Below are 72,089 nucleotides of genomic sequence, written 5' to 3'. Positions count from 1 at the left end.
GCATTAGCCTATTGTCAAAATTTGTTACTTTAATTACCGTTGGTTGTAACACGAATCGCATGACTTGTCTAATCAGACTTAACAATACTTTCTGAGGAGGAGGAGGGGGAGAAAAGCCTATTTATAGATGCGCATCAAATCGAAACCGCTCAGTATCAAACATGTTTCTTTCACTGTCGGATGACTGTGATATTCTCAACCTTACCTCAGAACAGTTGCAATATACCAAAGATTATTTTATTGAAACAGTTTGGTCGTTACGTGGAACGTCTGTGGGACAAACTTCCGGAATACATAAAGGCGGATTCGGAGGTTCAGACCTATCGTCGCTGTTTCGAACATTACAATCGACCGTGGCAACGAACGCACATTGACGGTCCAACGCCGATGATAAAAGATTGTTACGAATGTCAGCGAAAACCGTAAGAGGCTGTGGTTTGTTGAATCGCGCGATAAACGCACTCCCTATCGAATTACATATTCCTGGATATCAGTTTTGCGGACCGGGAACTCGTTTACAAGAACGATTGGCTAGAGGCGATCGAGGCATCAACCCATTGGACGTCGCGTGTCGTGAACACGATTTAGCTTACTCGCGAAGCAACGATCTTGGCGAACGACACGTAGCGGATAGTATACTAGCTGCGAGGGCGCGAGAACGTATTACCGCGAAAGATTCGAATTTTGGTGAAAGAGCAGCCGCCACGGCCGTTTGGACGGCCATGAAAGCAAAGACGAAAATGGGTATGGGGATGAAAAAGTCGTCGACGAAGAAAAAGATTACGAAAAAACGAATACTTCCGGTAGCGAAACGCGAGGGCGTATTACCGATTCTACCAGTGTTGGGTGCTCTCGGATCTCTGATTGGTGGAGCGGCTGGTGTAGCAAAGATGGTAAACGATGGAAAAGCTACGCAATGTCAATTTCAAGAAATGCTACGTCACAATCGCGCCATGGAAGGTCGCGGATTGTATTTCGCGCCATACAAATACGGACGAGGAGTCTCAATGAGAAGGAAGAAGAAAAAAAAACGTCAAAGAGACACTAAAAATGCCAGAGTGTGCAACTACCAACATACAACTGCTGCAACTAGCAAAACGTATGCGCATTCCGTATTTTAGAGGTGTTTTTATGCGTGACTCATTGCCGATCGACGGTATATATCGAAACGAAAGCGGCATCATAAATTTGGATAACGCTAAAGGCTCGGGTACTCACTGGGTAGCGTATGCAAAGAGAGGGAATCGCGCTATATATTTTGACAGTTTTGGCAATCTTCGTCCGCCGAATGAATTGATACGATATTTAAATGTGGCAAAAATAGATTATAATCATACATCCTATCAAACTTATAATTAAAGCATCTACGGACAATTGTGCTTGCAATTTCTCCGAACGGTCGATGCACGCGAATTTAAATTTTAACACATACACATTATATGTATGAAAACACATTTTTGAATAAAAATTATATATATTAAACATATATATCGCTATGTATCTTCTTTACAAAATCCTATCCTTCTTCCTATATATTATATAATAATAATAATAATAAGTTACATTTATATATATTTTTTAATCGAAATGCGTAGTTAATCTGAGCTATTATATTGGAAATGTGTCAAGAATACTTTTAATATCTTAATAAGTTAAGTTTATATTTCTTTTACTGCAGCCTTCTCCTTTACTCTCTCCTTTTCTTACATCATACTCTCCTTGCCCTACGCTTATAGCGCTGCCCTTTTCCCACCATCATGCTCTCCTTGTCCTACGCCTATAGCGCTGCCCTTTTCCCACCATCATGCTCTCCTTGTCCTACGCCTATAGCGCCTTCCTTCTTACACCACATCGTACTCTCCTTGTCCTACGGTCTATTGTGCTTGCAGTTTCTCCGAGCGGTCGATGCACGCGAATTTAAAGACATACATTGCGCTATTTAATTTAGTATTCGTTAAACAGTTTGGTCAACATGTCTATGACATTCACGCTGACTAGGAACAGCAGCGTTCTCGCGGCAAATTACTCGCCCACCGTAGAGTTAAGCGATGGTGAATACGAGCTCGGTCTAGTGGATTTTGAGAGTTATCACACGATATCGAACGTGAATTTCTCGAATAATAAATTTTACTTTGGCAAAGACGATGCGGAAATTACGATTCCCGAGAGATCATACGAGCTACAAGCGATACATGAATTTTTGAAAAAAAACAATTTCACGAAAACGTTCGCAACACACAGTTCGTGATGGTGATAAAAAACAAACTGACGACGATGACTTTGAGAATGGAGAATGGCCGATAGTGCTCCGCGCTAATTACAATACGATGCAGAGCGAGATCAAATGCGCCTACAGAATAAATTTTAGCAAGCCTAACAACATTGGATCACTGCTAGGATTCTCGAACCGTATACTGCAGCCGCGAAAATGATATGAGTCGGACATACCGATTAACACTATCAACGTGAACATTATCCGCGTCGAATGTAATGTCACCGCGGGTGTGTACAACAACGGTAAACTCGTTCATACGATACATGAATTTTCACCGAGGGTATTACCAGGATATAAGATATCGAAAACACCGGCGCACATCATTTACCTACCGATCATCGTACGGAGCATTACTGATTTAACGTTACGCATTGTCGATCAGAAAGGACGATTACTCGATTTTCGAGGAGAAGAGATCACCATTAGAGTGCATGTACGACGGCGGCAAAATTAGCGTGTGATGCTCGTGTTGAAAGACGTGAGAGACAACACAATTTTTACGACGCCCGCGACAATAACAACATCGAGATTTGCTAATACGCAATCATCTTGCACTAAGAAAAAGAAATTGAACGCATCAAACGTTGCGTTTTTACAATCTTTGTGATTCGCGGTGCGAAACATTTGAACGATGACTGACATTCTCAACATCGCGGACGAACCGATCTTTGACGATCGCATCGTCAAGATTGAGACTCACGTATACAACCCATTCGCCAACACAACGTTCGGACACAGTGACGAGATAAGAATACCTATACAACAGGATCTGTATACATTGCCGTACGAGAGTTTCTTATACATCGAGGGAGAATTGAAGATAAACAATCCAACTGACGGATCTAATGTGGTACTGCAAAATAATTGCGTAGCATTCATGTTCGACGAGATTCGATACGAACTCAATAGCGTGGAGATTGATCGCAACAGAAACGTGGGAATAACAAGTATGCTCAAAAACTATGTAACAATATCATCCGATAGAAGCGTGATTATGAGAAATGCTGGCTGGAGTGATCCAACTACTGTGAATGGACACTTTAATTTTGCGTACCGCTCTACATGTTATTGCGATTTTGCGAGGATTACAGACGCATAGTAATTAACTCTCGTCATGAGTTGATCTTAATACGATCGCGCAATGACAACAATTGTCTGGTTGGAGTTTCGGCGGTAGAGGCTGTGATCAACATATTCAAGATACAATGGCAAATGCCACATGTGCTGTTGAGTGAAATTAAGAAGCTGTCTATGCGCGCTCTAAAAAGCGGACGCTACCTCAGCATGGGTTTTCGCTCGTGGGATCTATACGAGTTTCCGCTGTTGCAGCGTACAACCAAGCATTCGTGGGCCATTAAGACCGTGACTCAGCTGGAGAAACTACGATACGTTATCTTTGCTCTGCAGACAGGTCGGAAGAATGTTATGCACGAGGATATGAGTAAATTCGACGACTGCAAATTAACAAACGTGAAACTTTATCTGAACTCGGAATGTTATCCGTACGACGACATAAATCTGGATTTCGATAAAAACAAATGGTCGATTCTATACGATACATACGCGTTTCTGCAAAAATTATTACGGATACAAGTACTTCGAACCGAGCCTCACCTTCTCACTTTCTACTTTACGGTCCATTTGTAATCATCGATTGTTCTCGACAAAACGAATCGGTGAAAAATGCTACCGTAGAATAGAATTTGATTGTAAGGAAAATGTGCTGGCAAACACTACCGCTTATTGTCTCATTTTGCATGATCGCGTTGTCGAATATAATCCTCTAACGAACGTAGTACGTAAAATTACATGAATCAGCACGAGCAGGAACGCTCGTCTTATCAACCAACGTTCAAATCTTCTGTAAACGAAATTGGAGAATCACATACCGGATCATATAACATAAAAACTTGCGATACTCGATGATTAACGTCAATCGTTCGTCATCGTAGTTCTCACTAATATCTTTTTATTGTGGTTGTGCCAACGTTTGTGGATCTTTAAGGATTTATTATCGATAAAAAATTTATCGTGAAAGAAATTGCGATTCTGACTCAAGGATCTGTACTGTCTCATTATATTTTTTATGAGTCTTACACCATTCTGTTTGCTCACGAGGTCTGAGAGATCTCAAGTTGCATGGTTGGTTGGAAAACATCACAATCTCCAATGGGAAGATGGAAACGTTCCATACTACATGGCTAAACGTTTAATCACTGAGGCTGTGACGTTGAAAGATGCATCTTCTCGAGTGTATGTCAAAGGACATGAAAAACGAGAATGGTTGGCAAATTTACTGGAAGACGATGCGGTCTTATTATCGAGACATTGGATAACGACTATGATGACGTTCCTGCTTTAGATAAATTAGATGCTACTCTGCGTTGCGATAGACATGTACGAAATTGCGCTTTACAAAATGTATTTAAAATATTCAATTGGTGGTCGAATCATCATCATAAAGGTTCAATCAACCCATATTTACATTAAAAACTATACTTCAAGTATTATTTTCTATATTCTGTAATTATATTTTTTTTAATTTTAAATAAATTTGGAATTTTTATACATTTATATTTCTTTTACTGTCACCTTCTTTCCTTACCATCATGCTCTCTCCTTTCCTTACACATCATACTCTCCTTGTCCTACACCTATAGCGCTGTCCTTTTCTCACCATGCGCGCTGTCCTTCCTCTCTATTCTTTCTCTCGCACCCATATCTCCTTTTCCTACCATCATGCTCTCCTTTTCTTATCATCATGCACTCCTTGTCCTACACATACAGCACCTTCATTCTTACACCACATCGTACTATAGAATGCCTGATTATATTTATTATTTATATTTATAGTCAAATATACATGATAATGCCCATCCACTATGCGAAACGTTATTTTTTAGCGCAAACATTCGTACTGTCGACGCGTTATTCTTTAGCGCAAACATCCGTACTGTCGACGTTCTGTTTATGTTATCATTTAGCCAAAATATTATCTCTCGCTTTGTCGTATACATTTGTAACCGAATATTTGAATCGATTTCATCATACGACAACCGCACACACGGTGCTATAACTTTTGAATAGTTTAGTATCGCATAAACTACAACGCCTTCGGTAGTGCCATGAATTCTGTAGTGCAATTTTTACAAAATCGTGAAATTGGTTTACCAAAGACTTATACAAGATCGTTAAAACTGTTTTTCGAGATCCGTGACGATATAGATTTTTTATGTGATGTGGTCAATGAAAATACCGATATAGAACTTATGCAATTTGAAGATCCTGTTGTTGCGGAAATAAAGTATCTTCGAAAAGAGGCTGCTACAGATAAAAAGAGAAAGAAGGATAGACTTTTTAGAAGAAAAAAGAAAGCGACTTGTACATAACTCATTTAATACACATGTGTTGAAAAAAACTGAAAAAGGCTCAAAGGATCTTTTGTCTATCGACTTCGCTGCGTAATTTAAGCCTAGATGCTGCTATACATCCCCTACTTTTCTTTCTCGAGACGTTGTCTAACTCTATTAGAGCTGGTATAACGTGTCTGACTGTAGTGCAGGAAGCGTATTTTTAAAAAAACAAAAAATGTCGCAAATAGTCGCGTTTATGCAGGCGATGTTCGAGACGGGTTTTCGCAACCATCGTGTTCCTAAAAGGATTGCTCGCCGGTACACTCGCCGCCGATTACTTCGGCGAGCGCAAGATTTGGCCCGCGCCCTGTTCCAGGCGCTGATGAACGTTTTATTCGGAGATGTGAGTAGTTTTATTATTATTATTATTTTATACGCTTTTTTATTTATAATATATTTATAATATATTTATATTTATTAATTTTTCATAGATTTTCTGGATAAATAAGTATCCGATCCCTGGATATATTAACATCGCGCACAAAAAGAGGAAACGCTTGGTGCGGGAGAGAGAGAGAGCGCGCGCCGAGTGTGACGATTTGTGGTGTGAGAATCCCAGAAGCCGTAATTACGACGCGTACTTTCCGTGTGCGTACGTGGATATATTCGGCCTCCGCAGGTTATTCGGAGAGGAGCCCCTCGTAGTGTAAGTATGCGCAAATTTTAAATATTTTTAAAGTACTAATAAAAATGTTCATTTCTGTTACAGACGCAGCTATGACGAGTTCCCCTGGCACCTCGCCCCTACAGACTTTTAGTTTTTTTAAATTTTTATATCTTTTATATTTTTAAATTTATATGTTTTTAAATTTTTAATTTTAAATCACACACACACACACACTTTTTATGTATACACATACACACTTTTTAAATAAAAATTTATATTAAACTTATATATATTACTTATTTCCACCTTCATCATCTATTCCATCCTTCTTCCTATGTATTAGATATAATTAGATAATAAGATAACATTTAACATTATAAAAAACTTAAATACAAAAATTATCTTTTTCTCGCGTACGCTTTAGCCTCCGCTATCCTCCTTCCTCTCTATTCTTTCTCTCGCATCCCATAACACGCTCTCCTTCTCGCTATCCTCCTTTCTCTCTATTCTTTCTCTCGCACCCATATCTCCTATTCCTACTATCATGCTCTCCTTTTCCTACCATCATGTCTCCTTTTTCTATCATCATGCACTCCTTGTCATACACATACAACGTTTTCCTTCTCACACCACGTCATACACTCCTTGTCCTACGCTATATAGAATGCCTATAGCACCGTCTTCCTCTACTACGTTGCGAACACCTATAGCACCTTCTCCCTCTACCGCGTTGCGAACGCTTATAGCACCTTCTCCCTCTACCGCGTTGCGAACGCCTATAGCACCTTCTCCTTCTACTGCGTTGTGAACGCCTATAGCACCTTCTCCTTCTACCACGTTGCGAACGTCTATCGCACCGTCTCCCTCTACTGCGTTGCGAACGTCTTCCTCTACCGCGTTGCAAATGTAATTATTTATTGCAAATATACATTATGGATAAATAGTGGGGTGATTATTTTATCTATAACAGTTGACATTCCTCTCTCTCACCATCAGACTTCCGCAGTCAGTCGGAGAGGACACTCCCTCCACGTGCGGAACCATATGTATGCCCCCCTCCCTCAATCAGGAGAGTTTTTGGTACCCCCTTCCCCCTCAATCTGGGAGGACATTTGATCCCCTCCCGGACATATCAGTACCGGGGGGTGAGGTAATCAGTTCCCCGCTTACCTCACCCCCCTCAGATCCCTGTATTAGAACTCTTTTTATATATCTACTGGTTATATCAGTACTGCTTGCCATAGACATGCTGCTAGCAGACGACAGTCGCCATATTATTAGTTGTGCAAATCGCCATAGTTATTTACCAGCTTTTTGAAAGAGTGTATCTACTGTTCTTACTTATACTGTGATTCAGCGTCCAATCATTCAGTGTCCAATCGTGCAGTGTCCAATCGTGCAAAGTGTGTGTCCAATTGTGCGGTGTCCAATCGTTCAGTGTCCAATCGTTCAGTGTCTAATTGTTCAATGTCCAATTGTGCGGTATCCAATCGTGCAGTGTCCAATCGTGCAAAGTGTGTGTTCAATCGTGCGGTGTCCAATCGTGCGGTATCCAACCTGAACGTGTCCAATCGTTTGGTGTCCAATCGTGCGGTATCCAACCTGAACGTGTCCAATCGTTTGGTGTCCAATCGTTCCATGTCCAAACGGGATCCCCCCTCAACGTTTCGCATTCGACGAGCGACAGCAAATTATGGAGATAATCGATGATCTCTTAAAACGGGGAATTGTTAAGACAAGTACGTCTTCTTACTGCGCCCGGATTATACCAGTGAGAAAGAAAAGCGGCGTTATGCGTCTCTGTGTGGATCTCCGTCCTCTAAACAGCCGAGTCGTGAAACAGAAATTTCCGTTTCTGATAATTGAGGACTGCCTCGTACAATTAGGGCATAAAAACGTTTTTACTTTGTTGGATCTCCGCGACGGATTCCACCAGATAAAAGTTGATCCGGAATCCACTAAGTATTTCGCGTTTGCGACGCCCGATGGGCAATATGACATCAGATTACCGTTCGGATACTCCGAATCCCTGGCGGAGTTCCAAAAAAGATTGGCAGCAATTCTACAACCGTTAATTACAGAAAATAAAATCATAGTGTATATAAACGATATAATGATAGCAACGAAAACGGTTAAAGAGAATTTAACAGTGATAGAACAAGTTTTAATCATTTTAAAAAACACGGGTTTGAATTAAATATTAATAAAAGCCAATTTCTTAAGAAGAAAATCGAATATCTTGGTTACATTGTATCCGCAGACAGGATTACATTCATTATCAGCCGACGGCACACAGAAGCCGTGCAAAATTTTTCACAACCGGCAAATGTACACGAGTTACAAAAATTTCTCGGACTTACGAGTTATTTCCGGAAATTTATAAAAAACTACGCGAAACCATTGTATAATCTGACCTAAGTCAGTCACATTCGATTTTAATAAAGAATGCATAACGGCGTACAAAAAAGGGAACGTTGACGGAATATTCGGTGTTAAGATTATATAATCCGACGGCAGAGATGGAGCTTCACACAGACACAATCTCACAGGAGCTAGCAGCGATCCTGTTGCAAAAACAGGACAAAAGAATGTGGGCTTCAATAGCCTACTTTAGTCAGCTAACAAACAACGCCGAAAAGAATTATCACTCATCTGAATTAGAAATGTTAGCTATTGTGCGTGCGGTGGAGAGATTCCACAGCTACTTGTACGGCATCGATTTTTCGATAATTACTGATTGTAATGCTCTTGTTCATACAATGAATAAAGCGAACATAAACCCGAAGATTGCGCGGTGGCTCTTACTGTTGCAAAATTACCGTTTCAAAGTTGCGTATTGTCCAGGGCACAAAATGTCGCATGTAAATGCGTTAAATCGGTATATTGCGGTGGTGAACGAGATGCCACTTGAGCGCGAATTAGAATTTCGCCAATTACAGGACAAAAAATTGAGCGATATAGCCAAGAAATTGGAGGACGGTGATGACCAAAAATTTACGTTATACGATGGTTTAATGTACAAAAAAAGGGAAGATAGATCGCGTTTTGCTATTCCGGAATCTATGGTGAATAACATAATACAAATCCACCATGACGAACTTGCTCATTGCGGGCTAGAAAAGACGTTTCAAAGCATCTATAAATCGTATTAGTTTCCTTCGATGAGAAAGCGAATTCGTGATTATATCGATAATTGTATTTGCTGCCTAATGGCAAATACGGCGAACAATAGAAACAGGGTCAAATACAGGACGCAGAATTGCCAACCAAACTATTGCAAATATTATATCTAGATCATTTCGGGCCGTTACCAACGTCCAAAAAAGGGAACAAACATATTTTTGTCGCGATCGATGCTTTCACCCGATTTACTTGATTATTCGCATCAAGGTCAACAACGACAAAGGAAGTTGTTGAAAATCTTATTTTTATATTTAACTTGTTTGGCAGATCCAAAAAGATAACATCAGATCGGGGAACAGCTTTCACCAGCGAGTTTCAAACCTTTGTTAATAATCAAAATGTTTATCATAGAAAGGTCATGGTAGCGTCCCCGTGGGCTAACGAACTTGTCGAATGGGTAAAAAGGCTTGTCAAAAACACCTGTAAGCGGTTGATAACTGACCCAGAATCATGAGAAAGTCATCTAGGAACAATCCAATACGTATTGAATAACACTCATCATTCGGCTATAAATAATACTCCGGCTACACTTTTACGCGGTTTTGATCAACGCGGGTGTATAGATCGGGATTTTTCAAAATATTTACGCGAATTAGGCAAATCCGAAAACAACATAATAAAGACCCACCGAGAGCAACAGAAAGTGGCGAGAGAAGCAACAAGAAAAAAACGCGAATATAACAAAATGTATTACAACAAGCGCCACAAAAAACCATCAGTGTACAAAAAAGAAGAATACATAATGTTGCGAGACTTACAGGCGAAACCAGGCGAAAACCGGAAATTCAAAGCAAATTATAAAGGGCCGTATAAAATAGCCAAAGTGTCACGTGATAATAAGTACGTAATTACAGATATTCCAGGGTTTAATATTGCGGCGAGACCGTTAAACACTATTGTCTCCTCCGACAAGATTAAGCCGTGGGTTAAATTAGTACTTGACAATGTTAGTTAACCATTGTACATAAAACTCAACTGATTTATAGTATTAATAACTCAAGGTAAATAAATAAATGCTGTTTCGACTAGACATAGCTAGATGATAAGTTAGATGTAAGTACTTTTAAATACTGTATAGATAAGTCTTGTGTGGAAAAAAAAAGAGAGAGATGTATATTCGAGGACGAACGTAAAATTCAGGCTGGCCGAATTGTAAAGCTGGAGTCACACGACGTATGTTTTTCTGTATGATTTTCTTGTATGCTAGCTTGTATGCTGTACGCTGCTTGATTTGTTGTATGGAGCGCTGTATGAAGACGTCAGACCTATAAATAGTATTTTATAGCATATGACATATCAACATGTCAATGTATAATATGGATGAACAGCAACTTTTGTATTTAAATGAAATTTTGCGACGACGAAGAATGGTTGCATTTGCGTTAATAAAGAATCGTGAAATAAGAAACCTCAGAAGACGTAGGAGAATATGGGTTCGAAATTAGTTGCAAAAAAGAAACGAAGGAAGAGGAGTTTTAAATATGGTGCAACAAGAGCTTCGGTACATTTTAATCTATATGCAGGGTGTCTCGTAACTCTCAATTAATATTTTAGGGAGTGAAAGAAGGTGGAATTTTGAGTAAAAAGTTCCTTTTCCGATTTTGGCTCAGACCATTATTTACCGAGTTATTAACAATTAAAATTGACTAATCAGACGGTGCGCGGCCGGAGTACTTAGGAGCGTAGTATGCTATGGGACCCTTCGTGCTTACCGTAATTTTCTCCATTAAAATTTTATTTTAAATTTTCTTGTTAAATAATAAATAAATAAATAAATCAATAAATTGATAGATAAATAAATAAATAAATAAATAAAGAAGAATAAATACAGTTAGAAATGTATACAAATTTCTGATTGCTTTTTATTTTTATTTATTATTTCTTATTATTTTGTTCATTTAATTATGTATTATTTATTTATACATTTATTCAATTATTTAACCCATAAATTCTCACGGTTAATCAAGCAGTGATGGGAATAACTATGGGATGTTCGCTATGAGTATTTAGGAAGATTACTGGCAAAAAAAACATTATCATAATAAATAAATTGTTTAAACAATTTCTTAAAAAATTGTCTTTACATATGTCATATACATATGATACGTAATTTTTTTCACAGAAACGATGGTGCTCTCAGTTTTTACTTAAACTTCAACTTTTTGAGAAATTTTTAAAACTTAATTTATTTATCTATCAATTTATTGATTTATTTATTTATTCATTATTTACCAAGAAAATTTACAATAAAATTTTAATGAAGAAAATGTACGGTAAGCACGAATGGTATATTACGCTCCTAAGTACTCCGGCCGCGCGCCGTCTGATTAGTCAACTTTAATTGTTAATAACTCGGTAAATAATGGTCTGAGCCAAAATCGGAAAAGGAACTTTTTACTCAAAATTCCACCTTCTTTCACCCCCTAAAGTATTAATTAAGAATTACGGGACACCCTGTATATATTTTTTTTTAATTATCAAATTAAATATATTTTACTACTTTTCATAGTATTTTTTTTTATTTTTTATAGTTTACAAGACATTGATGCTTATAAAAATTATTATCGTATGGATGATCTTTTTGAAGAACTTTTGGCTCAAATTACTCCACACATACAAAAAAAGATACTGTTATGCGTCAAGCTATAAATCCTTGCCAAAGGTTTTTATCAAATTCGTAATATTTTATGTGTTCCTTTACATTGTATTATGAATTAAAATTAAATATAAAATTGATACTAAGTATATTGGTTATATTATATTGATATGATATTTATAGATTGGCTGCTAGTAGTGATATAGCAGGGTTTCTAACTCAGGAGCTCGAGGGGGGTACGGCGGCGGGGGGAACCGCGGGCGTGGGGGATGACGTCACGCAGGTCCGCGACGCGGTTTGTAGACGCGGGGTACGCGGGGAGGAAAGAGAGGTCCGCGAGTGGGGAGATGGATAGAGAGAGACAGCGCGATAGGCGTTCGCAACGCGGTAGACGGAAACGCGTGATATAGGATAGGATAAGGAGAGCGCTATGCGCATTGTGCATAGCGTAGGACAATGAGAGCATGATGTGGTGGGAAAAGGAGAAGATTACAATAGGAAGATAGCGTGAGAGAGAAAGAATGAGGATGAGGGGAAAGGATAGCGAGAACGCGATAAGACGGAGGCTAAGCGTACGCGAGAACGCAGATTAAATTTCTTTTTATATTATATATTATTATATATTATATTATTACTAATTATATATATATTAAATATAATCTAATCAATACTAAGTAGAGGAAAAAGGATGGGATAGATAATGAAGGCACAAATAAGTAATACACATATTTATCATAAACAAAATTTTTAATTATAAAAATGTGTATTTTTATACATATAGTGTGTGTGTGTGTGTGTGCGTGCGTGCGTGCGTGCGTGCGTGCGTGCGTGCGTGCGTGCGTGCGTGCGTGCGTGCGTGCGTGCGTGCGTGCGTGCGTGCGTGCGTGCGTGCGTGCGTGCGTGCGTGCGTGCGTGCGTGCGTGCGTGCGTGCGTGCGTGCGTGCGTGCGTGCGTGCGTGCGTGCGTGCGTGCGTGCGTGCGTGCGTGCGTGTGTGTGTGTGCGTGTTTTTAAAAATATAAAAGATATAATATAAAAAATATAAAAAAATGTAAAATATAATATAAAATATAAAATATAAAAAGATATGAAAAAAAATGTAAAATATAATATAATATTTAAAATATAAAATATGAAAAATCTAAAATTTAAAATTATAAAATTATAAAAACTAAAAATTAGTCGGAGAGAGGCGGAGGGGGAACTCGCAACGGCTGCTTCTGTAACAGAAAAAATGAACATTTATATTAGTACCTTAAAAAATACACAAACTTTTGAGCGTATTATCTAGAGATACTTACAGTACGAGGGGCTCTTCTCCGAACAGCCTGCGGAGACAGAAAATGTCCACGTACAGGTAAGGGAAGAACCCGTCTAAGAGGCGAGCACGGGCCATCGCCCCACAAATCCTCATATTCCGCATATTCGCGGTTGAAGGTCCGCCACCGACGCACCTCTTTCATGTGCGCGATGTTGATATACCCCGGGATGAGGTTGTGGTAACATAGATATTCCTGTAAAAGAAAAAACATATAAATATTATAAATAAAAAAGCATATAAAATAATAAAAATTACTTACATCACCAAGTGGGATGTGGTAGCACCGATATTGGTAACACTGTAAAAGATAAAAGTATATAAATATAAATATAAATATATTATAAATAAAAAAGCGTATAAAAATAATAAAAACTATTTACATCCTCGAACAGTACATCCAACAACGCTCGGAATAGGTTGCGAGCCAAATTCTTAACCCAGCGAAGTGTAAGGCGATGGCTTCGCCTGCCAACCCCTTCGGAAAGCCAAAGGCGACGGTCCCGTCTCGAAAACAGCGTCGAGAAATGCCATAATTTGCGACATTTTGAAAATCTTTACAAAATAAACTGCATTTCACAAATCACAAATATACTCACTGGATCATAATCAGATACTTTATGCTAGCTCCAGCGAGAGCTAGGTAACGTCTCGATGAAAAAATGGGTAGGGGATGTGCATGACATAAGAGTTAGCAACAAATGCTTACTCTTCACAGCTGACAAAAAATTAAAAGTTGACGCGGACTGTCGCTCTACACAGCATTCATACAGATAATTATAATTAAATAGCGACACAATCAAATAAGCATTAGACATCTATTGAAACATTGATCAACATGGATCTAAACATTGATCAACATCGATCTAAACATGTTTAAACCTTATTATACATCAAATAAATATCTTAATATCATGACTTGAAATATAATACCAGATGCAGCTGCACCATGAAATGTAATATTCACCACACAGATGTATACATGGCTAAGAGAATATAATACTTGCTACAGATTGATCCAACCACTATCGTACATCAAACGAACATCTATCGAACATCAAACGAACATCTATCGAACCACTATCGTACATCAAACGAACATCGATCAACATCAAACATCTATCGTACATCAAACGAACGTCGATCAACATCAAACGAACGTCGATCAACATCAAGCAAACCATGAACGACATGAATTTTAATATTTTTTCGCGTTTAAAGATGTCAAATATTCCACGCCCATTGTCTGCTAAAATGCAGATTAATAGAAAAATGCATCACGTACTGTAATATAATACATGCTACAAGGAGAGGATAAAAAAGATAATAACACATGTATTGTAACAATAGTTTATTATAAATATGGAATGATCGAATCTTTATGATGATGATTCGACCACCAATTGAATAATTTAAATACATTTTGTAAAACACAATTTTGTACATGTCTATCGCAACGCAGAGTAGCATCTAATTTATCTAAAACAGGAACGTCATCATAGTCGTTATCCAATGTCTCGATAATAAGACCGATTCTCTCATCGTCTTCCAGTAAATTTGCCAACCATTCTCGTTTTTCATGTCCTTTGACATACACTCGAGAAGATGCATCTTTCAACGTCACGGCGTCAGTGATTAAACGTTTGGCCCTGTAGTACAGAATGTTTCCATCTTCCCATTGCAGATTGTGATGTTTTCCAATCAACCATGCAACTTGAGATCTCTCAGATCTCGTGAGCAAACGGAATGGTGTAAGACTCGTAAAAATATAATGAGAGAGTACAGAGCCCTTTGTCAGAATCGCAATTTCTTTCACGATAAACTTTCCTCCAACGATAAATCTTTGGAGATCCACAAACGTTAGCACAACCATAATGAAATGATATTGGCGAGAACTACGACGGACAACTAATGTCGATCATCGAGTATCGCTAGTTTTATAATGTTATAATGTTATAACATTGGAGGGGATTATTCCTGAATCATGTATTTTTTTTTGCGGACAACATTTGTCAACGGGTTATATTCGACAATGCGATCGTGCAAGATGAGGCAATATGCGGTAGTATTTGCGGGTACATCTAGCTTACATTCAAATTCTATTCTTACGTCTACGGTAGCATTTTTGACAGACTCGTTTTGTCGCGAGCAGTCAATGACCGTGAGAGGACCGCACTCTCAGAAATTTTGCCATGGTAAATAATACATTATCATTTTATTGATTTACGAAAACGCGCATACATGTCGAATAGGATAGCATACTTCTTTTTATCAAAATCTAAATTTAAATCATCATACGGATAAAAATCAGAGTTTAGATAGAGTTTAACGTTTGTCAATTTGCAGTTGTCAAATTTGGTAATATCTTTCGACGCGACATTTTTTCTATCAGTCTGTAGTGCAAAGATTACGTATCACGGTTTCTCCAGCTGAGAGGCAGTTTTCATAGTCCACGAATGCTTAGTCGTACTGTGTAGCAAAGGAAATTTGTATAGATCCCACGTGCGGAAACTCATGTTCAAGTATCTACCGCTCTCCAACGCTCGTAGCAAGGACAGTTTACTAATTTCGTTCAATATTACGTGAAGCATACGCCATTGTATTTTGTGTAATTCAATCTCAGCTTCAGCAGCCTGAGCTCCAAATAGACAATTGTTGTCGTTGCGTGAACGTATTAGAACCAATTCATGACGAGCGTTAATCACAACGCGCTTATAATCCTCGCAAAATCCAAGCAACATGTTGAGCGGCACGCAAAAATTGAAGTAACCTTCACAACCATTATTTTTAACTATATTTCACGCAGCATTGTGCAAGATTTACGTTAATAATATTTATCGGCACATCTGATTCGTACCATTTCCGCGGCTGCAATATACGATTCGAGAATCCCAACAACGATCCTATGTTGTTGGGCTTATTAAAATTTATTCTATATATGCATTTAATTTCACTTTTCAACGTATTATGATTAGCGCGAATCACTATTGGATATTTCTCATCATTGTTATTAACAATATTGTGGGAATCGTGTTGTAAAATTGCATGCGTTAGATATTCATTTATACCATGCAATTCGTACTATCCTTCGGGAATCGTAATTTCCTTGTCGTTGTCAAAGTAAAATTTATTATTCGAGGAATTCACGTTCGGTATCGTATAATAAGTTTCAAAATCCGTTAAACCAAGTTCGTAATCATCATCGTTCAAATCTATGGCTGGAAAGTAGCTTACGGCAGGAACGCTACTCTTACCAGTCAACGTAAGTGTCAGTGACATGTTAAATACTGAGTCACGACAGTAGAGTGTTAGGCTTTAAATTTAATCGTTTGAAGAAATTGTAGACACAATTGTCCGCAAATACTCTGATTATAATTTTGATAAGACGCATGATTATATTCAATTTTTGTTACATTCTGTCCAAAATATTGCACCAATTCCTCGGACGGTCGAAGATTTCCAAAACTGTCAAAATACACAACATTATCTCCCCTCTTTACGTATGCTACCCAATGAGTACCAGGACCCTCAACGTCGTCCAAATTGACAATGCAGCTCTTGTTTCGTTGCACGCCGCTTATCGGTAAATTATTGCACATGAAAACGCCTCTAAAGAAAGGTATGCGCATATGTCTTGCAAGTTGTTCCAATTGTACGTTAGTTGTTACATCCGCAGGCATTTTTAACGTTTTTTTAACGTTTTTTTTTTTTTTAGCAGTCGTTGAGAACCCCCGTCCACGCTTGTATGGAGCGAGATAAAGTCCAGGACCTTCCATAGCACAATTGTGACGTTGCATTTCTTCGAATTGGCGTTGCGCGGCCTTGCTATCGTTAAAGCCTTTGCGATTCCCGCTGCTCCACCAGCCAAAGAACCGACTACTCCCAACAATGGTAAAATCGGTAAAATACCACCACGCTTCGCTACTGGAAGTATTCGTTTTTTCAACATCTTTTTCTTTTTCGGTGATTTTTTCATCTTCATTCCCATACCAAATTTCGTTTTTGCCTTCATGGCCGTCCAAACAGCCGTAGCAGCCGCTCTTTCACCAAGAGTCGAATCCCTCGCGGTAATACGTTCCCGCGCCTTCACAGCTAGTATACGATCCGCAACGTATCGTTCGCCGAGGTCGTTGCTTTGCGAGTAAGCTATATCGTGGTCGCGACACGCAGCGTCCAATGGATTGATATCTCGATCGCCTCTAGCCAATCGTTCTTTTAAACGAGTTCTCGGTCCGCAAAACTGATATCCAGGAATATGTAATTCGATAGGAAGCGCGTTTATCGCACGATTCAATAGACCGCTACCTCTTATAATTCTCGCTGACATTCGTAGCAATCTTTAATAAATGGTGCTGGACCGTCGATATGTGTTTGCTGCCACGGTAAATTATAATGTCGCAAACATCTACGATACCGTTGTACTTCAGAATCAGCCTTTATATGTTCGGGAAGTTTGTCCCACAGTCGTTCCACGTAGCGACTAAATTGTCTCAATAAAATAATCTTTGGTATATATTGCAACTGTTTAGAGGTAAGCTCGAGAATATGACACTCGTCCGACAGATGAAAAAACATTTTCAATACTGAGCGGTTTCGATTCGATGCACATCTATAAATAGGTCCTCCCATGACTCATTCTCAAAATGCGGTTTGTGCGGCAAGCGACGATAATCAAAGTTATAAACTTTGATAATAGACTAATGCTTGAAAAAGAAATACGCAAGCATGGAAACATGTTACCAATTACTATACGCGGTATTATTTGCGGTCCTTCAAATTGTGGTAAGACTAATGTATTGATAAGTCTAATTGAAAGTCCGTATGGTGTTCGCTTTGAGAACCTGTACGTATACTCAAAATTGCTTCAACAACCGAAATATCAATATGGAAAATTTATTGACACCGATAGACGAAATTGGTTATTTCACATTCTCTAATAATAGTGAAGTCGTTGCTCCAAGCGAGGCGCTTCCAAATTCCATTTTTATCTTTGATGACGTGGCGTGCGATAAACAAGATACGATAAGAGAGTACTTTGCAATGGGTCGACACTTGAGCGTCGACTGTTTCTATCTTTGTCAAACGTATGCCAAGATACCCAAGCATCTTATACGCGACAATGCGAATCTGTTGATTTTATTTCAACAGGATAGTACAAACCTGAAACATGTGTACAACGATCATGTAAATACTGACATGTCATATAACGATTTTCACGCATTATGCCAGAAATGTTGGCAGCACAAGTATGGATTCATAGTTATTGATAAAGACAGTTCGCTGACCAATGGACGATATAGAAAAAGATTTAATGAATTTGCGATACCGTAGAGAGGTTAGTCGCTGTCGACACATCAGTCTAACAACGTCTACAAAATATCCATCATGATAAACAACAATGATGCTGATGATGAACGTGAAAAGATTGTGAGAGAGATTGGAAAAACGAGCGAATCAATTCGCAAAAAATATCACGCTTTAAAAACTGGTAAAATTGAGGAAGACGTCGCTTTGGAGAGACATTTTAAGCCAATCACTGAACCTCTAAAACAAATTGTTGAGAATATCATCGATGTAGAATCTGATGCATCGAAAGTGGAGTCGTTTGGTATACCCAGAGAAGAACAAGAGAGCATAAAGCAGAAACGATCAAACATTTCACTGACTCATGAAAAAATATCAAATAAGGGACGGAAACGATCAAACGATTCATTGATAACTTCTACACCAAATCAATCAAAGCGAATGAAACAATCGACTCCGATAAAAGCTGTACAACAACCTCAAATAATCTCGTCTCCTTCCGTCGAAGAAATTTTTGAGACCACACCCGGTTGTGACGTCGGTTCAACGTCAATTACAAACATCCGAGGGTCAGAATATGTTGCGAGAACATCTTGGTCCGCTCGGACAAAGCTATATCGGAGCAATTTTGGGCCAAGATGTAAATAACGAGATGGATTACGTATACGGTGTTAAATTTTCCGACGAAGGAATGATGCTCGGCGATAAACATTTTGAAGTGGATAAGAATGATAATATAATCATCAATGGAGTGAAATATGCGGGAACGCCGTGCTTCTACGAATTAATTTTCAAGAGAATTCCCGACGATGCTGTATATACAGAGAACGATATGCATAAATATAAAAGTATATTACTGGCGACAAACGCGCATAGACGTGATAGTAATGTGCGTAATCCAGTATTAGGTAACAAAGGATACAAATATAAATATATAATCGCTTTATTATTTCCTACCAAAAGAAAAATTGGAAAAGGTATAAACCTACCACGCACTATTACACTGAGTGAGAATAAAATTGAATACGTGCATTGGAACGATCCCAACGAATTGGTAGATCGTTTGCAGCTGCTGGAAGCTTTGCGTCGAGCAGGTAACAATGCTCATGGCAATGAAATCATGCCAATTATCGAAGAGCTTCGCGAGGCGGGTCTTATTATAAATTAAACAACATGTTGACGATACTAGTCATTCTGTCAAAACATTTGGTATTGAAATGTCAATTAATAAATTTGGAGTATCGCTCGGTATGTCGAATAATGCATACTATGAATGGAACGGATTACTAAGAACGTATGTGCGAGATAACGCTCTGTGTCTGATTAGCGCCGGCTTTGACGCAAGGTTGCGCAGGATACGACGTGTAGCGCAACCGGAAGATGATAACGATGCTGCTAACAAACGGTACGTTGAAACGAGTGTTGAACTTTTGAGGAATAGGCAGAAAGAAATTGAGGAAACAATTATTGTGCTCGAAACGCGCGTGCAAACGCTTCAGATAATGATGCATGAAATGCAGAAAATACTTCAGACATGTGTGCAAACTACATCCGACTCAGGAAAAGATACATAAAGAATTATACATGAACTTTTACATTATTATAAAATATGCCACGATCAAACATGCAAGAAAAGAAAAACAACTCTGAAAAGCGACTGCTCGTGAAAGAATTGCACGCTCCGGCGAGAAGAAATTTTCCGCGTAGACGCGTCATAGTACGCGGATACGATGATCTGTGGCAGACAGACGTGGTTGAAATGCGTCCTTATGCACGAGTCAACAAAGGTTTCAATTACATACTCACTGTTATCGATATGCTAAGCAAGTATGCGTGGGCCATACCGCTCAAAAGCAAGAGCGGAAACGAAATGTCTGAAACAATTGCGAAACTAATTCGAGATGGTGGAAGATGTCCGAAAAATTTTCAAACAGACAGAGGAAAGGAATTTTACAATGCAAATGTGCAAAAACTCATGAAGAAACATAACATTAATCATTATTCAACGTATTCCATCATGAAAGAATCGATCGTGGAACGATTCAACCGCACTTTAAAGAACAATATGTGTAAATTGTTTACGCTAAATAGTAATTACAAGTGGATCGACGCTTTATCCCAATTCGTTGCAGAATATAATGCGCAAAAACATCGCACTATTAATATGAGACCTATCGATGTCACTCCTACAATCGCTGATAGACTTTTAAATACAGTATACAACAATGTAAAAATTGCTGCTCCAGCGAGATTCAAAGTAAGTGATTCGATACGTGTGAGTAAATTCAAGACCATTTTTGATAAAGGTTACACACCAAATTGGTCGGCCATAGTGTTTAAAATTGTCAAAATACAGAATACTAATCCCACGACATATATATTAAAAGATTCACGCGGAAATCCAGTAGCCGGAGGATTCTACGAATACGAACTACAACGCGTTGCTAACCCCGACGTGTATCTCGTGGAAAAGGTGATACGTAAAAAAGAATATGAAGTTTTTGTGAAATGGCTGGGACTTGATAAATCGCACAACTCTTGGATACATAAAAATAATGTATTATAAACATAGTAAAAATATACATAAATTTACATGAATGAATATATATATATAATTTATATTTACAATAAATAAATACAATTATTTACAATGGTATTTTATAATGTCCCCACGGTAACGTATTAGTAGTTGTAGGTACGATATACCGCTTGTCATCGTACGAACTTAAAGCAATTTTTGTTTCGCGAATGGTGTATACCTCGTGCAATTTTGATCTTATACACGATTGACTACGCGTCATTTCAATCTCTTCGTTCAAACACCGCGTGTAATCGTCAAACGTTATCGTTCTCGCGACAACGTTACTTTTGACACCTTTTATTTTTTTCGTATCCTTCTTACCATCCACGCGCAACGCATACATTTTTGCTCTAAGCCCGACAAATTCAGTCATTATGGTACCATTGTTTTCATCTTTCATTAGACTCGGTATCTTTTTATTCACGAGCGGTATACCGTACGCATTGTCTATCGCATAGTCGCTCGTATCAAATCTGCTGATATCGCGTTTCATATTCTCGTACACATCGTCGCACTCAATGTGATATATAAGGCTATCCGTGTCAGTGTACATGACTTTGCATCTCTCCTGATACATTGGTACCATATAATCGTGGTGAAATTCGTACAAACATGTCTTGGATGTATCGAGAATACACATACCCACGTAAATTGGTTTGTAGAATTTCATCTCGAGTTTACGTAATTCCACAGCGATTAGATTTTCCGAAAAAACGATCCTACTATAAAAATTTGGTTTTGCAATTAATGCCTCTGCGCCGTATCTTCCGTCCCAGTTTGTTAAAAGTTTAAAATCTACGCGATTGCGCACATTTTCCATCGTTTTGTCAAACACGGCATTATTCATTAGTTTGTACAAATTTTTTTCAAATTCATTTTTCGCCAGTGTTCTAAATTTTGTGTTGAATTCTATATAAGTACGGAGCCACAAAGATTGAGTGAATTGTAATATACGATGAATTTTTGTAACACGAAGACCGTGACGGGAACATTGCTGCAGGTTGCGGTAGTGTATCACGTAACGCTTCTTATCGTATAAGGTTGCGAGAAGCTTGTCCTCGCGCTTGCCAGGTGGTTTGTCGCGTGTCGGACAAAACGGTAGGTCAGTGTGCGAATCGTGAAGATGTTGCGGATACTCGAGATCGACTTCGAGGATATAGCCTGTAGGCGAATTGGACGCGATCGATGATAGATCAAAATTGCATATATTGTCGACCCATTGAAAATCGGCATAGGGCAATGGTTGACACATTGCCCATCCGTATAAATTATTAACATCGAAATACATCAAGTACGTTGATGGTTTCGATGAGTCATACGATTGCATGTACTTGTTATTAGCACGCGCGTACCTGTTGGAACATTGACTCAGACCACCGCGTATACCTCGTTCGATAAACATAACCATGTCAATGTCTGTGAGTAATTCAAATATAATTTTCGTATGCTTTAACATGGCGTCCCACATGTAGCCGGGAAGAGTATAATAATACGTGGAGTCGAGCCCATAACTCTTGATACAACTCTCGTGGAAATTTTCAAAAATGTCGGCTAGTAACAAGACATCAGTTTTGAGGTATAAATCGCTATATTCGCCTAGCGTTCGAATTGAGAATCGCTTCCACACAATTTCAGCGTGAGCGTAATCGCTCTCGGATACTGTGTTACCTGTCAAGAAGCTGTAAAATTATTCTCGCAATGGTAAACACGCATCTTGCAATTTATCTACGCAGTCAATGTACTCGTACGGGAAGACACCTTTTCTTGTCAGTAAATTGAAATCCTCGGCGGATAAATTTTTAAATTCCATTTGTAAAATTTTGAGTTTATCCTTGCTCAGAAAAGATGCCAATTTGTCGAGACTTGTTATGAGAAATTTATATGAATCTATGAAACGTAATTTAATGTGATTTCCCGGTTTGTCTTTCGTACCCTTAACATGTTTTGTAAATGAAATATATTTTTCTTTTGTTATCGGAAGTAAATCGATTCCCTCTTCGAACGCTGTGGCTATTTCCTCGATTATAAAATGAGAATCATAACCGGATAAATTGTGAAATACTATTGGAATGCAAAAAGATTCTTTGTAATTAAGATTGCAATTTGAATGCGCGGGACCTCTGTACCGTCCGGTCAAATGACAATGATCGTGTACGCGCGTATCGTCATCTTCCACGAATGGTTTCTCACATATATGACACTGAGTCGCGCTTCGAAATTCTTTCCATTCATCTTGCGTTAAATTTACCATGGGGACATTGGTTGTTAAAATATTTTCTACACGTTGCGCCAGATTTTTAAGTTCGTCGGCGAACCACGCAACGCAATTGGCTTCGCGACGAGAATGATACGCGGATAACGTATTATCGTACGAGCAATGTACATAATAAGCGATACTAAATACTTAGTGGTGTTGATAAAAATTTTCTTCTTCTTTTTTCACCAAAACGCACTCCAGATCGGCATACACTACGAAAGGTAATCGCTTCTTCCTGTTGTAATTGGCGAATGCGAGCCGCCTGTCCTTATCGCTCGGTAACCGGATAGCGCAGTCGTTCATCTTTCTACAGTCTACTGTATGCGACTGTAGTTTCTCGTCCGAGTGAAAATAGTGCATGCATCTGTAAAATAAAAGTTAAAATTTTTTTATATCCTTGTTTTAAATATTTTTAGATAGTTTTATTAAATATACATACCGATCGCAGATATATTTTTTAACCTTGTATTTGCTGAGTTGCGAACTCACGAGCCTGGATAAATTCTTGATCCACGCGAAATGTCCAATATCTCGCGCATCTTGTACGTAGAGCAAGTTGACGTGCTTGTCCCTCTTTTGCTCCGTAAGGCGTAACGGGATAATGTTTTCATTCTCGATGGTGTACACATTGATTGAAATGTCATTATAAATTTCAAATTTTTTAATTTGATTAAGAGTGACTGGAAACTCAATATCTTGTAAATTCAGTACTATTGTATAATGCGGGTACGACGATTGGCGGTCTGTGTTTCTTTCAACTGGATACAGAGCAGCCACCTAACCACCGCCCACGCAAAACATGCATTGTCTTGAGATTGCACGTTAACCACTGCTCGTTTCATTATTATCTTTCACGGTAATTGCACGCAACATCCGGCGCGCATAGGATTATATTTATTTATATTTACAGTCAAATTTAGTATACGCGATAATGCCCATCCGCTATCGCGTTCCTGAAATTCTTCGAGCGATGCAAGGGTGGGCTCGATGACTCGCCGCTCATACCACTCGCGTAAATCGGATGTACGAAAGAGTTTAAAATTTCTCGTATTGATTGATTTATTGGCGCGCTTATCGCCCGCCACAAACTCGCCGTCAAACGCTGTATTCACTTTCACACTGTTGTGTTTTTGCATAACGTCTCGCACATGCTCGAGCACAATGTCACTCGCGTCTTCCAAAAATTGATGAGGTTCGATGTGATTATAATTTATAACCGCACCAGTCATGATACGACCTTCGAACGCCGTATCGATCTCTCGCCAAATCAATCCATTTTCTCGCGAATTGCATCCTGCACCGTGTACGAAATCCCGTGTACCATCCCGCGTGTACGAAACGCTTGCGCAACACATTTTTCAATCCTTCGAGTCGCGCGATTCGAGCAATCAGCGATTGTCGATTTCCGATCGATAATCGTGGTCGTTTAATTCGACTTTATTCTTCCAACGACTCGATACATTACACCTCCCACGCAATGTACTCCTCCACTGAATTTACCCGGGTGGATTGCTCCACGCAATTTGCTCTGCCATGTTTTTTCAGACCGAACAAGATGCACGACTCGAAAATAATAGAGGTGCACTTCTTTGCAGCGATTTTATATCGCGATTCATAGACGTTTCTATCACGCATGTCGCAATTTGTCATCTAACGATGACGTTATGTCGAAAAAATTTTTTGCTGTATTTCAAAAATTACATACAGCTGCGGATTTATCATATCTCGTTGGATTGTCACCTATAGGTCACGTCATCTCAAAGATTTGTCACATTTCGAATATTAGCAGCCGTATATTGGCGCTCGGAAGATCCGCGGCTTCAAATTACATATAGTTGTCATTTCGCGATTTGTCATGCACACTTTAAACATTTTAGTAAGATTCGTTAGCGCATGGATAATTTGTAGTTTCAAATTACATGCAGCTGTGGATTTGTCATCTAACGATGACATTATGTCGAAAAAATTTTTTTTGCTGTATTTCGAAAATTAGCAGCTGCACATCGGCGCTCGAAAGTTTTGCAGTTTCAAATTACATGCAGCTGCGGATTTGTCACGCACACTTTAAACATTTTAGTAAGATTCGTTAGCGCATGGATAATTTGAAGTTTCAAATTACATGCAGCTGCGAGTTACTTTTTGATAATTTGTCACGTACATTTAGAATATTCAGGTGTGATTTCATTAGAAAATGTTGTCGCACCTCGACGCATGGAAAATTTTAAGCGCATTCAGCTAAAATCTTTGGAGATATAATTATTAATTAGCAGCTATATATAGGCGCTTGGAGAAAAAAAAACTTGCTGTATCAACAATCACTCCCTCCACATTACAATTTGTAGTGCTAAATTGTGAACAATAACTCCCTTCACATTGCAGTGTGTAGTGCTAAATTGTGTTTTAATACTTAAAATAATTTAGTATCGTGTCAATTGTTTGTGGTCTCCGCTAAAGGAGGCAACATGAATTATTACGTCCCGATTATGGACACTCTGCCAAAGAAAGAGTAAGTTTTATTTTTTTTTAAATAATATTTTTATTATTTATATTAGTTTTAAATAATATTTTTAATATTTATATATATATATTATTTTTTAATAACATTTTTCTAAAATTTTGTAACATTTCATCCGAGTCTCGTCGCGCGGGTCGTATCTTGGGAAGAAGATATGCTTTAACCCCGACATCATACAAATACTTGGAGATTGGAATAAGCGTCGGAGCTATGTCATATGTGGAATTATTTGTTGGTGATAACCGAGGCAATCAAATAGTATTGCCTATCGTTACCTGACACTCATTGATGCAGAAACGTGCCGATATTGAACGACATGTACAATCGATCGAAAGTGAGCTATTATGGATCTGCGATCTATCTATCCAAATGATTACATTAACTGATTCCAAGATTGTTAAATTAACATTGTCTAATAATTCTTTGTATATTCATCCGCAAACATTGGTGCATTTATTCGATTTTGAAGACTGTATCGATCATATGCATTTCTGGCTGTGTCAGAATACATATATTGTTAATGAAAAGTTTAAACAATTTGTTAGCGTTTTGCAACGCAACAATATCACTAATGTTTACGATGCGGTAAAAGTAATACGTGAGAGTGACGCGTTTGACGGCAAATCACTCATAGATTGTGAATTGTTAACATGTGCTGTAAATGATTTACTCTATGATGTTTGCAATAAATAAATTACCGTTTTTATTACTAATTTTTATTATTTCTTTCTTCGCCTATTCTTTATAAAACGTATGATGTATATAGTTGGATCTACATTCATTCTGCTAAAGATGTTGAAAATGCTGATGTAGATGAGACGTGATACTCGAGTTAGAGGGAGATGAGATGTGATACTCGAGTTAGACGGAGATGAGAGATGTGACATTAAAATATATATATATATATATATATATATATATATATATATATATTTGGGAAGAGCGTGTGCTATAAAAGAGTTTGCGACCATCCTTGTCGTTTGTGACAATCTTGTCGCATTTGATAAAGCGAGTTTGGAAGAAAACGCGAGTTTGCGGTCATCCTTGTGACATTTTTTTTTATATCTGATAAAAACTTTGTGCTTATGGATGACTTGATGGACATTTCATCCGATTCGTTCGAGTTTGCCGAGTCGTCCGATTCGATGGACTTTTCGTCCGAGCATTCTGATTCGGATGTAGAATCCTTACACGATAGTGTTCTTGACGGTAATTCTAGTGATTTCAATGATGTTGTGGAACCTATTATTCATACGTTATACGATGTACAAGTTCGTATATATAATGAAATGAAACGGCTGTGCATTATATCTTTTTATTATAAACCTGGGATTTCTGTTAAACATTGTATATCGTGTTTCATGCTATTACCGGAAAGGTCACAGATTGGGAGTGATGTGGTGCGCACACATCAAAGTGAAATTCATTAGCAAATCCATGATTTATATGAATGTGGTAGATGTCTGAAACCGCTGTATCAATTAATACCGTGCAATTTTTGTCTGTTTTGTACGAAAGAAGACTAATGCATAAAAAATAAAAACTATTATTGTGTAAGTGTCGCGATAAGATGCAGTAAAGAGAACACTCCGACGCCCTCGGTGGCTCTGTGACTTCTGTGGCGCAGTTTTTGCGAAATCGTGAAATTGGTTTGCCAAAGACTCATACGAGATCGTTAAAACTGTTTTTCGAGATCCGTGACAAAATAGACTTTTTATGCGATGTGGTCAAGGAAAATACTGATATAGAATTTATGCAATTTGAAGATGTTCCGGAAATAAGGTATCTTCGAAAAGTGAGGCGGCTACTGATAAAAAGAATAAGAAAGATAGACTTTTTAGAAGAAAGAAGAAAGCGACTTGCCTCTCACGCAATTAATACACACATATGGTAAACAAAAAAAGTTCTGCATGATTTGTGTATGTATTTATCATTTATAAAATTTTAAAGATATTAATAATGATGTTTTTTTTTTCAGAAGACGCTGTGGTGCGCTCTCCCTCCCTACCCTTATTTTAATTTTTTTATCTTTTATGTTATCTATTTTATATTGTATATTTTATATTTTTTATGCTATTCAATTATAATTATCTGTATGAATGCTGTGTAGAGCGACAGTCCATGTCAGCTTTTAATTTTTTTATCAGCTGTGAAGAGTAAGCATTCGTACTAACTCTTATGTCATGCACATCCCCTACCCATTTTTTCACCGAGACGTTACCTAGCCTCCGCTGGAGCTAGCATAAAGTATCTGACTGTGATCCAGTGAGTTGATTTGTGAAGTGCAGTTCTTTTTGTAAAGAATTTAAGAATGTCGCAAGTAGTCGCGTTTATTGAGGCGATATTCGAGACGGGGTACCGCCACCTACGGGTACCTGAATGGGTGCCATATCGCCGATACCATCGCCGCGCACTCCGAAGAGCGCGAAATATGGCCCGCGTCCTATTCCAGGCGCTACTGGATGTCCTATTTGGAAATGTAAGTAGTTTTTATTATTTTTATACCCTTTTTTATAATATATTTATATGTTTTTTTTATAGATTTTCGAAATAGGTGTTGATCCGATCCCTGGGTACATCAGCATAGCGCACATGCAGGAGATGCGCTGGGTGCGGGCCTATCGCAAGGAGTGTGCGGAGTGGGAAAATTTGTGGGCCGATAATCCCCACTCCCACGAATTAGACGCGGAGTATCCGCACATGTACGCGGATATCTTCTGTCTCCGCAGATTGTTCAGAGAGGAGCCCTATCGTAAGTATGCTCAATTTTAAATATTTATTTTTTAAGGTACTAATAAAAAAAGTTCATTTTTCTTTTCTGTTACAGCCCCCGCTTTTTTAGACGCGGAGACAGAAAATGTCGACGTATTTCGGATACTCCACAGATTGTTCGGAGAGGAGCCCTATTGTAAGTATCTCTATATAATACGCTCAAAAGTTTGTGTATTTTTTAAGGTACTAATATAAATGTTCATTTTTTCTGTTACAGAAGAAGGCGTCGCGCGTTCCCCGTCACCCTGCCGCTTGTTATTTTTAGTTTTTTCTTTATATTTTATATTTTATAATTTTAAATTTTAGATTTTTCATATTTTATATTTTATATATATTATATTATATTTTACATTTTTTATATTTTTTATATTATATTTTACATTTTTTAATATTTTTTATATTATATCTTTTATATTTAAAAAAAAAACACACACACACACACACACACACTACATGTATAAAAATACACATTTTTATAATTAAATATTTTGTTTACGATAAATATGTGTATATGTTTTGCGTCTTCATTATCTATCCCATCCTTCTTTTTCCTCCACTTAGTATTGATTAGATTATATTTAATATATATAATTAGTAATAATAATAATAATATAATATATAATAATAATATAATAATATAAAAAAAAATTTAATCTGCGTTCTCGCGTACGCCTTAGCCTCCGTCTTATTGCGTTCCCGCTATCCTTTCCCCTCATCTCATTCTTTTTCTCTCACGCTATCTTCCTATTGTAATCTTCTCCTTTTCCCATTACATCATGCTCTCATTGACCTACGCTATGTACAATGCGCATAGCGCTCTCCTTATCCTATCCTATACCACGCGTCTCCGTCTACCGCGTTGCGAACGCCTATCGCGCTGTCTCTCTCTATCCATCTCCCCACTCGCGGACCTCTCTTCCCTCTCCGCAAACCCCTCGTCTACCGGCCGCGCCGCAGACCTACAGCTGTGTCGCGGACCTCTCCCCCCTCCCCGCGTACCCCGCGTCTACAAACCGCGTCGCGGACCTACAGCTGTGTCGCGGATCTCTCCCCCCTCCCCGCGTACCCCGTGTCTACAAACCGCGTCGCGGACCTGCAGCTGTGTCGCGGATCTCTCCCCTCTCCCCGCGTACCCCACGTCTACAAACCGCGTCGCGGACCTGCATGACGTCATCCCCCGCGCCCGCGGTTCCCCCCGCTCCCGCACTCCCCTCCTGAATTAGAAACCCTACTATATCATTACTGCTGCTACATTGCGTTTTCTGGCATCTGGAAATTCATATAAAAATCTTTCCTTTGTAGTACGCAAATTTACTTTTACAATAGCTCCCAATACATTTTCAATTATTATTATTGATACATTAAAAGCAATCATTCATGAACTTCAAGATGAGTGTATCAAAGTATGTGTTTTTCATTCCTTATTGTTATCACATTTCTATTCCAAATCTCTCTTTTAGTGTCCTAATAGTAAAGAAGAGTGGACTGAAATTGAAAGCAGGTTTCGTATTTTATGGCAGTTTCCTCACTGCATTGGAACACTGGACGGAAAGCACATAAACTTTCGCGCTTCAAGACAAAGTGACTCCTTTTATAGGAATTATAAGGGTAGAGATAGCATAATACTTATGACCCTTGTTGATGCTACATGCAAATTTTTATTTATTGATATTGGTAGAAATGGGCGAATGAATGATGGTGCAGTATTCAAAGACAGTGAGCTAGGCCAATGTTTAAATAATAATTCGTTAAATTTTCCGGAATCTGTTCTTTAACTGGAAATACTGTACCATTACCCTATGTTATAGTTGCTGATGATGCTTTTCTCTTGTTAAACAATCTTATGAAACCGTATCCTGAACGTGGACTAACTTACGATCAGAGAATTTTTAATTATCGCCTGAGTAGAGCACGAAAAATTGTCGAAAATGCATTTGGTATTTTAGCTAATAGATTTAGAATTCTCCTCAACACAATCACTTTGTCAGTTGATAAAGTCGAATTAATTACTCTCGCGTGTTGTATTTTACATAATTTTATTTTATCTCGAAGGCCATGGAATAATATAATCGAAGATAAATCTGAAATAAATTCCTAAAATCATCTGAATGATTTAATTAGACAAAGAGGTAATAATCCTACTCGAAATGCTAAAGCAATCAGAGATCAATTTATGAATTATTTCAATACTATTGGTTCTGTTCCATGGCAGAATGAAGCTGTAAAAAAGGCAATTATTAATAATGTACAAAAAAATAAACTATTTACAAGCAAGAAATAAAATATAGTTATTATTTTAATAATTATAGATTTAATAATAATAGATGTATTTTAACATAGATAAAAGAACACATAATGAACACAATAATAATAAATTACGAAACAATATGAATACTATAATACTATAATTTTTTTTGACATAATTAGCTGAATAATATCTAATATTAATTTTTCTTGCCCCTTCTAATCTGTCATTTTTTTATTAATGATCCCACAAATTTCATACATAGATCAATAGACTCTTTTTCTTTTTTCTCCAATGGAGGTGGCACAATTATAGGTTTGTTTAAAGAGTCAATTATTTTTTCAACAGAATTATCATATGTACTTGAAAGTTTTCGACGTTTAGAAACATTAACTGTGGATGATGAAGACGAAGATTGAAATGGAACTGATGAATGTGAACTAAAAAGTGTTAGATTGACTAAAGAGATTGGCTTTACTTCTTGTTGGAAAAAAATATTTTTCTTGAGAAACATTTTGAGAGGATTCAAATTCGATTAAATTAAACTCTTGTTGCTCTTCATGATCATCTTGTAATTTTGTTTCTGTAGAATTTTCTTCCATTAATATTATTTTATTTTTCGAAATTCTATTGAGATTTATTTCTTCATTTATTACTATATCTATACTGTTCACATTGTTCTAAACGAATAAAAAATCCATAAACATATTTTAAATATATTTTTAAACATATTTTAATTTTTAATTTTTATGTTAATGTATATATATTTATGTAATATATATGTGTATGTGTGTGTGTGTGTGCGCGCGTGTGCGTGCGTGCGTGCGTGCGTGTCGTGTGTGTAATTTTATATTATAATTTATTATATATATTTATTATATTATTATTTTTTATTACTATTATATTACTATATTATTTTGTATTTACTTTTACTTGACTGCTTCTACTTATTTTTGTGGAAATATTTTTACGTGGAATAAAATGTTCTTCTAAGAATAGAAGCATCTCAAAATACTAAAGACTTGGAATATAAATCTAAAATGGAAAAAAGTAAGATTTTGATTTTTAATAGGAATAAAAATAACTAAAAATGAATAATAATATAATATTAATAATAATAATATAATGTAATATTTATAATAATAATATAATATAATATTTACATCATCTATTCCGCTTCCACTTTTTATTGATTCTTTCCTTTTTTTATTTTCAGCATTAAAACTACAATATTTCTTAAAGAATGCATTTTATTTATGCACTCTTTAATTTCTGTGTTTGGCCGCAATTTTTTCACTTCTTTAATTATTCTCTGTAAAGCTTCATTCCGTAAATGTTTATTGTGATAATTTGGGTGTTTTACAGCATATAATGCGGGCTCTTTTTTATATGCCTCTATAAGAATTGTTATCTGATCTTTAGTCCACGACATATTGACATATAGGTTACTAAAATGACATTTGACATATTAACACATCAACGAAGATTGCGTTGAATTTCCGACATGCTGATTGGTGTATGCAAGGAAGCAAGCATGAAATAATGTACGAAATAATGCACCGGAGCAAACACAGAAATCATACTGGCTAGTCTACCGCGCTCAATGCACTTAGGCGTTTTGTATGCATAGGTGCAAGCACAGCAGCGTACGGCCTAGCATACAAGCAATCATACAGAAAAACTTACGTCGTGTGACTCCAGCTTAACAGGCGGTCTGAGTGTCTATCGGCGCTATTGAGCACCGGACGTCTAAGATTACAGTCGAGCAAATCCTTCAGCGAGCGTGTCGATACCCGGAAGTCAGTTACGCGGAAAGATAGTTTTCCGGCGAAGTACAGCGATAAGTGATTACCTGTGAAATAAAGTGATTGTGGTATAAATTAGTCTAGTTTACTTACCTGAAGAACACTCTTTGCGATATCTCGAACGATCCGTCTCTTCCTTCCGCATCCTGATGATCTTGATATATAGTCAACATTAATTATACTTACCATGATTGGGAGTGATATCGGGGCAAACGCGGTAACACGAAAAAAAAACCTTACATAAATTATTAGATGTTTATAAATTTTAATGTAAAGAAACATATAAAATGTGTTTAAAAAAACAGAAGTGTGTTAATTTGGATATATCATTTTAATATTATTTTTATATAAAATAAATAATTTTATATTTTACTTGATGAATTTCACCAAGTAAAATATAGATTCTCATTTTTGAGAATTCTATATCCCTCTTTACCCCCCTAAAGAGATGTAGACGAGAAAAAATATCGGGGCGAAATCGTTGAATCGGGAATCGAACCCGAGTCTTTCGTTTGCCGGGCGACTGCTCTTACCACTGATTGTGAGCTATTCAGCTCCACATTGGTAACAGAAAAGTTTTGCTTACTACCAGCACGAGTTCTGATTAATTTCTGCCTTTCTGCTTTCTGCTTTTCTGCCAACGTCTGAATGCGCTCTTAGTATTATGAAAATAAGAAATATTTTGCAATATTTTGTAAATATTGTATTCATGTTACAAAAATATATATGCAATATAATTTGAAATATATCAACATTATTGCACAAATATTGCACAATATAGTTTGACATATCTATATTGTAACAAGCTTTCAGGAATATTGCATGCAATATTCCGATTTTGCAAAACAATATTCCTGCAATATTCTATCAATATATCGTGCTGTAGGGGAATATAACGACAAGAGAATGCAAATAAGTACGAAAATAAATACGGTACTTTTTGTACACTCTTTATATAAATTAATATTGTAAATGTTTAAGAAAGATTTAAAAATCGCATATCTCAGGAATCAAAAAGGAAAACCAAATTCATAGTATGTTATAGGTAAGGCTGAACGCGCCGCGTAGTGACAAAGAAAGAAAATTCGTCATTATCCTATTTTCTGGAATATATTAACAATAATTTAAATATGTAAAAATTTGTATATATATGTATAGAGAGAGTGTACAAAAAGTACCGGAACGGTACAATATCTCGAAGGAATGGAGGGTATTACAAAAAAATGTTTGCAACAAAAGTTGTAGGGCTCAAAAAGAAGTACTTGATGGTGACCTTTACCATGACCTTGAGGGTTAAATTTAGAGGACATTTCAAGGCCAACTTGATTTTCTTAGATGGAAGTCTCCATCTTTGGCGGCAAAAATTGAAAGAGCGCGAAATTTCACGTTCAGGTACGTGGTCATGTCATGGGTCAAGGTGATTCCTACGGGTCATTTAAACGTCAAATAAGTCGTCATTGCAGAATACTTGGTATGGAATGGTTATCATGAAATAACCAAATTTGATCCCAAGGTCATGATGAAGGTCACCATCAAGTGCTTCTTTTTGAACTCTACAACTTTTTAGTAATTATTCACTTATACGGAGCTACCGCCGATTTCAATGTCCTTTACATATGTTATCAAGGTCATCATCCTGAGTAATGTTGTGAAGATTTTAGGCCGCGCTCGGCATTTATTAAAAAGTTATTAACACAAGTTTTCTGATAGTAAACTTTGACAATTTACACGATTAAGAAGCATACTTAATCGACAGTTCTTCGTTGTGGCCACACACACACACACACACACGCACGCAGGCACGCACACTAACGTAAGAACGACGCGGTAACCATGGGCAGCGGCGCGCTGTCGTTCTCGCCTCCCCTCACCGCGTGCCTGCCAATGCTGGATACGCTGGGCCGTGCTATAACTTAAGCGGCTCGAGCGTCCGCCTCATTGCGTCTCAACTCTTATTTGCCTAACTTTAACATTAAATAGGTAAATATTCACATAAGGTCACCCCTTTCAGTAGTCAATGACCTTGACATATATTGTCAAGGTTATCACCCTCAGTAATTTAGCCGTCGCTCGTTGTTTACTAAAAAATTGCATACAAAAATTGTTAAAAATTGACATTTTTTTCCAATTATTTTATCAAATACTGAAAATTTAAAAAAATGTTTCAAATAAAAGTTGTAAGTCTCTTCAAAATACACGTTTTACATCCTATCCATTTTTATTATACGAGTGATAGTTTTCGAGAAAAACAACAATAAAGACTATAAACCTCATACAATATTAATTATAATATCATATATGATATAATCCCACTGTATCCGCACATACACTTTCCTATCCACACAACAAATGGGTTGAGTTAGGTTATTTTCTTGGAAGTGGAGCCTCCCGCAGGGCGGCGGAACCCACTGTATCCACACATACACTTTTCACGCATAGAAAGTCTATGCGCGGGCATAGTAGATTCCGCCTCCCTGCGGGGGGCACCACTTCCAAAAAAAATAACCTAACCCAACCCATTTGTTGTGTGGGTAGGAAAGTATATGTGTAGAAAGTGTATGCGCGGATGCAGTGGGACTATATTATATATTATGTTATAATTAATATTTTATAAGGTTTTTAGAGTTTTTATCGTTGTTTTTCTCGAAAACTATCACTCATATAATAAAAATGGATAGGATATAAAATGTGTATTTTGAAGAGACCTATAACTTTTATTTGAAACATTTTTTTTAAATTTTCAGTATTTGATAAAATAATTGCAAAAAACGTTAATTTAAAAAAATTTTTATAACTTTTTAGTAAACAACGAGCGACGGCTAAAACCTTTTAAGCGTTACTCAGGACAGTGACCTTGACAACATATGTCAAGATCATTGACTTCTGAAAGAAGTGACCTTATGTGAATATTTACCATTAAATATTTCGATTATTATTACGAATATCGCAAAATAGTATAAGACTTTTTTGCTCAGTTTACTGTGCCCTACCTACTCACGTGTTGGCACCAGTGCTCTTTGACACCCTGTATATATATACATATATATAGATGATAGATAGATACGTTCATTCCGAGTCCCGCAGGTTTCCGGGGTGTTTTCAGGGGAACCACCAAACCCCTTACCTCCTCACCACCTCTCCAAAATACAGCATCAACTATTACATATATACAATATATACAAATAATACATCCTTATAAACCCCCTCACCTCTTTACCTCATTCCCCTCCCCCGTGAACCTGGCCATTTTGTGACCCTTACTTGATTCCCTCTCCCTCCCTCACGATCCACCCTCTCTCCCCTATCTCCCCCTACTCTCCTCCCTCTTTCCCGTTCATCTTGCTCCTCCTTTCCTCTCCTCTCTCTTCTCTTCTCCATCTCTCTCTCTGTTCTCTCTATCTCTCCTCTCCCTTTGTTCGTCTCATCTTCTCTCTTCTAGTTTCCCCCCTCCTCTCTTTCCTCCAGGCTAAGCTATTCTGCTCTTCTCCCCCTGATCCTCTTCTCATCCCTTTCCCTCAGTCATCCTCTTCTTCTCTCCTCCTATCCCTCTCCTAATCGTCCTCTTCTTCTCTCCTCTTACTTCTCATCTTTCTCTCCTCTCTATCTTCTGCCTCCTCTCCTCTCTTTAACCCTCTCTCGTCCCCTTTCCTCAGTCCTCCTCTTCTTTTCTCCTTTTACTTCTCATCCCTTTCTGCTTCTTTTCTCCCTCTCTCTTCGCTCTATTTGTTTTCCTCTTCTTTCTTCGTCTCCCCCCGATTTTCCGCTCCTTTTCTCACACTCCCTATAGCTCGTCATCTCTTCCTTCTTCTCTATCCTCTGTTCCCCGTCCTCTCTCTTTGCCATCTTCATCTCCTCTTTATTCTCTCTCACTGCTTCTATTTCCTTCTCGTCTTTACTATTTCTCCATGCCTCACGTTCCCTTCCTTTTCTCCTCACCATCTCTCACCTCCTCCCTGCACTCCTTGGTCTCTCTCGCCTCACTTTTCACCCGTTTAACTTCTTCTTCTCTCCTTATCCGCTTCTCTTGCCTTTCCACCTCTTCCTTCCTCTCTTCTTCCTGCGCTCCCCCTCACCTGTTTTCCCTTCTCTCTGTCCTTTTCATACTCACTTTGAAACCTTCTTCTTTTTCTCTCTCTTTTCCCTTCTTTCCTCTTCTCTCTTCCCCTTGCCACTCCTCCATTCTTCTTCCTTCATCCTCTTCCCTTCTCTCCTTCTCGCGTTCCTCCTCACTTGTTTCCCTTCTCCCTACCCATTCAGCATCCGCACATAACCTTCACCTGTCATCGCCCACGCTTCTCTCCATCATAGCCTCCTTTATCTCCCTCCTTTCTATCTTCCGCCTTTCTCCCCTTGCTCTCCTTCCTACTCTTCCGCTCACCGTAGATCTCCGCCATGCTCTCCTTCATCTCTCTCACATCACTCCTTATCCCTTTCATCTCCTCCATCTCTCCTTTCACCTTTTTCTCTTTTCTTTCTCACTTTTCTTCCTTCACTCCACTCTCGCATCCTCTCTACTCTCTACATCTACTCTCCTCTCAATCTGTCACCACGTGTGTGCCTTATCCCGTCCGCTCGCACCTCTCGACATCGATACCTCGGTCTGCCTGCCTTCCCGTCTCGAATCAATCACACCCTGTCTTCCGCCGTCCTATCGATCTCTCGATCTTTCCTCCTCGTGCTTGCGCTCCGACACACTCCTCCTGCCATCTACCGTTGTCTCCTCTCCGTTGCCTTGCACCTGTTCACCGTCACCGCGATCATGCCACGTTTCACCATCCTCTCCTTTCCCCTCCTCTCTCCTCTCCACTTGCTTCTGCCATCCTCTCCTTCTCTTCACCTCTTGCCACTATTCGTACTCTTGACCATTTTTTTCTTCTTTTCTCTTTTTCTTTTCCTTCTCTTCACCTCTCCCCAAAAATTCATCCTATACTCCTCTACCAACTTCCTCCGTCTTCTAGCATCTACTCCTTTTCTCGCTCCTTCGCTTCCCAATTCTTCCACGTCATCCTTCTCCATCCTCTCGTTCCAATTTTCTCGTCCTTATATTTCTCTTTCCTGCTTGACCTTCTCCTCCACTTCACTTTCTCTCACATCACGGTCCTTCTGCTTTTCCATCTGCCCTTATTTTTCACTTTCCACTTTCCCTATCCTTCTAAAAATCTCAAAAATACTCCGGACTCAAAACTCGCCCATCCTCTCCATCCGCCATCTTTACCCCTCTTCTCTGTATATATATATAATTACGCAAATATAAATTTTATATTAAATATATAATATCATAGGAAATGTATACATAGGTTTATCGTATACAATACAGTCGGACCTCTTATCCTATGATCCTCTTATGCTACGAAACCTCTTATCCTACAAAAAAATCCTCTCATGCTATGACCGCGAAAGGGGATTATACCCCCACTCCTAAATTTTTGTTGTAGGATCAGAGGTTTAAAGGGAAGATTCCGGACCGAAAATGTCGTAGGATAAAAGGTCCGACTGTACACGCATATATAATATATGTATCTTTTTTTGTCTCTCTTTTTCTTTTTTTCGTTTTCTTTAATTTTTTTTAACTTTTTTTTAATTTAATTTTTTTACAAATTGTCACATAAACTGTCAAAATTTGACAGCTACAGACGACACACGTGAAGCAAGTCGCAAGAAGCAATAACGCACTTGACAACGAGACATCGAGACAACTAATCAGCATCTCCGAAAAGAGACAACAATATGTAAATAACATGTTTTTTTTAGAGGAGGGACCATTTAAGTATATCCTTTTTTTGAAAGCATACATCTGAATTATTGTCTTTCTTGATAAAATTTTTTTATTACTTTTCGCGGAGAACAATACATTTTAATTGATAATTGACAGCTTAAACAAATTGTCTTACTAAAATATAAAATATAAATAAATGAGTAAGGTATAGAGAGCTGTAGTTTTTAAGTTAAAAATAAAAATTAAGAATATAAAAAGTACATAAAGTTTATTACAAATATAATATCATAAAAATATATTAAAGGCGTATTGAATTAAGACAAAGAAAATTATGAAATAATATAAGAAAAGAGACGTTTCGGCTTGATATTTTCAAGCACTCTTCAGCGCATTAAAATGACAAAAAATAAAACCAAATATAAAAAACAATTTTATTTTGATTTATTTTTAATAAATTCGGTTTTTAATTTGCACATATTCACAGATTTACAAAAGTCAGTATAATTATTATAATCTATTATTTAAGTAAATAAATTCAGTGCTCTCTTAAATATAAACTAAAGTATAAAATGTAAACGGCGATAGAGAGCAAAAATGTGTCCTGACTAAGGTAAATACACTCAGTCTATGATAAAATAAATAACAAAGTTTGAGTATAATGGATTATTTATCCACTAATCTTACATATATCGTGACATGTTCAAGTAATAAATCATTTACAAAAAATTTTTTGAAAAATCGCAACCCGCAAATTTACAAAATCAGAGATATTATAAAAGAATAGAATTAATTACTTAAAATGCGTACGTTTCGAGCTCAATTTTGAGTCTTCTTCAGCGCTATGATTACATACAATAATAAGAATTTTTATGGAACGGGAAATATAAACAATAAATTAAATATAAAGATGTAGTTAAGCTATTAACTTAATTATTCTGGATCGTCTCTGAAGGGTGTTTTATTTAAAGATCACGTCTATTATTTAAGGCTCACGATAAGTTTAAGTAAAAAGATTTACTGAATAAAATTATTCTTTTTTAATTTAGTTTAAAAATAAATTATTTTTATCAGCAGTTTAACGCGATAGCATATATATTTTTTATAATATAAAATAATATAAAACTCTAAGCACAATTTATAGTTAGCTTATGTCACGCGATTCTTTACATTGTTCGCATGCAATTTTTCTATTATATTATTAATATAATATAACTCGCACTGAAAATCATATAGTATCGTTAGAAATAATAATTTGACAAATAATTCTTGATGCGATATGAATCCAAAAGAAGCATGTGGGTAACTATGTTTCAATGATTGACATCCCCTAAAGTATCTATAATCTTTAAAAATATCGTTTTTTATTTTGCGTTATAATGGGAAGAATAGAAAATGAGAATGTAAAGAAGCGGGACATCTAGCATTTTCTGACAACCCGCGATTATCGTGACGTTACGCCATAATGTCGTAAGGTGTTATTAGTGATATGTATTTGTATATACATAGGTATAGGGGATTGTTTGAATCATGCGTCGTTGTATTTTATAGAAAACAGCACAATAGAGTGAATCGGAAAAATGCAGTCGGCTGTGAAACGTTACTACAATATTAATAAGATTTTCATGTCGAAAATCGGTGGATGGCCGACCCAGAGTATATTCATAAAGATATTCTTGTCAACTGTAATATCAACTTTTATTTTTAGTCTAGCTTTCTTGGAGGTAATATTAATTTATCTTATTTTAAACGTGAACTTTTTGAAAAGTTAAAAATATTTTGCACGACATGTATAAATATTAAAAATATTTTTACACATGTGTAAAATTTAAAAAGTCGTGCTTGTATTTCTTTCATATCAATCAAATATCTCTCTTCTCACAGCTTATATATATGTATATGCCAAGAAAAGTACACATCCGTTCTAACTATAATATATCTACATATATATAATACAATAAGTAACTAATATTTTAAAAAAACTTAAAAATCATCTTTATATAAAAAATAACTTTCAGAATTTTTAAAACTGGTTATAAATATTTGAGATATTTTATAAATCTTTAAAACATTATTTTAAATAAATAATTAATTAAATAATAATAATTAATAAAGTTCTTAAATAAAATTAATAACATCCAGAACAAATGCGTTTTCTTTTTTAAACTTGAACTTTTATTTGCACTCTTACAGCCTGCGCTGGCTCCTATTGTTTTTCTCTTTGACGTTATTAGAAATAATTAATTAATTTTCTATTTGCGACAATATTATACAGAGTCTCAAATTCATTGTATTAAGGGGGTACCCGCAGTTGCGGGTCGGAAAAAAAACTTTTTTTTGGGAATTTTTTCTGTCGAAACTATTGTGACACTAATTCTAAAATTTCTACACGGTATCAAATAAGATTAAAACTATATTTCACAATATTTTCGTGGAAGAATGTTCCATAGTGTCCAAGTAACGAGCAATCTCCGAGAGGCACTTCCAAAAAAAAGTTCATTTGCGGTGACCACTCCAGCTCCGAGTAGGGTTATCTAGTATGAACAAAGAAATTTGAGTAGTAATTTAAGTTTTGAAAATTCATATTTTTCATAAAATGGTGAAAGTTCAAAGTCAAAATTCAAACGATTATTTTTTTGACTCAAAAGAAATCATTCTATTAATGTCTAAAATAGATAGTTTTTTGAATATTTAAAAAAGCTTCGATTAAACACTAGATAAACTAATATACTAACTAAATTTCTTTGGTTTGTTTATTTCAGATAACCTTTTTCGGAGCTAGAGTGGTCACCGCAAACAAACTTTTTTTTAGAAATGTCTTTCGGAGATTGTTTGTTACTTGGACACTATAGGACATTCTTCCGCAAAAAAATTCTAAAATATAGTTTAATGTTGTTTAATACTGTGTAGAAATTTTAGAATAAGTGACACAATAGTTTCGACATAAAAAATTCCCAAAAAAAGCTTCTTTTTCCAACCCGCAACTGCGGGTGCCTTCTTAAGCTTCTATAGAATTTACTTTTTAACGTTTTTTTTAATTTTTTAATAGCTTATAACTTAAAATTTGTTAATGTTTTGTAAAAGTAAAATTTTTATAAAAGAAAAATTGACTTAAAATTGAACTATAATTATTACGTAAATTTAAAAAATAGTTAAAACAATTTAAAATGCGATTGACCGGAACAACTTAGATTTCTCTTTCTCTTTATAAAAGTTTGTGGAATATAAAAGATTGTTTCATTTAGAATTATTTTTGTTGATATACAGGGTGGTCTATTTTAATTCCTCCAGTCGAATATCTCGAAAACCAAGCCCGGGAGAGAAAAATGTTTCAGGCAAAAGTTGTTTGATTTCGAAAGGGCCATAAGATGGTACCATTGATCTGACCTTGAAGAGTCATTTAAAGGTCACATGAACGTCGTGTTTAATTTTTTAAATAGGAACCCTATATATTATTGCATATTTTTGTAGCTTATCTCGAGAGCTTTCCAAAACACTATAATAAAATATTTTTTCATGAAATACTTTTCGAGTTATAAGGCTTCAAAGTTGCAATATTTTGACATAAAATACAAGATATCTCGTAAAATATTCATTTTTCAATTATCTTACCCTAATACTTTTATGCACATAATAATGAGGTGAATCAATTGGTGTAAAGAAAACACATAGTTATCTTTAAGAAAAAATCTGAATTTGCAACTAGCAGTTACACATTTTTACTTTAACATAATTATGTGTTTTAATTACTCCAATTGATTCGTCTCATTATTCTATGTATAAAAGTATTAGGGTAAGATAATTGAAAAATGAATATTTTACGAGATATCTTGTATTTTATGTCAAAATACTGCAACTTTGAAGCCTTATAACTCGAAAAGTATTTAATAAAAAAATATTTTATTATAGTGTTTTGGAAAGCTCTCGAGATAAACTACAAGAATATGCAATAATATATAGTGTCCCATTTAAAAAATTAAACATGACGTTGAAATGACTCTTCAAGGTCAGACCAATGGTATCATCTTATGATCCTCTCGAAATCAAACAACTTTTGCCTGAAACATTTTTCCCTCCCGGGCTTGGTTTTCGAGATATTCGACTGGAGGAATTAAAATGGGCCACCCTGTCTATACCTACTTACATTACTGTTTTATTTAGAATTATTTTTACTGACGTATGCACTTATTTACATTACTATTTTATTATATTTATATTGCGTTTATACATTACTTTTATTTCAGGTAAGTAGATTAAAGAGTTTTTAAAGAAATGTGTGTATATATAGAAGTGTTCACAAGTGTTATTATTGTCGGTTTTCAGTTTGTACAATTAACCAAAACTTGGAGAACTATCACTCAAGACTGTGAATGTCTTATCATGTTGCTAGTTGTAATCATTGGGGGTATAAAACTGTTCACTTTAGTTCTCAGTAATAAAAATGTATGATTTATATTAAAAACTGATTTTTTTCTTAATCTTTTAATTATATGGATTGTATTTTGCTGTTTTGTTCCATTGTTTCTTAGATAAAACGATTGTTATCTCTCATTGATTATCATTGGCGCATTTTCACACATTCTCTGGAAACACAGATTTTGCACGATTACGCTATTGTAGGAAGGAAAATGACGATAAGTTATGCCTGTAATAATAAAATAAATTATTCATATATTATTCATAGTATACTGTTCGACAAAAATAGTATTTTTTCAGGGATTGTGAAATATGCTATTTAATAAATTTGAGGGGGCTGAATCCAAATCTCTGCTTATAAAAATATCTTATCTCATTAAAAGTTTAGGAAAATTAAATTAAAATTGTAAAAAAATAATGATTTTTGCACTCTTTCAGTAGTTACAATACATCTAGATAAACTGATAGATAACCTGATAAAAAGGTTTACTACGACTCAAAATAAGGGATAAATATTCTCTTTAATCCAGTTTACTAGTGGACCATAAATCAACGTTTTGTGCAAAAACTGGTGAAATCCTCAAAATCCTTATGAGATAAGGTATTTTTAAGGGCAGATTTGGATTATATAGCATATTCAAATTTAAGAAAAAATTTTTACTACAAAGCGTAAACAAATTTTTGTCGGACAGCGTTGATATTAATAAACTATTATGTTTTACATATCTCTTGTTTTATACGAATTATTATGAATTATATAATTCATGTTTAAATAATGGTAAAAATAATAATGTGATTTACAGTTGTTATATATATATTGATGTGTTTTTTCCTATTAATACCGGTAATGCCGCTATTATTGAATATTGTCAAGCCTCTTAATAAATCACGCCCATATAAATATTTATTCGATATCGACTATGGTTTCGATAGAGAAGCATACTACTATCCTATATTAATTTATACATACTTGACAACTATAATGAATATAAGTATTCTAGTGATAGTCGATACGAGCTACATGATGTTCGTACAACACGCGTGCAGTTTGTTCGCTGCTATCGGGTATCATAATTATATAATAGCATTATTTGTTAATAAAATGTAATTGAAATTATACTAAAGTACTGATGTCTTGCAAATAAAATTTTGATCATATTTTAAAGGCATCGATTAGAAAATATAACTTCGGATCTAAATTCAGAAAAAAATAATCGGTTCGTTAAAGATGTACAATTAACTTATAATCAGCGCAATTTGGAAGATTGTATACAATATGATAACGATGATGAGATTTATCACGAACTCGTACTTGTTCTATGGAAACATCAAATAAGTATTGAGTGAGTTTTTAAATTTGTAACATATTGCAAAAAAAGATATAATCAATAACTGTTATTCAATGTATCTATGTTCCAGATATGTTTGTTTCTTGGATTCTTCGTTCACATTGTATTCGTTTACATTATTATTTATTACAATCATAATAATAAGTTTTCTGGGAATGCAAGTAAGTACGATGATAATCAAATGATACTAAATATTGCTAATGAGAAATCATTTTTGCTTTTTATCAATCTAGAATTTAATGACTTTACAGATACTTTCCTTATTAAATCATAAAGAAGAAATGATCAGATATATAGCAATGTGTATCGGTTCTTTCTTACATCTTTTTGTTTTAAACTATCCTGGCCAAAGAATAATGGATCATAGTACAGATATATTCCAGAAAGCGTAAATATATCACAAATTTATTTAATATAACATTAGCAAATTATAGAAAAGATGACAAAACTGTAATAAAATATAGATTTTTTTGTAACAAAATATTTAATTGAAATTTCTTCCGTTTTTTCTTGAACAAAATAAAATTAATTTATTATATTTTTAAAAATATTTTGTAATTTTTATAGCTATTTTTTCATATGCAAAAATATTTTATTTTTTATTTCTCACGATTGTGTCATTTTCTTTAACTCACGGTGTTAAAAATATTTTGAATTTTGAAGATGGTTTTGGAGTTTTCATGTCGCTGAAAGAAAATCCAATGTAAAACTTATAGAATTTAAAATGGCGAGTCCAATATGGCTATCTGGAAAATCAAAATAGACATTTCGTTCTTTGTCGAACCCAGAAATAACCGACGAGGAGGTGACGAAAATCTATTATATATATATGTGTGTGTTTATATCTATATATTTTTAAATTTTTTTATATTTTAATTTTTTGTATCTTTTTATTGATTTATTTGATTTTTTGCAACATCACTTCTCGCGCCTTATGTAAATTTCTTTACTTTCTATATAAAAAAATAAAGAAAAAAAAACAAAAAGGAACAAAATGGGAATAGATTCTCCTCCTCGTCGATTATTCCTGGGTTCGGCAAAGAGCGAGATAAATCTGTTTTGATTTTCCAGATCGCCATATTTGATCCGCCATTTTGAATTCTATAATTTTTACATTGGATTTGCTTCCAGCGACATGTGAAAACTCCAAAACCATCTTCAAAATTCAAAATATATTTAGAACAGTGAGCTCAAATGCAAGGAGTTGACTACTCATTTGTATATATACAAAAGGTAGTTTTCACCCTTAAAACTACACCATTGCCGATATAAAAAAATACGTATCTATTATTTTTGAGTACTCTACAAGTATGTTGAGTTTCAATAAAATCGACGAGTGACACAAAGGTAGGTTTACTTGTGAGTTATTATTTTTAGATATAACATGTTATGGTACAAAATGTCACGAAGATCGACACGGCTATTGAGCATATTACTTCATAGATGTTTCGTGCCTTGTACATTAACAGCTGGCAAAATATATGTATTATCAATGGCTAATTACGCTTCGGTAAAAATAGCTTTTTTTCAATCAAGTTCCTTGTAATACTATGAGAATACATGATTAATTTGCATTTTAAGATGGTGCAAGCATCTATGTCTTATTTCACCACTTTCTCGTCGCTCAACTAATTTGCGATGAGAAGATTACGTTGGATTGTCGGATAGTAAAATTAAAGCTTTAACGTAGTTTTTCTTTCTTATCGATGTATAATACAATTAAATAAAAATTTACAAGCTATACATTAATGGAAATGTTGTTATAAATTAATTTTTACTTGAGTTAAAATAAGTATTTCGAAGGTTACAGATATAATTTATATACATAATATATACATAATACATAATAAGTACATGTATACATAATAAAGTTAACATGTGTTTGAGTATGCGTGTAACAGAGCACTGGCACTATACACTTAAAATACATTTAAAAAAATTATACACTTAAAAAAAATTAATTCTTTTTTAGCAAGATGGTTAAGTGTATAGTCCCAATGCTATATTACAAATTATAAAACTGAAAGAAGAAGCGAATTTCAGAAAATATTGCAGCAAAATTTAAAAATTAGTCTGCACAGATAAAAATTATATTAATAATCTTATTATTTAATATATTTTATTCTTGTTATATGTATAACAATGATGTCTTTGTTCAACTCAAAACATAAAATTTTGTATAAAGAAAATTACATTAAAATTAAAATTATCAGATCTATATAAATATTTCTTATTGTCAACAGATTAGTGAAAGATATAAATAAAAGAAAATTAGCTGAAAAATATTGGATTACCTGAAGATATAAATCTGAAAAAATCTGCATCTGTTTGTTCGTAACATTTTAAAGAAGAGAATATAAATAGAACTTTAGATAAAATATGTTTATGCAAAAATGCTATACCTTACGTATGAAATTTTATATTTTACTTTTAATAAACTGTGCTTCTTTATTGAGAGCTTTTTACTTTTTTAGAGTAACGCTTTTATCGATGGCACACGCAAACAGGAGAATATTGAAAATAATCAGAATTATATAAATTCATCATTTTCTTCTATAGATAATGATAATCAACTTTCATATTTAGAAATATCAATCTCATCAAGCGATACTTATTGTGCAAAAAAAAAAAAATAAATATAGACAGTAAGAATACAATCATCAAAGAAATTCTATGAAGACTGATCAACAAATTCTTTGGTAAATATGCATATTAGGGGATCCTTTGCTGATGACCTTGAAATATGTTGTCAAGATCATAATCCTAAGTAACATCCAAAAGGTTTTAGCTGTTATTTATTACAAAATTATAAACAAATAAAGTTTCACGAATTATTCGTAATTTTTGAAGTAATATAATTATACAAGCAATTATACAATTTATTCAAAGTTATTATTAATTGGATACATTTCTTTCATGATTTCAAAAAATGCGTCAATTCTTTCTTGAATAGAATAAATTCTTTTAAATACAAATTCAGCCAGATAATGTGCATAATGTTTTTCGCTTATACCGTAACGTGGTATTCCATTACGCATATGTGTTTATGTCTTTATTGAAGCATGTGTACGTATGAGTGTGTGTATGTGTGTGTATCCATATATGTGTATCTGTGTACATCATATACAGAGTGATTTAAAACAACCTGATATCCTTAAAATGACATATTCTTGAGTGAATTCTAAGATAATTTTTCCTTTACCAAAATTTGATTTGAAGCGTAGTTTTTGAGTTATAAGCAAAAATAGTTAGCAAATCACGCGTTGAGTACAGAAAGCAGGCAAAAACGGCGCGACGCACCGCGAGCGCGGACGCAGCTGACCGTCCGACGGGTGATTACTACCGCATGAGTCGCTAACTATTTTATCTTATAACATAAAATTATGCTTTAAATAAAATTTTGGTAAAGAAGAAAATGTCTTAAAATTAAGTCAGAAATACGTGTTCCTTAAAATAATATTACTTTAATGACCAAAAGTTGTTCCGTAACAACTGCGTTTTTGCTTATAACTCAAAAACTACGCTTCAAATCAAATTTTGGTAAAGGAAAAATTGTCTTAGAATTCACTCAAAAATATGTCATTTTAAGGACATCAGGTTGTTTTGAATCACCCTGTATATGATGTGAAAAAGTTATATCCTATTTATGAAACCTTTTTTTGTTTATAACTTTTTAACAAATAACGAGCGACGGCTAAAACCTTTTAAACGTTACTGAGAGTCATGACCTTGATAACATACGTCAAGGTCAAGGTCATCGGCGAGGGGTCCTCTAATATGCATATTTACCAAACATTTTTATTCTATTTATTAATATAATCATATAGAATTTTTTTCATTTTTCTTTCGTGAACAAAATTATCAAAATCCAAACAAAATCAGTGACATTCTTGCCAGTTTTGACGTAATTTCATTATTCACAAACGTTCCAGTTTAAGATACTCTAGATATTATTAAGAAATGATGGAATCTGATAGAATCTCTACAAACCTTGTCCCACTAATAGAACATTGTCAAACTTCAACTTATTTCCACTTCCAAGAGGAGTTCTTTGAACAAACTTCTAGCAGCAATGGGATCTCCCATCTCATCCATCATCGCAAACATCTTCATGAAACATTTTGAGAATGAAGTCCTGAAGAACCCACTTCTTAAATGGTTCTGATATGCTGATAACACCTTTGTCATCTAAAGCCATGACAGGGAAACGCTCTCCCAATTTCTTATTTTTCCTAGATGTATGGTTGTTAGACGGAACAAAGATGACACTCTAAAAAGTCATCAGGTATACCGAAAACCAACACACACACAGACCTTCATGCCACTTCCTATCATCACCTTTCGCAAAAGAATTTTGTCATCAGTTCACTAATGTTGTAGGGTAAATGTTGACTCTACAAATTATTTCGAGCGTTATACCTTGCGCGCGACTTTCGCCGTAAGTCGCCAATGGCGCGAACCGTGATTGGCTGCCGAATATCACTGACGCCGCTTCGCTCGCGATTAGGCGGCGCAGCCGTTCGCCCTTTTCAGAACGGTCTAGGACAACGAAGTAAGAGTAGTAAAGAAAGTTTCTTTTTGTATTTCCTTTTTTTGTTATAAGGAGAAGGATTAGAAATCCCTGTATCGCGCACAGTAGTCGCTGTCAAGGTTTCTTGTCAAAAAAATAATCTTTACACGAAGAAAGGTGTTATACTTTCGACCACACCACTTCCGAAGCAGTCTTTCCGTGAACACGTGTGATGGGCACAAGCCCTCAGCGTACATCTACGCAACAAATTATTGGTCCTTTGAGCCGGATATTATTATTTTATCCGCATTTTTGAAAAGAAACGAATTGGTGAGTCCAAGGATCAATCTGACGAAGCTCATCAACGTACCAGCGGCAAACTACTTAGCGGCACGAAAAGGGTATCAAATTACCATTGCTGACAGTTATCTCTACGGTGTGTTTGGAACAACCGACCGGACTTGCTTTTTAACCTAGAATTTCTACGGTGGCAATCTATCGACGCATCCATCCTGTTGACGAGAGCCCGCTACTTCGAAACCCGATCACAACGTTAAGAATATTGCGTATATGCGTCCATTCCGGTAAGAGTGATCATTCATTATTATAGTGCCAATCAAAAACCGTGTATATTTTGCATCTTTTTTGTTATCTTTTGGATCGAATTCAAACTAAGTCACAATGACCGAACAAAACCTCCTTTTTTTCAAAACAGCGTGATATCATTAAGGCTGCGTGCACACGAATAAAAACATATGTCGATTCTATCGAAACGATAACACCGTCAGTCATAGCGCAACTCGAGGAACGTAAGGGTACAAACACAAAGAAAGCAGGTCTTTTATTTTCTGATAATCAGCGTCGATCGACGCAGGTTATCGGCACTTGGGAAAGACACAGTAGATGCGCGTTAAAGCAGGAAACCTGTTTAGTTTCTGAATTGATATCTTGCAGTGAAGATGTCTTTATCTGATGAAGATTTTTTTTATTGGATAATATTATACCAAAAATACAAAGAAAAAGATTCAGCATACACGAAATAAATAAAAGCAGAAAAAATAATGGTGAATATCATACTTTATTTGATGCTCTCAAGAGAGACAAGCAAAAATTTTTTCAGTACACAAGAATGACTCTGGAAACTTTTAATTACATATTAGGAAAAATTGAGCATCGTTTAATGAAAACGTGGTGTAACTGGCATAAGCAACCTATCTTACTTGAAGAAAGGCTTGTCGTCACTTTAAAGTAAATATGTAATATTAATAAAAGATTAATCTATATTACACACTTTTTATTTACTTTTTGCTTTTTACTTTTTTATTGTAAAAATGCAAAATAATTGCACAATATATCATAACGTATTAAACATTATAAATAATAATCAAAATAAAATCCATATAAACAAAATAATAAAGTAAACACACATAAAATATTTTAATATTAATAACAGAAAACTTTAGATTATTAAATCTAGTCTAAAAATGTATTATAGTATTTTAAAAATATTGAAGATTGTGATGTAAGATATGGACAATATGTTATAAATGCATACAAGCCTATTTTACATTGCCAGTATTTATATGAGAAAGCAATATTTGCCAATATAATTTAGTTCATGTAGTACAATTTTTAATATTTTTTAAAACATTACAAAGAAGTATAATCCAAGACTGTATTAAGATTGGAAAGAAAAGACTGCGCGGTATTTTCTGAACTCCTAGAGGAAGAAGAGAATGATTGAAAAGTATTTTCGGATGTTGCAGGAAAAGAAGTATCGAAAGATTGTTGGTTATTGCAAAATGTAAATGATTGTTGCTGCGAATATGCGAACTGTTCAACAAGTTTTTGAATGCAATTACGAAAAGCTAATTTTTTTGTTGCTGGTATTTTTCGAACATGTGGAAGCAAGCTTTTGAAAAAAAAAAATAAATCTTTATCATCAATATCACGTTATCGTGATGATTTTTCCTGCAGATATTGAATCTTCTGTCTTTCAAGATTTAATAAGACATTATTAAAATTTTTATTTGATCCATGCTTTTTCTTTTTTCCTTGAATACATTGCACTATAAGTGATGATAATTGACGTACATAATTTTCAGTATCTTCTTCATTTTTTTTTCTTTTTCTTGATATGGAGTAATATCAGTACATTCAGAAATATGAGAAGAGTCTTCTGCATCGTCTGCTGGAATGTCTGCCTCTCTTGATAAAGTGGCATGAATTTCAGATTCTGCAGTTGTGACCAAATTCCCAGTCGAAAATCTAGATCTTACAATGTCTTTAAGAAATAATAATGATTGAAAATGTGGCCATTTTGATATAGATGCAGAATCTCCAGCATCCCCAGAACGAGAAGGAGGGATTTTTCCAAGCTCAACAGCAAATTGATCTCTTAGATATTTCTATTTTTTTCTCAATATATTTTCTGAAAGAAAATTTTTTTTCTTATGTAACAATTTTGGGGACAATGCAGTTTGTTTACTCAAATCATGGATTAAATCCTGGAAACTTATCATTAATAATAAGTTGAGAGTTATTCTGTATCGCAATTTTATCAAACATAAAGTTTTTCCATTACACATGATGAACTTATTAAATAGTATTGAAGACAATTTTAAGAGCACAAGAGTTATTCAGATGTTTAAACGTATGAGACATTCGTATATGTGTTCACCACCAAACATATTGTTTGAGTACCAAATTTATAGTTAATCTTATTATTCATTTTCTGTTATGTGTTTGTTGTCAATGTATTAACAACTCATTTAAGATAGTTGATAAGTCGTTTTCTTTTTTTTTTTTACTATTGGCGTATTCTTGATATATTGCTATATTATTTTAACGCTGAAAAAGGACATAAAAAGTGTCCGAAACGTCCGTTATTTTTTTGAAGATCAACATTTATATTGTATTGTATCTGGTTTTCATTAAAGTTGTAATTATAATTATTTGAGTTTATGCTCTTAGATGCCTTTTAATTTTTTAATTTCTGAAAGATAGTTGATAAAAATCTTTTGAAGTCGCATATAAAATGATGTATTTGATGTATGAATACTAAATTTTGCAGAATGTTTTCGTTTTTATAACGAAACGTTTTAAACGAAATATTTTCTATTAAATGACTATATTATATTTTAGGTATCTAGCAACTGGTTGTTCGTTCAAGACTTTGTCATTTACTTTTCGGATAGGTTCATCTGCAGTAGGAAAAATTGTTTCCGAAACTGTTCTTGTATTGTAGGACGAGTTACAACCAGAGCACATGTCAGTACCGACAAAGGATATTTTTTAAAAAATAGTTAAAAATTTTTATAATATTTGGAATTTTCCTCATTGTATCGGGGCCATTGACGGCAAACATATTCGTGTTCTATGTCCGCAAAATTCAGATTCAATGTTTTTTAATTATAAAAAATATTTTTCTATTGTTTTGCAAGGCGTTGCAGATGCATCTTATAAATTTATAACAATAGATGTAGGAGGATATGGTAAACAAAGTGATCGTGGTACTTTTCAAGACTTCGATTTATATAAATTATTAAAAAACAAGCAACTCGATATACCAAAGCCTAGCAATCTACCTCAAACAAATATAAAAATACCGTTCGTATTAATAGGAGATGAAGCATATCCGCTTCTTCCTTTTTTTCTAAAACTATTTAATGGAAAGAATTTAAATATTGAACAGGAATGTTTCAATAAACGTTTATCTAAATCTAGGAAAACTATTGAATGCTCTTTTGAAATTTTATATTCTAAATGGCGTTTACTTTCAAAATGCATTGAAACTAACATTGATGTGACAGACAATATTATAAAATGTATCTGTATTTTGCATAATACTATAATAAATAAAGAGGGATTTGAACGACATCTGACTGATGTGTCTACTGAATTTCAAAGAAATTATCAAAGACAAGCAGGAGACAGACCAACTAATGAAGCGAAAACGATTAGAGATATATTTACAACTTTTTTTCAAATAATCCTCTGTCATATAATAAAGAACGAAATTAATTGCATTTCTGATAAATTATTAAATCGTCCTCTTATGTATTTAACATTTACAATCATGATTTTCATCATTTTAATCATAAAATTAATAACTTATAAACATTGAATAAAATTGTATATCTTATAAGAATAATACTTCCTTGCCTTCCACATTTACTTCTTTATTTATTTCTTTCCAACATTTTTTAACTACATTTCTATTAGAATGATATTTATTTCTTTTATCCCAAATAGCAAGTCTTAAAAATTGTTGAAATTAAATTATCGATGTCCATTTGTAGCGTTTCAAGAGTCAACCGGCGCTTACAATCGATAAGAAGAAGTAGAAATTCATTCTGATAAATTTACTCGTGCCGGTAACACGCGCGGACAAGTCCGAACCTGCTTTTATTATGCGCAGTCTCATTGTAATAACATGTACATATTCCTAATGCCGATCGGCGTCGATCGGCGCTGGTTATCGGAAAGCAGAAAACCTGCTTCCTTTATGTTCGTACCCTAAATCTAAATTACACGACTATTGGTCTGAATACAATAACGTACAGTCACAGCTCGAGTCACATGACGAAGGCGAGATTAACAATCGTGTCGCGTGTGAAGACGCATTTTATTTATTATCGGCGAGGATTCGCAAAATTCTTAATCCTAGAATTCCATCGCGCTTGCCAACAAATTCCTCATCGCGCGCTTCCGACCAATCAAAAACACGACTTAGCGTTCGGCTTCCTAAGTTGAATTTACCGACCTTTTCTGGAAAATACGACGAGTGGTTCCCGTTTTTCGATTCTTTCAATTCCGTCATACATTCGAACGAGACGCTCAGTAACATCCAAAAATTACAATATTTAAAGACTTCCTTAACCGGTGACGCAAGTAACGTAATCAGCTCCTTGGAAATTGGAATTTGAATTATCAAGTCGCGTGGAATCTTTAAGGGAACGCTTTGATAATAAACGCATTATTGTACACACACATATAAGGGTGATCATGGAACTGCCGTCCATGACAAAGAGAAACTTCATTGAACTTCGACAAATCGCGAATAGGGCGATTAAACACATACAAGCTCTTCAAGGTCTTAAGCCCCGTACATCCTAATGATTTATTCGTTCATATTTTAAGCTCGAAATTAGATGCACTCACCTTGCGAGAATAGCAGTCCTCACTAGTCGGTACGGATCCTCCCACGTTTAAGCAATTTAACGATTTTATAACACATCGCTGTCAAATGCTCGAGGCTACGGAAAGGTCATACGCATCCGCGACTAACCTTAACAAACGATCACAATCTAGTTTGGAACGCCAAGCGTCTTGCGTCGTGACCATTAAATCCAAATACAGCTTCTGCAACGGTGAACATGCAATGTATTATTGCAAGGATTTTTTAGCCTTACCAATATCCCAAAGGATCACAGAAGTACATGATCACAAAATTTGTGGCAATTGCTTACGCTTCTCCACTCATATATCAAGTAAATGCACATCAAGGGGTTGTAAGATTTGCAAGGCCAAATACAATACATTACTACACTTGACCAATAGCTCAAAGGAAACACACGACGACGTCAAGAACAATAAGGAAGCAATTGAGACGAAATCATCAACGACGGTAGTAACGCATTCCTTCAATAATAGTGGAGGAAAACACATCATGCCAGTAATCTACTGGCCTTTACCATGAAGCTCGAGAAATACAACCTTCCTCGCAATATTAAACTGGCAGATTCCAATTTAAATGTTTCCTCAGGAATCGATATTCTTATTGGAGCTGAAATATTTTGGGATACACTGTGTGTCGGCCAAATAAAATCTTCAACGGAGCACCCAACGTTGCAGAAAACACATTTTGGATGGCGAGACGCCTGAGCAATTTATTTAATTATTTAAATTTACAAAGGGTGTGCAATCGTTCCACGCAACTATTACAAATATTCAGTTACATGATCAAATAGCGAAATTTTGGCTCCTTGAGGATATTCATGATGCAACCGAATTCACTAGCGAGGAAAATTCATGTGAAAAGTATTTCTTGAATAACGTTTCTCAAAATTCACAAGGCAAAACATCGTCAAGCTTCCAATCAAAGAGCCATTAATTAACCAATTAGGCAACTCAAGAAGCAACGCCATCAAGCGTCTGCTTAATATGGAAAAGCGTTTCTAACGGGACCCAGAATTAAAGATTCATTCGGTTAGTTTATGTTTGAATACCTGATGTTGGGTCACATGAAACAAGTAAATGTACCCTCCAACGAAGACGGAATATCATATTATCTACCGCATCATTGCGTTTTCAAGGATTTGAAACAGTCATCCAAAATTCGTGTGGTATTCGATGCGTCATGCAACATTACCACGGATATACCACTCAACGACGCGCTGACCATTGGCCCAGTCGTGCAGCAAGACTTAATGTCTATCATGATGTGCTTCCGCATCTTTGCATATGTTTTAGTAGTCGATATAGTAAAAATGTACCGACAGGTTTTAATACATCCCGCACAAACGAGCTTACATATAATCTTGTGACGTAATGATCCATCTTCAAACATTGATACTTACGAGCTAGTCACAGTGACGTACGGTACATTGTCAGCATCGTATTTGGCTACGAAGTGCTTAAAGGATCTAGCGGAACGACACCTTTAAAATTTCCAATTAGCTCGATATATGTTCAAAGTGATTTCTACGATCTGCTCACTGGAGCCGACACAATTCAAGACGCAAAACTGGCTTGAGACGAGATAATTCAATTGCTGGAACTTGGATTCTTCAAACTCAGTAAGTGGGCATCGAATTATCCACAATTATTAGATCCATTGGATGACAAGGACAATGAACTAATCACTATCAACGACGGAGGTGAGTCATCCATATTAGGCATACAATGGAATCAAGTCACTGACACGTTAGACTTCTCATATCAGCCTAACTCCGAACACCACGCAGCATCTAAACGAATTATAATGTCAGAGATATCCAGATTATTTAACCCCTTGGGTCTGCTAGGGACTATAGTTATTGCAAAACTCGTACTACAAGATCTATGGCGATCAGGAATCCAATGGGATGAATCTCTGCCTCAAGACATATACACACGCTGGTCAACGCTCAAGTCACAACTGATCGAGCTAAACCAATTAACCATTTCACGATGTCTCAAATTCAGGTCAAATTCGCAATCTATTCAATTAGATGGTTTCTGCGATGCCTGCCAACATGCTTATGGGACTTGTGTGTATATTCGTACGAGGACCAACTCCAATGAGTACCGCTCTGAGCTGCTTTGTTCCAAATCGCACGTGAATCCTCGGCGATTTCATTACCACGTCTAGAATTGTCAGCAGCACTATTATTAGCACGCCTAATTGAGAAAATTAGAATGTCTATAGATGCAACGAACTTCCTTATCTCTGGTCGAATTCTATAATAACCCTGAATTAGATCTCCTCACCATCGCGAAAATGGTGTCTTTGTCGCCAACCAAGTGGGAGAGATTCAACGGTTGACCAAACCAGAAAATTGGCGTCACATGCCATCCGCCTTGAACCCCGCTGACTTGTTATCACGAGGATTGAATCCACGCAATTTGATCAACGTCAACATCTGGTGGCACGGCCTAACGTTTTTACATTTTAACGACGAGCACTGGCCTTGTAACGATTACATTTATCTTGGCAGCAATACGCCGGAGTTACAAGAAGTCCACGTCACCATTGCCGTTGTTGATTGTAGCATAGTCGACGAAATACTAAATAAGCACGCAAATTTGAACAAGGCTTGCCGCATATTGGCTTACTGTTTAAAGATATCAAAGGCTTGCCCAAAACCATCAACGCTATTCATTTCTCACGAGCAGATATCCTCAGCACTGCACCTGATGTACAAATCAGTACAACAGCGTTTATTCCCTGGAGAATACAAGGCCTTGAGTAACGACCGTTGGCGCATCCAGCAAAATCTTCTCACTATCACCATTCATGGACGAACAAAGATTAATACGAGTAGGAGGAAGATTAGACAACTCCGATCTGTCTCTTGGTGCGCCCCCTCGTGGGCACACCTTGTCGTGGTGAGGGGGCCTAGTAACCGAAAGATGAAGCCAACGTGCCCAAACAGCATTGCCACGAGTCGGTGTCAGCTTGCTGAACGAATGGCTCTTATGTGGCAAGCGCACTTCGTGCGTTGTTCAGACGGTCTACGGCCGTCCCCCCCGTTTTTTTTTTTTTTTTTTTTTTTTTCCCTCCTAATTTCATGCGGGTGCTCCCGCGGGATGAGGGTGCGGAGCGGTGGGTGCTCCTGCCGTGAAGCGTCCCTCAGTGGGGAAAAGTGGGAGCCGGTCGGGACCCTCGCCCGAAGGACTGGATGGGTGACTCAGTCACCCGCCGGGCCAGAGGCGGGGACCACCCCGATTCCAGTGACTCCCACGTGTGAGTGTGTGTGTGCGTGTGATTAATTTTCCATTTATTTTCAGGAACTTTATTTTCAGGTACAATCGGGTTGGATGTTGCCGTCTGTGGCTTCGTCGGCTAGGGCGGTCGTTAGGTCGTCGTTGTCGTCGCGGTCGCTTTCGTCGAGGTCGAGCCCGCATAACGTCTAAAGACTAAGGTGTTAGGAACCGTGCTTAGGGTCTGCATGATCGCGTAGACGAAAAATGTCGCGGTCGCGAACGGTCCCGGGATATCTGCCGTCCTCCCGGTGTATCTAGGCTTGGCGACGTAAAGGTGGCTCTACGTCGCTCGACCACCCTTTCCACCGTACTCGTGGGAACAGTTATGGCGTGCAAAAACAAAATCTTCGACGTGGTGAGGAGGAGTGCCCGCCTGGCCGACCGCTTCCGGTCTGGCGCGGCCGCGAGTAGGGAAGCGCGGGGTGTCTCCGTCGTTGAGTCGCGGGTCTGCTCGACCGCGTGCTCGGTGGCGGCCTCCGCCTCCTCGAGAGCGCCTCACCGAGCTGTGCGCGGGCGGGCCCGTGACACAATACGCGATGGCGCACAGCCCCGAGATTGCGGCCTTCCTGCCGCTAGAACCGCGTTAGTTAATCGCGAAGCAACCGGGATTAGATCCGCGTACGTCGTGTTAGAGCGTTGTCTCATTACTACGATTAGGTCGGCGTCGGTCAATTTAGCGCGAGAATCGGAGACCGGCTTCAAGCAAATAGCGCGCGAGATAGAAAAGCCCGCGATTAGGCCCGCGATTAGACCCGCGCTTAGATCCGCGAGCATTGCGACAACGGTGCGAAAGACGGTTAGATTCGCGGACCCAACCCCACCCCACACAGCGAGTGGCCCGGCGCCACAGGAATTAGGTAGGATAAGCTCTAGCTTAGGTAGTGCGTAGTCCACGGGTGTCAGGATGCTGCAGCTGAACATGCGACGTTCGGCTGTAGTAACGAGTGAGGTACGTCAACTCGTAGTCGAAAAGCGACTTGACGTCTTAGTATTGCAGGAACCACACGTCGGGAAACAAGGTTCGGGTTACAAAGTCGTAGGATTAGGCATAGGGATGAGGGTTGCCGCAGTGCGCTCACAACGTCCGTGGGCAGCAGTGGTAATCTGCAATCCCAATTTAGATACGGTTTTCGTCTCGCAGCTTAGCACTACGCATTGTGTCTGCGTGGAAGTGCGGGCCCCCAGCTTCTCCTTCTACGTTGTTTCGTGCTACTTCCAGTACAGCGACGAGATTGAGAGGCACCTCAGCCACCTCGAAACGGTGCTTCGTTCACTGAGGGGGGAGAGACTTATTATAGGTGTAGACGCCAATGCTCGATCGTCACTCTGGGGTCCCCAAGAGACAGACGATAGAGGTGCCAGATTCGAGGACCTCATCAGGGCATTTGGCTTGTCAGTGGTCAACGATGCTGGACAGCCGCCCACCTTTTGGACGACAAGGGGTTCGTCATTCATCGACGTAACCCTGACGTCGCCCTCCATGAACAAGTTCATCTGTGACTGGAAGGTAAGGTGTGACTGGACCACCAGTGACCACAGGGCTGTGGACATAAGATTGAGATTGCCAAAAGAGTCAGGTGCCGATCGGGGCGCTGGGAACACGAGGTTCGACACAAGTCGGGCCGACTGGGAACGGTTCTCTGTCACCCTGACAGATCTTTCAAGATCGCAACTGGAGGCTATCGATCTGTGCTCCACAATAGAAGTAGAGAAAATGGCAGAAACGCTCACAGTGGTGCTCACAGAGACCTGTGTCACGTCAATGCCTAGGAAGCGCAAATTTAGGAAGTCCAACCCGTGGTGGACCAAAAAATTAACTATTGTTAAGAAACAGGTATATAGGTTGCGTCGTGCCCTTCAGGGAGGGCGAGAGGACCCTACTTACCTCCAGGTACTGCTGGAGTATCGTTCTTCACGAAGGCAGTACTGTAGGGGGGTGAAGCGGGCGAAACTCGCTAGCTGGCGGAAGTTCGTCACATCGCACGGCAACCGGGAGCCCTGGGGCTTCGTTTACAAGCAACAGGCGAGCAAACTCCAGGTTGAGGGGGTGCTAAGCACACTCCGGTGTGGCGAATATCCCACAAAGTCACTAGGGGAGACCGCTAGTTACCTCCTGGATGTGCACATCCCAGATGACCGGGAGACAGAAGACACGCTCGAACAGCGTGAAATTAGAAACGCATGCAGGATCGCTCCCGATACAGCCGACGCCTCCTTCTTCACGGAGGCGGAAATGGCTCGCGCGGTGAAGACTTTTAAAAACAATAAAGCTCCGGGTTTAGATCTAGTCGAGGTCGCCGTACTCAAGGCGGCCTATAAAATAATCCCCGGTCAGTTAGTTAGGCTTTTTAACGGGTGTCTCCAGTGGGGCGTCTTTCCTTCTGTCTGGAAGGAGGGTTCACTCCGAATCCTCCTGAAAGGCGAAGACAAGGACGAGAGAGACCCGAAATCCTACAGACCCATTTGTCTCCTCTCCGTAGTAGGAAAACTTTTCGAGAAGCTTATAAAAGCTCGTCTGCTAGACACGTCACTGGCACCGGGGAAGGTCTCCGATCGACAATTCGGGTTCATGCCCGGAAGGTCGACGGAGGAAGCTGTCGTGGAGTTGCGACGGATGGTCTCTGCCTCCGAAAGGAGGTACGCCATTGCGCTTCTCTTCGACATTTCCGGGGCTTTTGACAATGTCTGGTGGCCTCTTGTGTTAGATAGCCTTAAGAAACGAGATTATCCGCGTAATATCTTCGAAGTACTCCGGAGTTACTTCAGCGATCGAAGCGTAAAAATTTCTCTTAGCTCCGCGGAAGTGTCCAAGCGGGCCGAGAGGGGGTGCCCTCAGGGTTCCGTTTTGGGCCCGGCCTGCTGGAACCTCATGTTTGATGGCCTATTGAGATTACTGGAAGACGTGATTCCAGATAGATTCGCCGCGTACGCGGACGACCTCGTGGTCGTCATAAACGGAAACTCGCGAAGAGAACTCGAGACAGAAGGCCAACGTGTAGTTAACATAATAACAGAATGGTGTAGGTCCGCGAAACTTCAGATTTCCGAGCGTAAAACTGAAGCCATCATTCTGAAATCCGACGCGATCGCGAGAAACCCGATAGGTAGACGGGGAGGAGCACGACCGGATAGGAAGCGAAAAACAAATAAGAAAACCGTCGACTTCGATAACAGACCGCCAATTATTAAAATCGGTGAAACAAAAATAGGGTTTAAGCGAACGGTTAGGTATCTTGGCGTCTACCTGGATAGGAATTTAAAGGTTAGATCGCACTGCGAATACTTAAACAGCAAAGTCGGGCCGCTGTTCGAGAAGTTAGGTAGAGTAGCGAGAGCCTAGTGGGGCCTGCGTTTTAGGACACTCTCCACAATCTACCGGGGCGTGTTCGCACCGACAGTGGCTTATGCCGCTGCGGGGTGGGCCGACCTGTGTACGGAGAGTGATATTAGAATTCTGAAAGCCTTGCAGCGTCGAGTCTTAATTTCAATGACTGGCGCATACCGCACGGCCTCGTGGGAATCACTTTGCGTTGTCGGAGGAGTGATTCCGGTAGATATAGTTCTTCGCGAAAGTACCGCGCGTTATAATGTTAGGTCGGGAAAAGACGCCAAGATCGGTAATATTGAGATCCCCGCCGAAACCGAAAGAAAAACCGCGATCGAAGGGATTAAAAACGAGGCGATAAATATGTGGCAGACCCGATGGAACTCTTCAAGTAAGGGTCGTATCACGTTCGCCTTCTTTAGGGACGTGCGAGATAGACTAGCTGCGCGTTCGTTAGAAATAAATCATTGGAGCACACAAGTCCTCACTGGACACGGAGATTTTAGGGAAAGACTCGCGTCGTTAGGTCTCGTGGAAAGTGACGTGTGCATTTACGGAGGTGGAGTTGACTCAGTCCAGCACTTCTTGCTGGAATGTCCCCTCTTTGACGCGCAGAGAGAGATCCTGCGAAGCGTCGTACCGGAAGGTGAATGGCAATGGCCGGATGTGGCACGCTTCTTCGTGTCAAGCCCAGAGGCCCTTTCCGTGTTCACCGATTTTTGCCGAGAATCCCTCTGGCTAAAGTGATACGAATCGTAGATTATATATTAGGTAGCGTTGTTCAACCGAAGAGGTCGGAGCCTTCGGGTATGGGGGTGTGACCCCGTAATCTTCTCGGGATAACCACGCTCTCGAGCAGCGTTCGCGTCGCGTTAGATCAAATTAGGTAGGATTCCACCTTACCTTACTACACCCACCTATCCCACTATTCCTTTCGCCCGACAGGGTGAGAAGCGTTCATCCAGGTCGGGATGCAAATGGACAGGCCTCCCCGTGGTCCCCGTGGGCACGACGGATAAGATAGCGGGGTGAAGGAGTCGGATAGTGGCGAATGGCAGCGGGCGGAGTATATGTCACCCTAAGGAAGGAAGGATGGGCTTATTCGTCGTGGCCAAACTATCCATCCTGCACAAACGAACCAGCAGGCGTTACTGGATTTTTCCATCGCCCGTCTCGGGGCGGTTCCGATAGACAGTGGATGTAAAAATGTGGCGTATGCCTGAAAGGGCGAGGTAGCACGGGCCTTTCCTATTCGTGGGAACGGCTCACACATTAACTGTCTTTTGGTGCACGTCATCCAATATTTTTAACGCGTGACCAGGATTTAACGAAACAGATAATAGCCCTGGAACACGTACGAAACATGCATACCGGGATTCAGGCTACCATGGCTGCCGTCAGACAACAGTTTTGACCATTGTCTTTGCGATCAATAAGACGAAAAATTATTCTAGGATACGTAAAATGTTTTAAAATAAGGCCCACTCAATCTGAGGCTATAATGGCTCCGCTCCCGGCCAGACGCGTAACCGTTTTGAAGCCGTTCTCGCACTGTAGTGTTAATTATGCCGGTCCGATTAATTTACGAGAGGGCAAGCGACAAAACATGCGAATTTACGAGTCTTATGTTGCTATATTTGTTTCCTTGGCCGTCAAGGCAGTACATTTAGAGTTAGTAAGCGATTTAACTTCAGAAACATTTTTAGCTGCGCTTAAGCGTTTTGTATTGTGTCGAGGTAAACCCTCCCATATGTACTCAGACAATGGGACAACCTTTCGGCACTCGAAATCAACGTAAAGAGTTTGAATTTCTGAACAAAAATCAGATACAAAAAGACGTTAAGCAGTTTTTTCGCAATCAGCAAAATTCTTGGAGCTTCTGACAAAACAATCGGCACCTTTCGGCGCCACCAAACGTTACGGCGTTGGAGCTCCCAGTCTCCCCACTCGACCGCCTCCCTACTCAGCTCGCAACCGAGAGTGGGAGACCGGCTGTCGGGTATAAAAGCCGGCGCAGCCAGACAGCCGACACCTAGTCCTGTCCTGATCCTGCCTCGAGAGATTGCTCCGAGGATCCTGACTCCTGCGACTACTCCTGTGATACACTCCGGACAATGGGCGTTCTCGGCCTCCGTTTCTTTTCCCGCTACACTTCGGACAACGGGCGTTCCCGTTGATTCGACCGGGCGTGCTCGACCTCCGGCTCCTTTCACGAGCAAGCAAACTGTCCGTCTCCGGACGACAACATTTAAATCGCCCGTTTCTGGGCGAAATAGCGTAGACACCCGTCCGTTTCCGGACAACAGCAACCAAGCCGCTTATCTCAAGGCGCACAGCGGAACAACCGTCCGACTCTAGGACGCCACCGACTCGCCATCCGTTTCCAGGACGCTACCGACCGACACTCACGGGCCAAGTCTCTCGGCCCTCAACGACACTCACCGTCACCCCATTCTGTATATATCATCATAAGACATTGTACATAGCCATCCACGCACACCATTATTTGTAACAATTGCCAAATAAATAAGTCTAAGAACGACAACGAAGGGACATCTCTATCAACCCGTGCCTAACCTTATCTCAAATCCTGGCTAAAAGAGCGACATCCATGACATCGGGAAAGACGTACCGTTACATGGCCCAAACAAGGACCTTTTTTTATCGTCAGGAAAATGCTTTACGCATCCCCCGAGGAGCGGGAACTCCCCCGGAGGTATGTGGGACTTCCCCTATTTAACGGGGTGTACTCAATAAAAACCTGACGATAGTCCTCCCAGCGGTTGATTATGAATGGGCTCTAGGATCGCGCTAGCATTCTACCAAAACCTCCCCTAATGTTCAGGAGGGATTTTCATCCCATGATGCGCCGTTGAGTGAACTCAACGACGCATCACTTGACGGTGTTGCGGGATCACCTCGCAACGCTGCCACCTTCTCTGGGACCAAGGTGCAATGGAGGGTAAGTGTTCCTACACTCACCCCCCTTGGCCCCCGAGAGGGACGCGATAATTTTCCCGTCCTTCTCCATTGGTCGCACGGTTTGACGACCTAGGTGGGGCAAGGGAGGTCTAAGACCCTCCGTGTTCACAGCCCCGTGGGAAAGAGGGGGGACTATGTCGTACCCCTTCCTTCTTCCCCACAACCCCTTCATCCGCCCGGATTCAGGAGTCTTATATCCCCGGATGGGTGGGGATCTTCTACAATCTCCACTTCTTCGAGTGAGATGTTTTTCTCAGAGTCCCTTGGGGAGGGGGGCGACGAATCGGTCCCCCCCTCCGTATTAGAAGGCTCTACCACTACTAGGGCAACCCCCAACGGGGGAGACGCCTCTCCCACACCGGTCGGGGGCACCCCACACTTTTTCTCCTTCTTCTTCCCCCTCATGGACCCTAGGAACCCCTTGTGGGCACACTCCTCCCTATCCCCAAGTACATGGTCGGAAGGCACTCTTGAGTCGCGGCAAACCACACACCCAGGAGCCCCGACATCACCACCGGAGATGTCCGGGGACCCCGCACCGATAACATCGGTCTCCCCGAAACACCCCAGTGCAGGCGGCACCGATGTGACCCATCTGAGACATTTAAAACATCTCAGGGGGCCACCGGTGCTGCCCTCTCTTTTCTTTCTCTTGACCAGGGAGGAAGACTAACCTGGAAGTCCCTTACTTTTAATAGGGAGCGATTCCTCCGGAGTCAAACCTCCCTTATCTTGCGACCCACTCACTTCGACCCCAGGTGTTTGGTGGATCGCCACCTTCCTCTTCCCTCCACCCCGTCTGGCCGCTACCGTTGCCCAGGAGGGCAAAACGACAGTCCCCTTGCGGGGGATGGAGGGCTCCAGGCGCTCTCGCACCGCCTGGACCTCTTGGCGGAGCCCGCTTAGCCTCACGGCCAGAGCGAACTCCATCTCAACCCTTATTAGATTGCGGAGGGATCGCCACCCAACCACCCAGATTAACCGTAAGCAAGGCGCGGTTACGGTTAATCTGGGTGGCGATTAATTAATCTGGCCGGACGAGACCAATCATAGCACCGCTACCACACCCGAACCTCTGGGAGACGATCCGTGAAAAACCCTGAACCAAATCCGCAAATGGGGCTGCCACTTTGACGGCAAGGACCCGGTCTTTCCTCGAGCGGTGGGACGAACTGAGCGCCGCGTACGGCTACACCGGCCAACAACTACTGGTGGGGTTGCCCGAACTGTTGAATGATGACGCCCTCCTCTGGCACCGCAACAATCATCAAGATTAGCACACCTGGGACAATTTCCGCCGCGATCTGACCGCGCAATACCTGCCGCCCGGCTACCTCCGACAGTTACGTCGAGAGGTACAGGTGCGGAGGCAGCAACCGCAGGAGGCATTCAGTAATTACGCCACCGCGGTACTCACCATGATGCGCCGGGCTGGGGGATACACGCGGCAAGAACAATTTGAGCAATTGTTCGAAAACGCCGACCCAGACTACCAGTTATATCTGCGGTCGGACGAGTTCTACAGTGTCTTAGAATTCTGCAGCCAAGCGGCCAGATACGAGGAAATCACGACCCGGTGCCAAGATCGACTCCGAGAAAGTCACAAAACCACCGAAGCCCAAGTGGCCACGTGCGACCGCGCCACCTGCTGTTGGCGGTGCAAACAACGTGGGCATACCCGCACGAACTGCCAGCGACCCGCCCGAAAGTTCTGTTCGCAGTGCAGGAAGAACGGAGTCCTGACCCGCAACTGCCACCCGCCCGCGGGAAACGACGAGCGGTCCGGCGAGAAGTCGGCGGCCGACCACAAATAAGATACACGCCGCACCTACACATCCGGATACATGCCACTGGCCGCCGAAGATGGGCTCTGATCGATTCGGGATCAGAGCTCTCCATCAACGGGCCTACCGCCACCGCAGCCGAAGCCACTGGACAACTAATCGCTGCAACCGACCACGTCCGTCTCGCCGACGGCTCCGAGACCGAAACAGCCCAGGCCTGCGACCTGACCGTCCGATTCGGAAGTCGCATCCTGTTCCACCGTTTCTTGATGATGCCGGATCTACGCAACGGCATACTCATCGGAGCAGATCTCTAAGCCAAACTTCAGCTTACACTACCCCCGCCACCGTTGACTACCCCGACCCAGGGCAGTGCTCACCGCGACACGACGGCCGCATAAATGGCAGAACGGATGGGCGAGATCTCGGAAGGGTTGGTGCCCCGAACACCCGAGGAGAAATCCCGGCTCCGACAGTTTCTGGCCGACGAGCTAGAGCAATTCGCTTCCATCCGCGGGCCGACCGACCTGACCACCTACCGGATTCGGCTCGAAAGCGAGATACCGATTAAATCGATATCGGCCGCAAAACCCGGTCATCAACACCGAAGTGGAGAAGATGGAAGCGGCCGGGGTGATCGAGTCGTCACATAGCGCGTGGAGCTCGCCCGTGGTGTTGGTCCGAAAGAACGACTCATATCGGTTCTGCATCGATTTCCGGAAACTGAACCAAGCCTCCGAGAAAGACGCCTACCCGCTTCCACACATCACAGCCTGGACAGATTGCGGGGCGCGCCCATTACCTCTCGACACTCAATCTGAAAGAAGGATACTGGCAGGTACTACTAGAACCGGAAAGCCGCCCCGCGACTGTTTTCACGATACCCGAGAAAGGCCTCTACCAATTTAATGTCATGCCTTTCGGCCTACATTCGGCGCCCGCCACATTCCAGCGGCTCTTGGATCGAGTCGTAGGTCCCGAGCTAGAACCACACGTGATGGTTTATCTGAACGATATCGTCATCACTAGTCGCTTCTTTGACGAGCACTTGGCGTACCTGGCTGAGGTCTTCCGCCGATTACGTCTGGCACGCTTCCGCTTAAAAGTGGCTAAGTGCCATTTTTGCCAGAGCCGTCTCCACTATCTGGAGCACATAGTAGACCGCGAGGGGATACGGACGGATTCAGTCAAGGTGAGCGCCATCACGGACTGGCCACCGCCAAACACCATCCGCCAAGTCCGCCAATTTCTGGGGATGGCTTTATGGTACCGTCAGTTTGTGCCTGGCTTCTCCAAGACCGCCGCTCCACTCACCCGACTCACTAAAAAGGGTGCATGCTTCATCTGGGCGAATGAGGAGGAGGAATCCTTCCGACGCCTAAAGAACGCGCTGACCATGGCCCCAGTACTCGCGTGCCCCGATTTTGGCAGGCCGTTTAACCTACAGACATACGCCAGCGCAGAAAGGCTAGACACAGTGCTGACGCAGGAACTCGAGGGAGGAGAACGCGTGATCGCGTACGCAAGCCGGACGCTCAACCGGGCCGAGCAAAACTATAGCGCTACAGACTTAGAGTGCCTGGCCGTCGTCTGGGGCATTCCCCGATTGAGGGATTACCTCGAAGGGTACCGGTTCACCGTCGTCACGAACCACCATTCCCTCAAGTGGCTGCAGCGACTCGAGGCTCTGACGGAACGCCTGAGACGATGGCTCTTCGAACTACAACAGTTCGATTTCGAAGTTCGATACTGAAAAGGGGCACTCAACCGGGTCGCCAATGTGCTGTCCCGACAGCCCGAAGCCTACGCGTTACAAAAGACCGGCCAGTGCGCATGGTATCACGGTCTCCGACGTGACATCCATCGACGGCCCGAGGAATTCGCAGATTACCAGCTGCAGAACGGGAAACTGTACCGTCACATCCTACACTCGCTCGACTTTTGCAGAACAATCAGTGGAAGTGCGTCCTCACGGACTGCCAAACGGAGATACCTACATGACGACCCAGCGGCCGGACACTTAAGAGTAGCCAAGACGATCAGCCGCGTGACCGAGCTGTACCACTGGCCTGGAATGTTTCAGGACATCGCCCATTACGTCAACCGGTGCGACAACTGCACCACACATCAGGTCTCCCAACAAGCTCCGGCCGAACGACTACACGCGTCATTGGTGACTGCCCCTTGGCAGGCGTCGATAGATTTGGTCGATCCTCTGCCCCGCTCCTCCTCGGGTCACACCTAGCTGCTCACGATCCAGGATCGCTTTACGAAATGACTGGAGTTGGCGCCATTACGCCAGGCCACGACCGCCGCCATTCTCCGGGCACTCACTCAGAAGTTGATTTACCGCCATGGCTGTCCGTACATCCTGATCTCGAACAACGGGACGCAGTTGATGTTTCGCCAGTTCGAGAAATTCATAGTCGAACACGCATCAGACGTCGCCCGCGTACGCACCAGTGTAATCCCGTCGAGCGCGTGAACCGGACCATCAAAACCATGGTGGCGCAATACATAGACAAGCGGCAACGATAATGGGATGAGCTCATCTCCTAGTTACAATTTGCGTTCAACACCGCGAGGCAGGAGGTTACCGAGTACACTCCCGCCTACCTGACCCACGGATGGGAACTAGCCCAACCGCACCCTGCGGATCGCCGAACGACCCGAACGGCGAACACGCCGGAAGCAGCACACCGTCTCTTGGAGGAGGCCTATGACGTTGTCCGGATCCATCTGGCGAAGGCTTTCCAGCGCCAACAGGGTCATTACAACCTACGGCGAAGAGACTAGAAGCCCCGAATAGACGACCAAGTGTGGAAGCGGGACCGGCCGCTATCCGACAAAGCCCGCGGGTTCAACGCCAAGCTAGCACCCCGGTATTGCGGGCCGATGACGGTCCGTTGTATTATCTCGCTCGTCATCGTAGATCTCCGAGATGCACGCGGCCGTTGGCACCGCCACGTACACGTAAAGAATTTAAAACCGGCGCCGGCGCGCCGCTAGGAGCGCATCGCGGACTCGATCCACTGACAACAAACGGGGGGCGGGCCAATAAAAGGCAGATCGATCCACGCCAAAGGATCATTCTTCGACGCGATGACCCCGCGAAGAGGAACTCGCGTTTTTCGGAGAATTGAGCTCCACCTCCGAAAGAGAAAATCCGCCCGTTTCCAGGCGACCACCAGAGGCATCCCGCCAAGCACCGACGACCACCAGTCCGGTGCCCAGGGTAGGCACCTAACCAGGTTCAGCGGTCCGACCGCCAACAAGCCCAGCGGAGGGCAATATTTTTGGAGGCGCCACCACCCATGCGCCGGCGCAACACGCCTGCACTGTTGTGCGAGTGCGCCCAAACCCGGGGCCCACATGCAAGGCGTCACTCGGTCTCGACCAACACCGGCGGGCCGATGAGACAACGGGCCGTGTCTACGCCCACGCCAACACCATTATCAGCCCGGGCACGACCACCACCACCGGCACGGACACCGCCGACACGACCACCAGTGCACGCCCGGCCGCCACCACCGGTACGGATACCGTCGACCCGGCCACCTGCAACGCCGGCCCGACCACCCGCGCCGGCCCGACCGCCACTGTCGGCCCGACCGCCACCGCCAGCACGAATGCCATCGGCTCGACCGCCAGCACCATCGATCACGACACCGACGTCACCGGCGCCACCAGCGGCCACACCACCGGCCATCACGGTAACCCTAGGAGACGGCCAAGTGATCGACATCCTATATTACACCGCCTGGATCTCCCGGAAATGCAAAGTCCGGACCTCGAACAGGAGGTGGCTTATCCGGTTCGACCGAAGCGGCCAACCTAAGAGAGCACACCGCGTCCCACACCCCTCCCGATAAAAGAGGGGGTTGGTGTGACAAAGTCACCAGGGGCCGAGCATCCGCCCCTGAAAACAATCGACGCCACCAAACGTTGCGGCGTTGAAGCTCCCGATCTCCCCACTCGACCGCCTCCCTACTCGGCTCGCAACCGAGAATGAGAGACCGGCTGTCAAGTATAAAAGCTGGCACAGCCGACACCTAGTCCTGTTCTGATCCTGCCTCGAGAGAGTTCTCCGAGGATCATAACTCCTGCGACTATTTCTATGATACACTCCGGACAACGGGCGTTCTCGTTGCCTCGACCGGGCGTGCTCGGCCTCCGGCTCCTTTCCCGCTATACTCCGGACAACGGGCGTTCTCGGCCTCCGGTTCCTCTCCGGACAACGGGCGTTCCCGTTGACCCGGCCGAGCGTTCTCGGCCTTCGTTTCCTTTCTCGCTACACTTCGGACAACGGGCGTTGATTCGACCGGGCGTGCTCGGCCTCCGGCTCCCTTCACGAGCAAGCAAACCGTCCGTCTCCAGACGCCAACAAACAAACCGTCCGTCTCAAGGCGCACAGCGGAACAATCGTCCGTCTCCGAACGCCTCCGACCAGCCATCTGCTTCCCGGACGCTACCGACAAGCCGCCGGTTTCTAGGACGCTATCGACCGACACTCACGGGCCAAGTCTCTCGGCCCTCGACGACACTCACCCCATTCTGTATATATCATCATAAGACATTGTACATAGCCATTTACGCACACCATCATTTGTAACAATTGCCAAATAAATAAGTCGAAGAACGACAACGAAAGGGCATCTCTATCAATCCGTGCCTAACCTTATGCCGAATCCTGGCTAAAAGAGCGACATCCACGGCATCGGGAAAAACATACCGTTACAAGCTTTATTCTCCCTGACGCTCCGCATTTGGCGGTTATGGGAGGTAGCGGTAAAATCCGCCAAATATCACTTAAATCGAGTCGTAGGTAAAGCTCATTTAACCTTCGAAGAAATGCAAACCGTACTATACGAAATAGAAGCAGTCTTAAATTCGCGACCTCTTACTACGCTACGGAGCCAAACGATTTATCATATTTAAGCCTAGATCATTTTTTGGTTGGTATTACTATGAATGGCCCCTTTTATCGTGAGTTGATTAATGTAAACGAGAATCACTTAATACGATGGCACCAAGTAGAACAGTGTGACAGCACTTCTGGCATAGATGGAGTCTTGAGTACTTACACTTGTTACAAGCGCATTCGAAATGAAAATCCGACAAGGACACTCAATTAGCACTAAATCAAATTGTACTCATAAAACAACAGAATCTAGCTCCGTTACACTGGCTATTAGTAGAGTCCTAAATAATAGAGAAACGCCAACTGCGTCAGTCTTTTTAATTGATGCAGTACCTAATATAGCGACTGCAACGGCATATTTATATTTCGCCTACAGTAAAGTCTTAAGAGTTCAAAAATATAGTTTCAGAATTTTATTTATTTTTTAACAATAAAAGAAAAAGTAAGGAAAAGATAAGAAAAAAAATTTTAATATTTAAAATTAAAATATGTAAAATATACAGGGTGCCCGGTAATGACCACCTCACCTCTCTAGGGCAGATAGAGCAGGTCAAACTGAACATAAAAGTCCTGTACCATTTTGCGATTTGCGCAATAATTATTAAACTATTAATTAAAAACGCTCAGCGAACGATATTATATATTTATACAAAGTGTCCGGTAATAATCGCCCCACCTCTCTAGGGCTGATAGAGCAAGTCAAACTGAACATAAAAGTCCTGTATCATTTTGCGATTAGCGCAATAATTATTGATCTTACGGTACCGTCCCGAGTACATGATCTTTCCCGGAAGTAGTCCCGAATTACTTCTTGGATGTACACGGGAACCCCATGATAATTTAGGGCCCCATGCACACTTTCCCAGGGGAGGGTGTTAAATGCATTTGCGATGTCCAAAGACACCGCCACTGCCACCCTCCCCTCGGCCATGGCCTGCTCCGTGAGGGCCTTTACACGCATTATTGCGTCAATCGTTGAAAGGCCCTCACGGAACCCAAACTGACGTTCCGCCAGATCGGGACCATTCCGGGACAAATGCCTCCTCAGGCGGGCAGCAATCACTCGTTCCAAGAGCTTGACCGCCTCATCGAGGAGACATATGGGATCGACCATAACCCCTGTCTATCCAGAAGTCGAACTCCGGAACTATTGCTTCGATAGTCATTCGCCCCAGTTTCCTCTCCGACTAAGATGATCTAACCATTCCTCTCTAAGCGTGAGCATCTCTTCTGTTCTAATAGCTCTAGTTCTTTGCTCGGTTAGTTGCTTCCTCTTGCGCAGCTCGGTAGTTTTTTTCATAAGTCCAATTCCTCATCTCCGCTAAAAGTACTAATGGAGGGAGCCTAGCTACAAGGAGAGCACCAATGACATGGTTCTATATGCTGAGACCACACGGGTCACTATACGCTTCCACGCCTGATTGAGGCCTTTCTGATGTGTTTTCGACCTCTTAAGTGCACTACACCAAACCGGAGCGCCATATATACATACGGATGCTAGTACATTCGCATAGAGCCTGCGCTTGTTTTCGTTTGGGCCTCTTAAGTTGGGCAACAATCTCCCCAGCGGACGCACCATCTTAGAGAACTTCTGTTCGACATAGATGGAATGAGGATGGAAGTTCAATCTGCTGTCTATTATTACCCCTAAGTACAATATTTCATGTTCTTTAATGGGAATAACTTTGCTTCCTATCCTAACCGACGGTAACTGATTGGATTTCTTTCCTCGGGGATAAAACACAACTGCC

The 72,089-nt window shown here is 39.6% G+C and overlaps 2 protein-coding genes and 1 pseudogene across 2 annotated transcripts; 2 read left to right on the top strand and 1 right to left on the bottom strand.

Moving 5' to 3' along the window:
* Window positions 1-18,775: 18,775 nt before the first annotated feature.
* Window positions 18,776-19,862, top strand: LOC140673483 (uncharacterized; annotated as a pseudogene).
* Window positions 19,863-21,339: 1,477 nt separating this feature from the next.
* On the bottom strand, window positions 21,340-21,915 carry LOC140673655 (uncharacterized). Its single transcript, XM_072906751.1, has one exon. It carries the CDS (start codon window positions 21,913-21,915, stop codon window positions 21,340-21,342), a length of 576 nt encoding a protein of 191 aa, XP_072762852.1.
* Window positions 21,916-40,149: 18,234 nt separating this feature from the next.
* Window positions 40,150-45,998, top strand: LOC140673523 (uncharacterized). Its single transcript, XM_072906498.1, has 9 exons — window positions 40,150-40,306; window positions 42,906-43,025; window positions 43,112-43,229; window positions 43,802-44,063; window positions 44,165-44,341; window positions 44,418-44,508; window positions 44,599-44,735; window positions 45,725-45,857; window positions 45,929-45,998. Exons 1-9 carry the CDS (start codon window positions 40,163-40,165, stop codon window positions 45,977-45,979), a joined length of 1,233 nt encoding a protein of 410 aa, XP_072762599.1. The 5' UTR covers window positions 40,150-40,162; the 3' UTR covers window positions 45,980-45,998.
* The last annotated feature ends 26,091 nt before the right edge of the window (window positions 45,999-72,089 follow it).

This window comes from Anoplolepis gracilipes, chromosome 14 (assembly GCF_047496725.1).
Source record: "Anoplolepis gracilipes chromosome 14, ASM4749672v1, whole genome shotgun sequence".
In the NCBI taxonomy this organism is placed as follows: domain Eukaryota; kingdom Metazoa; phylum Arthropoda; class Insecta; order Hymenoptera; family Formicidae; genus Anoplolepis; species Anoplolepis gracilipes.
Note: the sequence above shows the minus strand (reverse complement) of the source record. Positions and strands in the feature narration are given on the sequence as shown.

Bases quoted from the DNA above. Each gene is read 5' to 3' on its own strand.
- LOC140673523 (XM_072906498.1), top strand. From the start codon at position 40,163: ATGCAGTCGGCTGTGAAACGTTACTACAATATTAATAAGATTTTCATG. The intron at 44,342-44,417 runs GTGAGTTTTTAA...TCTATGTTCCAG, and splicing joins AAACATCAAATAAGTATTGA to ATATGTTTGTTTCTTGGATT. The intron at 44,736-45,724 runs GTAAATATATCA...TATTATTTTTAG, and splicing joins ACAGATATATTCCAGAAAGC to ATATAACATGTTATGGTACA.
- LOC140673655 (XM_072906751.1), bottom strand. From the start codon at position 21,915: ATGTGTATTCTCGATACATCCAAGACATGTTTGTACGAATTTCACCAC.